The 70,850-nt window shown below is 51.3% G+C and overlaps 3 protein-coding genes and 1 pseudogene across 3 annotated transcripts; all 4 read left to right on the forward strand.

The window, feature by feature from the left end:
• The first annotated feature begins 5,674 nt into the window (after window positions 1-5,674).
• Window positions 5,675-6,673, forward strand: LOC142001780 (olfactory receptor 52E4-like; annotated as a pseudogene).
• Window positions 6,674-17,788: 11,115 nt separating this feature from the next.
• LOC142001787 (olfactory receptor 52E2-like) lies at window positions 17,789-18,736 on the forward strand. Its single transcript, XM_074977344.1, has one exon. The coding sequence runs from the start codon at window positions 17,789-17,791 to the stop codon at window positions 18,734-18,736; it is 948 nt and encodes a 315-aa protein (XP_074833445.1).
• An 11,137-nt stretch (window positions 18,737-29,873) lies between these two features.
• On the forward strand, window positions 29,874-30,821 carry LOC142001790 (olfactory receptor 52E2-like). The gene has a single exon (XM_074977358.1). It carries the CDS (start codon window positions 29,874-29,876, stop codon window positions 30,819-30,821), a length of 948 nt encoding a protein of 315 aa, XP_074833459.1.
• An 11,074-nt stretch (window positions 30,822-41,895) lies between these two features.
• LOC142001796 (olfactory receptor 52E2-like) lies at window positions 41,896-42,843 on the forward strand. Its single transcript, XM_074977369.1, has one exon. The coding sequence runs from the start codon at window positions 41,896-41,898 to the stop codon at window positions 42,841-42,843; it is 948 nt and encodes a 315-aa protein (XP_074833470.1).
• The last annotated feature ends 28,007 nt before the right edge of the window (window positions 42,844-70,850 follow it).

Consider the following 70,850-nt stretch of genomic DNA (forward strand, 5'->3'; position numbering starts at 1 on the left):
ACCTCCAACAGGTGGCACAGGCCCGAGTTCCGGAAAACCCAGCCGTCATGGGTGCTGCCAGTCCAGCCCACATAAATGTCCTGGAAATGGCCCCAACTGTCCACCAAGGCCTGGAGAACCACAGAATGGTAGGCCTTGCGGTTGATGTAGCGTCCTCCACTGTGTTGCGGGGCGCGCATGGGGATGTGAGTCCCATCCAGAGCCCTGAAGCATTGGGGAAGTCCAGGGTGGGAAAGCCCGCGATGGTGGCATCTGGGTCCACCATCCTCACGAGCCTGTGGAGGAGCAGGGCTTTGATGGCACACACAACCTGCAGGGAAAGCACATGGCAGAGCACCAATGAGGGGTGAGCAGGTTGTTCGTGGCCCTGCCCTGCCCTGCCAGGGCCACCCTGCCCTTCCCTCCCCCCGTGGGTCCTCTTACCTCCGTAATGAGAGCCCCAAGGGTGGACTTGCCGACACTAAACTGCTGCCCCACGGATCGGTCTCTGTCTGGAGTGGCCAGCTTCCAGACAGCGATGCCAACCCGTTTCTCCACTGCGAGGGCACGCCGCATGGCGGTGTCCTGGTGCCTGAGTGCAGGGGTGAGCCACTGGCACAGCTCCATAAATGTCTGCCGGCTCATCCTAAAGTTCCTGAGCCAGCTGTCGTCATCCCACTCCTCAAACACCAGACGCTCCCACCAGTCGGTGCTGGTGGGGTAGCTCTACAGGCGGCGGTGTTTGAGGCGGGGGTCGGGGGTAGGGGTGCTGCACGTTTGGGGGTTGAATCCTGCTCCCCTGCAGGCCGCTCCTCCTCTGGTGTGCCAAGGAGGTGCTCAGCTGCCTCCCGCATCGCATGGATCAGGGCTGGGTGGACCTCTGGCTGCTGCTGCTGCTGCTGCTGCTGCTGATGGGTTCCATGACTGCGTCGCCCGAGGTCTGTGTGCCTATGGCTCCTCAGACCGCGTGCTGTGCACGCTGTATGTGTCTGGGAGGGGCCCTTTAAGGGAGCGGCTAGCAGTTGCCCCAGAAGCGCTAGTCCGCCCTGTGACCCTGTCTGCAGCTGTGCCTGGCATCCCTATTTCGATCTGTGCTACTTTGGCGTATAGATGTTCTCTCGCAGCGCCTATTTCGATGTGGTGCTGCGAACGTCGATGTTGAACGTGGACGTTGCCAGCCCTGGTGGACGTGTAGACGTTATTCATCGAAATAGCCTATTTCGATGTTGCTACATCGAAATAAGATACTTCGATGTAAGCTTCACGTGTAGACGTAGCTTTGGAGAAATAGAAGTGGGTGGCAACCTGGGCTGGAGCGACAGTGAGAAGGTAGATTTCAGAATCCTGACAAAAGGAAGTAGGGTGAGCAGTAACATATAAACCCTTGATTTTAAAAGAGTAGACTTCAACTTCTTGAGAGAACTAATGGGCAGGATCCCTTGTGAACCGAAGATGAAGAGGAAAAGAGTTCATGAGAACTAACAGTGTTTTAAAGAAGTCTTACTGAAGGCATAGGAACAAACCATCCCACTGCATAGTAAGAAATGCAAACATGGTAGCCAACCAGCTAGGCTGAAGTGGGAAATCCTTCGTCAGCGTCCCAACTGCAACTTGAGACCTTTTTTCCATGTTCTGCCATCTGTGAACACTGTGAACAGCCTTTCTCCAGCCTCTTTGCAACCTCACTTCAGTAAGTTGAAGGCTGTTATCAAGTCCCCCCTAACTCTTCTATTCTGCAGACTAAACAGACCCAATTCCCTCAACCTTTCTTCACAGGTCATATGCTCCAGCCCCCTAATTATTTTGTATCAGAGAGGTAGCCGGGTTAGTCTGTAGCTTCAAGAACAACAAAAAGTCTTGTGGTACCTAATAGACTAAGAGATATTTTGGAACATAAGCTTTCATGGGCAAAGTGGGTCTTTGCTCACAAAAGCTTATGCTCCAAAACATCTGTTAGTCCATAAGGTGCCGCAAGACTTTTTGTTGTTCTCTAATAATTTTGGTCGCCCTCCACCGGACCCTCTCCAGTGTGTCCACATCCTTCCTATAATTGAGAGCCCACAACTGGACACAATACTCCAGAAGCGGCCTCACCAAATCCCAGTAAAGAGGAATAATCACTTCTCCGGACCTACTGGCAATGCTGCTCTTGATACAACCTAATATGCCATTAGCTTTCTTGGCTACAACGGCACACTGTTGACTCATGTCCTGCTTCTCGTCCACTACGAATCCCAGGTCCTTTTCTGCAGAACTACTACCAAGCCAGTCAGACCCCAGCCTGGAACAATGCTTGGGATTCTTCTGGCCCAAGTGCAGGACTCTGCACTTGTCCTTATTGAACCTAATCAGAATTCTTGCAGCCCAGTCTTCCAATTTGTCGAAGTCAGTCTTGACCCTGTCCCTGCCCTCCAGCATATCTACCTCTCCCCCTAGCTTAGTGTCATCCTCAAACTTGCTGAGGGTGCCATCCAACCCCTCATCCAGGTCACTGATAAATATGTTGAACGGACCAGCACCCAGAACAGAAACTTGGGGCAGTCCACTAGAAACCGATTTAGATTTTGGTTAAGTTTATTTTATTAATTCTGCTCATGAAGAGGGACTCTCATTCTCGCTGTGATCTTGGCCAACTCACTTCTCCCTCTCCCTCCACTTATCTACCTGTATAGAGGGGATATGTTTGTCGTCACTTTCCTTCTCAGGTATTTTCAAAATCCTTCAGTGAAAGCTGCTGCACCATGTGATGATAGTTCCTGATGAGAACTGCTGATCTCTGACCCCTTAGTGGAAGCCCCACTGGCCTGCAGAAAGTGTCAGTGTTGCCCTCAGTCATCCTTCTCTAGGTCTCTCTCTCTGCAGCCTATGCAGTCATCCTGGGCATTTACGGAGTACCAGTATGTACACGCAACTTGGCGTTATTCCTTCTTTTCTTAGTTATCAACTATAACTTTAAAACATATTCAAATACACAGAACAGCCAACTTACTTGTGGCTCAGCACAGGCCAGAGAGGTCTCATCTCCCTTTGGGAAGGCCCATTAATTGCTGTTTACTCCTCAAGCTGGATCAATAGCACAGACATGCAGACACACTTGTCTCCAGCCTGGTTCCATCCAGCTGCTGTTTCTCCCCTAGAGGCCGAGTGATCCCCACGGGTTCTGCCCAGAGCTGTACTATAAATGGTTCCCATCCCGAGCCGGCTTTCGGGGAGGGATGCTGCTGGAGACGCTGGGCTGAGAGAGGTGTGGAACACGGCTGCCTGAGGGGGAACCCCAGGAAAGACACTTCCAGCTCAGAATTCACAGGTACCCATCTCTTGCTGAGGATCTCACCTGCTTTGTAAACTAGTCCATTTTGGCCCTTTTAGGCTACAGCATAAATCTGTGTTTCCCTTTGCTCTGCAGGGACATTAAACATGCCAGAGCCCTTGCCACAGGGGATAAGTTAGCTCCAGTAACACTGGTGTTAATGCTCCCGTTTTCTATGCACCCCCTACTCATTCCCAAAAGTGTCCTCTATCCCCGCAGTGGCTGCGTTTCAGTGGTGCCACCGGGAATCCTTCAGTGTGAAGGGTGTTGGCGGATGTCCAATGCAAGGCTGAATTCTGAGGCTCTGGCCAGTACTTTCCAAGGCTTCATTGAAGCTAAACTGCCCTGGGCGTAGGCACAGAGAAAAGCCCTCAGGAGCCAGCCGTGTGTCAATGCGCAGAGCCTGCCACCTCCTCCTCTGGCATCTCAGGCTCTGGCTGGTAATGGGGAGCGAGTGAGGTGGGGGTGTGATCTGCCTGAGTCGCTGGGGCTCCTCACTGCAAGAGTTAGCAGAATTTTCAGCACTGGGATGCCCAGTGTTAGCAGTGTCTCAGCTGAGGTGCTCCGGCAGTGCCACTGTAGTGTTTTAAGCATTACCTGGACGAGTGGCAGGCAACCCGGCCTTTTGCAGCCCAGCTGGGTAACCCGACTGGGGTCACAAGACACTGAATGACTGCAGGCAGCAGTGCCCAAAGCTCCCAGTGGCTGTGGTTCCAGGCTCCCAGACAAAGGGAGCTGTGGGAAGCTGCATCCATCACATCCCTGTGGCCCCCTCACATGCAGGTGCTGCTTCTCACAGCTCCTTCTCCAGACATTGAATAATTTTTGTCACTCTTTGGTTGAATCATTCATCTTTAATTTTGTGGTACTAATTTATTTGTATTTTGTTTAAAATAAAAGGAAAATGTGTATACTTCACTAAAATGAGTGTATTCTGCAGCAATACGGTGTGTTATAAAGCTCATTTTTCTTCTGAATTTCTTCAAAAGAGATTGTTAATTTTTTTTATTTTAAAATGGGAATTTCATCTAGAGTAGTTTTTTCTTCATCCATATAAACTCTTATCATTCTCTGCATTTTAACAAAAAAAAAAAGCCTATAGTCAATTCGATTTCCAGTGATATATTATTCTCATTTTCAGAAGTTCAGCATTGACTTTACTGTGTCAAAACAGGATACTAGTCCAAATTTCTGTTTATTTATTTATTATAAGGTTATTGTCAAGCAATTCTATTCCAGGTTAATTCTATTTTTCTGACGTATTTTTGGTTCAGTCTTTTTCAACATTCACTCAGTTATGTCAGTTTTGAGGAGTGTACTAGCTTTGAAAATTGTCTCTTTTCGGTTTGTTTTGTGAGACTTAAAGCCGTTCTAGGAATATCGTGTTTTCCTGGCCCAGACAAACCCTCATGTTTCTTTCAGTTTTGATTAGAGGAATCGTTCTGCTAAATGTGGTGGGCCTGGCTCTTATTATTCACAAGTTTTTCATTAAGCAGACAGAGAAACTCTCTGAATACAAACATATGCAGTCCTGTTTCTGAGCATTAGGCCGGTCAAGAATGGATTTTTCCCTCATGTCTTTAACGTCCCTGATCAGTTTTCAAAACTTCTGATTTCAACTGCTTTCTGTCTATTTTCCTCTTACCTCCTGTGTAACACATTGCTTCCTTCCTCGCCTTCCCCACAGATATTTGCTGCCTAACCTTTGCCATGGAACTCGATTTTTAATAAAAATCTCTTTGTCCACTGGACTTCTGTCAGTTCCAGGTTTTATTTTCAAATGGTCTTTCAAGTGGTCCCCTTTTTGTTTCCTCTCAATACTAAACAATCTCAGACTTTTCAGCCTCCCCACACATGGCAGCCTTCCCCAGTCTCATAGCGTGTCTCAGAACTCTTCCTTCCGTTGTCTATTTTCTTTGTACAGACTGGGTGACCAAAATTGGGCCCATCTGCAGAGGAGATAATTCTCCACCCAATTCCTTGGGTATCCGAACACCAGCTTTCTTTCAGGCACTGCTATGAATGAGTTAGAGTTTCAGAGGTATTAAATCAATTATTCTGATTTCCCTAATGTCTATTTCCTGAGAGTGTCTTTTAAGATTTGCTGCACAATGAGGTGTGGAAATTATCATTATTGAGAAATGTATATGTGTAAATACGCAATCGTCAGTAGTAGGGTCGCATGTTCACAGTCAATCTTTCCAAAAAATGGAAAATGTCAATTCTGATTTTGTGAAGAGTGACCTATCAGCTTCACCATGAGAATAGCTTCTTTAAGTGCATGCAATGTTTCATATTAACATCTTTTGTTCTTTCAGGGATTTGTATGGTGATCATTGCCTGAAATCCTGAGCACTCACAGGAAGATAGGATAACTTATGGTACATGTAGGAGACATAATTTTGCATCAGATTTGGACACCTTCTTCCCTTCTCCATGTCAGATTCCAATACAACCTACTTCTCCAGTCCCTCCCACTTCATCCTGCTGGGCATTCCTGGTCTGGAAACAGTCCATGTCTGGATCTCCATTCCCTTTTGTGCCATGTACGTAATTACTGTCTTGGCAAATTTCACCATCCTATTCATCGTGAAGATCGATGTGGCCCTTCATGATCCCATGTATTATTTCCTCTGCATGCTGGCTGTCACCGACCTGGTCCTGTCTACTGCTACCATTCCCAAAATGCTCAGCATCTTCTGGTTCAATTCCAGGGAGATTGGTTTCAATGCCTGCCTCGTCCAGCTGTACTTCATTCATTCTTCCTCAGTGATTGAGTCTGGGATTTTTGTGGCCATGGGTTTTGATCGCTACGTGGCCATCTGCCATCCCCTGAGACATTCTGCCATCCTGAATAACCACATGGTGGCCAAGATAAGCCTGGCTGTGGTGCTGCGCGGTGGCATCCTCATTTTGCCTTACATCTTTGTGGCGAGGCATTGGCCATACTGTAGAACCAACGTCATCCCCTATACACAATGTGAACACATGGATGTGGTGAGACTGGCCTGTGCTGACGTCCGCGTCAGTAGTTATTACGGCCTCTTTGTACTAATCTGTATGAGTGGTGTGGATGTGTTCTTTATTACTGTATCCTATATTCAGATCCTCAGGGCCATCTTCCGCCTCCCCACAAAAGAAGCTCGGCTCAAGACCTTTGGGACCTGTACTTCTCACATCTGTGTCATCCTAACATTTTACATTCCAACTGTCTTTAGCTCCCTCACAGCTCGCTTTGGTGACAATATACCCCTGTATTTCTACATCCTCATTTCTAACATTTACCTCCTGGTGCCTCCCATGCTAAACCCCATCATCTACGGGGTGAGAACCAAACAGATCCGGGACAGGCTGCTCCGGCTTTTTATTCAGAAAGGGACCTAGAAAATTTCTTCTTCTGCTTTGCTTCACAGACAGAGATGAGCTGGCTGGGAACATAGGGTTAGTCTGTGTGCATAATTTGCGTGCGGCTCCTTAACTCTTAGCGCTGCCAGACTTTTAATTTTATATCTCAGTATAAGAGGTCACTGGAAGGTTTCCCCCCTTCTCCACCTCTTACCCTAATGTCCAGCTCTTGTTCCACATCTTCCCTTGAGGGCCCAGTCTTCTCTCTGAGGTTTCTTCCCTCTTGCTTACTCATCTCCTCCTCCGCCACTCTTGCATCATCTCTATGATGGTCCCCCGAGTGTGTCACTTAGAACTGTGGTATAGCTGAGCCCTCTGTCTCACCAGTCTGAGTCCCCTGTTGCACTGTGATGTGACAAGCTGCAAAGACGTCCAAGCTTGCCTCAGATCCACATCCCCAGGCAGGGACGATCCCCCAGCTGTCTTCATAGCCAGCCACTGCATGGACCCTCAATGGAGGGTCTACAAACAAAATACTCCCTGCTCCCCTGGTGACCCAAAGCTGCACTCACCACCGTGTCCTGATTAAAACCCAACCTGTGTGACTTGGTTACCCAGTGCACTGGGTCCACTCAGGAAACTGAACACATACCAGTTCTTGTTCTCGAGCTGAGATTTATCCCTTTTGCACTTCAAACAACACACAGTGTAACAGATCAAAGTCGATGACCATAAGAAATGAAACAAAATCTCAATCTCAATGTAATATGTGTGTTTGGATTTGAAAGAGGTAGCATCTCATTCAGTTATCTAGTACAAGCAGATTAGTTGGAGGATTGGGCCAAAAGAAAGCTGATGAAGCTCAACAAGGATAAGTGCAGAGTCCTGCACTTGGGACGAAGAGTCCCATGGACTGTTACCGGTTTCAGATGACTGGTTAAGTAGCAGTACAGTGGAAAACGAGCTGGGCTTTATAGCGTATGAGAGGCTGGATATGAGTCAACAGTGTGCCCATGTAGCCAAAAAGGCTAACGGCATATTAAGGTGCATTAGGAGAAGCATTTTCAGCAGATCTAAAGAAGTTATTATTCCCCTCTATTCAACACTGGTTAGGCAGCATCTGGAGTATTGGGTCCACTTCTGAGATCCGCATTACAGAAAGGATGCGGATGCTTTGGAGCAGGTCCAGTGGAGGGTAAAAAAATTATTAGGAGATTGGAGCACATGACCTTTGAGAGAGAGACTGAGGGATCTAGGCTTATGTAGTTTGCAGAAGAGAAGAGTGTGGGGTGACTTGATGCTGGCCCTCAGCTTCCTGAAGGGAGGCTGTAAGGAGAATGGAGAGGGGAAGTTCTCTGTAGTGGAAAATGTCAGAGCAAGGAGCAATGGTCTCAAGATGCCGTGGTAGAGGTCTAATTGGACATTAGGAAAAACGAATTCCCCAGGAGGGTGGTGAAGCACTGTAATGCGTTACCTACTGAGCTTGTGAAATCTCCATCCCCAGAGGTTTCCTTGGCCCTGTGAAAGAAGTCTGAGGTGGTTGGAATAATGGAGACTTGGTGGGACAATTTGCATAACTGGAGCAGGGTCATGGAAGGTTATAAAGAGTTTAGGAAGGACAGAGAGGGAGAAAAGGAGGAGGAGTCACACTCTATGTGAGGCAGCAGGTTGATTGCTCAGAGCTCTAGTATAAGGAGGGAGAAAATCCAGTTGAGTGTTTTGGGTTAAGCTTTGAGGTGGAAGTAACAGAGGTGGTGTTGTTGGTGTCTGCTATAGGCCGCCAGATCAGGGAGATGCGGTAAATGAGGATTTCTTCAGACAGGTTAATGAAGCTTCCAAATCACAAGCCCTGGTTCTCATGGGAGACTTTAATCATCCGGACATTTGTTGGGAGACCAATACAGGAGCAAACAGACAATCCAGGAAGAGTTTTGGAGAATGTTGGGGATAACTTCTTTGTACAAGTGCTGAAGGAACAAACCAGGGGCCGTGCACAACTTGACCTGCTGCTCACAAACAGAGAAAAAACAGTAGAGCCGTGTCTACACGTGTACGCTACTTCGAAGTAGCGGCACTAATTTCGAAATAGCGCCCGTCACGGCTACACGTGTTGCGTGCTATTTCGAAGTTAACATCTACTTTAGGCGGCGAGACGTCGAAGCCGCTATCCTCCTCAGGAGATGGGAATATCACCCTACTTCAACGTCGAAGTAGGGACCGTGTAGTCGTTGCGCGTCCTGCAAGGTTGAAATTGCGGGGTCCTCCATGGCGGCCATCAGCTGAGGGGTTGAGAGTCGCTCTCTACAGCCCCTCAGCTCAATGGTGACCGCGTGAAGCGGCCCCTTAAAGGTCCCCTCCCCCTCCCTTCCTGTGCAGCAAGCTGAGGGAACGTGCAGCTAGCAGCCCAGACACGCGGCCAGCCTGCACGTCCCTCAGCCATCCAAACCAGCCACCCCACCTGCGATGGCTGCCAGGCAGCTCCCCCTGCGCCCGCAGGGGACATCCCCCAACGGGAGCCAGGGCAGCCAGGCCAGCCAGGCAGGCAGGCAGCCAGGCCAGGAAGCAGCAACGAGGCCCCTCCTGGACGGAGGCCGAGCTGCGAGACCTGTTGGGGCTCTGGAGCGAGGAGGAGGTGCTCCAGGTAATGGGGAGCAAGAGGCGGAACGCAGATGCGTTCTCTCGGCTGGCCGAGGGCCTGGCCACCCGGGGTCACCCTGCCCGCACTCCGGATCATGTACGCAGTAAAGTGAAGGAGCTGCGGCAGGGTTACGCCCGGACCCGCGATGCGGCCGGCCGATCTGGGGCCGCCCCCGTCACTTGCCCCTTTTACAGGGAGCTCAGGGACATCCTGGGCCCCCGGCACACCTCCTCCCCTCTGGCCACCCTTGATACATCGGCTGGCAAGCCCCAGGAGGCCCTGCAGCCAGAGTCCGGACAGGAGGTAAGCCCCCACTAAGGGGGTCCCCCCTGGAGCCCACCCCGGGGCCATCGCAGCCGAAGGAGGAGGAGGAGGAGGAGGAGGAGGGGGACTCCTCCTCTGCAGAGACCGGGCTGCAGATCCTCCTCCTGCCCTCCCGGAGCAGCACCCGGGTGTCTGCCCCCCGTGGATCCCCAGTCCATGGGAGTGGACCGACAGGTATGTACCCCCCCCCCTGGTTTGCACCCCTGGGGTTGAGGGGCGGGAGTAATAGATATGTGCCCAGGGCCCCCCACATGCCCACATGGCCATGGCCCCAAGGACAGCAGGGCCATGTCCCTCACAGCAGTGCATCAGCCCCTGCCCCCCTCCCCCCAGAACAACAGTGCCATGCCCCATCCACGGGCAAGGGGGAGCGGAACCTCAAGGGTCCCCCGGGAGGAGGGGGTGGGACACCCAGCAGCAGCAGCAGCACGAGCATGCGATGGAGTGGGGGGAGTGCAAAAGCGAGACTCAGGCTAGATATGAGCAAAAAGTTGAATAGCTCCCAGGGGCAAAGGATGATCATGGGGCTACAGCTGGCAGGTGACACCTCTGCCCTGAACAAAGAGGAGGGAGGAGCCGAGCTGGCTTTGAATCGGGGGGCGGGGGCGTAGGTAGAGGCTAGGGGAAGGGAGAGCTGGAAGGCAGCCAGCCTGAGGAGGGGGAAAGCTACACTCCAGGGGGCACCCCTCCGGGTCTTCTCCCCAGGACGGGTTGGAAGGACTGTCTCTGACTGCTGTACTGTCACTCCTGGGAGAAACAGGGCATCTGTGGTCTACTAAACCTCTCCTGTCAGACCCTGCTGAGTGAAGTGAGAGTCACTCCCACCAGGGGACGGGGTGCAGTGCAGGGGGACCCCTGAACCCCATCCATCACAGCAGCATCTCCCAGGGACGGGGATGGGGAACCTGCAGCACAGGGGTGGGGGGACAAGGGCCACGGCTCGGGGCCTACACTAACGCCTGTCTCCACTCTTCTTCCCCCCGCCCTCCTGTGTTCCGCAGCTGCACCACCGGAAGGACCGGAAGAGAGCGCCGGCGAGGCAACAGTGGTCCCGGATTCCCGTCCGGGGCCATCGCTCCAGGCAAGTCCCTCGGCGAAGGACCGACCGGCACCACGGCGGGCAAGACGGCTGTTCCCACAACACCACACGCCAGCGACGGACCCCCAGCTGCTGGCCATCCATCGTTGGCAGCTGGAGGTCGTGGAGCAGCGCCTGCGCGTGGAGGAACTCCGTCTCGACCTGCAGGAGCGGGTGCTGGCTTGGAGCGAAGAGGCATGGGGGGCCTACATGGACACTTTCAACCGCCTGGTGGACTATTTGGCCCCCCATGCTGAGCTGGCCACCCCAGCGCCTGCCCTGAGTGCTCCACCCGCCGCACCACCTGCTGCTCCGCTCGTCGCCGTGCCGTCCGCCGTCACCCCGTCACCCACCACCGAGGGCCGGACCGCCGAGGGACACCTGGGTCCAGCTGAGACTCGCCGGACATATCTTCCGGTCCGCCTGGCCCCCAGCCAGACCCAGCCAGGGCTGCGGCCGAGGCGGGGCTCCCGGCCGCCCACCCCCAGTGCCGGACTATAGGGGCGTGTGCCCTGGGACGTGGCCCGCCCCCCCGTATGTAGTTTATAAGACTGTTGCGACTTATTTACTTGCGCCCCCCCCTTTACCCCCCCCATGTAAATAGTTCTTCCCTTCCTTATAATCCCTGGTTTTCTTTTTATTGAAGAACATATCCATTATATGCAATCTTTTTTATTATTGTTTTATTTGTACAGAATACTTTTGTTAGAAGAGGTCTTGTACATAGTTTGTTCTTGTTTTATTATAGTTACCAAAAAACAGTTCTAAGAAAACCAGTTTCATTTGAGCCACAAGTGCGTGCTGTCATTTGTCCAGTAAAAGTGGGGGGGGGTGTGGTCGGGTGCTCCGTGGTGTGGGCATAGGGGCAGGGAGCATTGTGGAGTAAGCGGGGTCCAGTGGGGGGCCTGGCAGAGTTCACCCCGTGGCCAGATCATCGAAGTGGGCCCGCAGGGCCTCCCGGACACGGGTCCCTTGGGGTCCACCTGGCGACTAGGGGCAGCGGGTGGCTGCAGGTCGGCCCTGCCGGCCTGCACAGCCCAGCCCTGAAGAAAAGCCTCCCCTTTGTTCTCCAACAGATTGTGTAGGGCGTAGCAGGCACCCACAATCTGGGGGATGTTTTTGGGCCCCGCATCCAGGCGGGTGAGGAGACATCTCCAGCGCCCTTTGAGGCGGCCAAAGGAGCGCTCCACCACCTGGCACGTGTGGTTCAGGCACTGGTTGAAGCGCTCGTGGCTGGCAGAGAGATGGCCCGTGTACGGGTGCATGAGCCAGAGCCGGAGTAGGTATGCCGCATCTGCGATGACGCAGAGTGGCATGGTGGAGTCCCCCGCAGGGATCTCCCGCTGGGGGATGTAGGTCCCCACCTCCAACAGGTGGCACAGGCCCGAGTTCCGGAAAACCCAGCCGTCATGGGTGCTGCCAGTCCAGCCCACATAAATGTCCTGGAAATGGCCCCAACTGTCCACCAAGGCCTGGAGAACCACAGAATGGTAGGCCTTGCGGTTGATGTAGCGTCCTCCACTGTGTTGCGGGGCGCGCATGGGGATGTGAGTCCCATCCAGAGCCCTGAAGCATTGGGGAAGTCCAGGGTGGGAAAGCCCGCGATGGTGGCATCTGGGTCCACCATCCTCACGAGCCTGTGGAGGAGCAGGGCTTTGATGGCACACACAACCTGCAGGGAAAGCACATGGCAGAGCACCAATGAGGGGTGAGCAGGTTGTTCGTGGCCCTGCCCTGCCCTGCCAGGGCCACCCTGCCCTTCCCTCCCCCCGTGGGTCCTCTTACCTCCGTAATGAGAGCCCCAAGGGTGGACTTGCCGACACTAAACTGCTGCCCCACGGATCGGTCTCTGTCTGGAGTGGCCAGCTTCCAGACAGCGATGCCAACCCGTTTCTCCACTGCGAGGGCACGCCGCATGGCGGTGTCCTGGTGCCTGAGTGCAGGGGTGAGCCACTGGCACAGCTCCATAAATGTCTGCTGGCTCATCCTAAAGTTCCTGAGCCAGCTGTCGTCATCCCACTCCTCAAACACCAGACGCTCCCACCAGTCGGTGCTGGTGGGGTAGCTCTACAGGCGGCGGTGTTTGAGGCGGGGGTCGGGGGTAGGGGTGCTGCACGTTTGGGGGTTGAATCCTGCTCCCCTGCAGGCCGCTCCTCCTCTGGTGTGCCAAGGAGGTGCTCAGCTGCCTCCCGCATCGCATGGATCAGGGCGAGCCCTGTTCTTTCAGGGAGGGCTGGGTGGACCTCTGGCTGCTGCTGCTGCTGCTGCTGCTGCTGCTGATGGGTTCCATGACTGCGTCGCCCGAGGTCTGTGTGCCTATGGCTCCTCAGACCGCGTGCTGTGCACGCTGTATGTGTCTGGGAGGGGCCCTTTAAGGGAGCGGCTAGCAGTTGCCCCAGAAGCGCTAGTCCGCCCTGTGACCCTGTCTGCAGCTGTGCCTGGCATCCCTATTTCGATCTGTGCTACTTTGGCGTGTAGATGTTCCCTCGCAGCGCCTATTTCGATGTGGTGCTGCGAACGTCGATGTTGAACGTGGACGTTGCCAGCCCTGGTGGACGTGTAGACGTTATTCATCGAAATAGCCTATTTCGATGTTGCTACATCGAAATAAGATACTTCGATGTAAGCTTCACGTGTAGACGTAGCTTTGGAGAAATAGAAGTGGGTGGCAACCTGGGCTGGAGCGACAGTGAGAAGGTAGATTTCAGAATCCTGACAAAAGGAAGTAGGGTGAGCAGTAACATATAAACCCTTGATTTTAAAAGAGTAGACTACAACTTCTTGAGAGAACTAATGGGCAGGATCCCTTGTGAACCGAAGATGAAGAGGAAAAGAGTTCATGAGAACTAACAGTGTTTTAAAGAAGTCTTACTGAAGGCATAGGAACAAACCATCCCACTGCATAGTAAGAAATGCAAACATGGTAGCCAACCAGCTAGGCTGAAGTGGGAAATCCTTCGTCAGCGTCCCAACTGCAACTTGAGACCTTTTTTCCATGTTCTGCCATCTGTGAACACTGTGAACAGACTTTCTCCAGGCTCTTTGCAACCTCCCTTCAGTAAGTTGAAGGCTGTTATCAAGTCCCCCCTAACTCTTCTATTCTGCAGACTAAACAGACCCAATTCCCTCAACCTTTCTTCACAGGTCATATGCTCCAGCCCCCTAATTATTTTGTATCAGAGAGGTAGCCGGGTTAGTCTGTAGCTTCAAGAACAACAAAAAGTCTTGTGGTACCTAATAGACTAAGAGATATTTTGGAACATAAGTTTTCATGGGCAAAGTGGGTCTTTGCTCACAAAAGCTTATGCTCCAAAACATCTGTTAGTCCATAAGGTGCCGCAAGACTTTTTGTTGTTCTCTAATAATTTTGGTCGCCCTCCACCGGACCCTCTCCAGTGTGTCCACATCCTTCCTATAATTGAGAGCCCACAACTGGACACAATACTCCAGAAGCGGCCTCACCAAATCCCAGTAAAGAGGAATAATCACTTCTCCGGACCTACTGGCAATGCTGCTCTTGATACAACCTAATATGCCATTAGCTTTCTTGGCTACAACGGCACACTGTTGACTCATGTCCTGCTTCTCGTCCACTACGAATCCCAGGTCCTTTTCTGCAGAACTACTACCAAGCCAGTCAGACCCCAGCCTGGAACAATGCTTGGGATTCTTCTGGCCCAAGTGCAGGACTCTGCACTTGTCCTTATTGAACCTAATCAGAATTCTTGCAGCCCAGTCTTCCAATTTGTCGAAGTCAGTCTTGACCCTGTCCCTGCCCTCCAGCATATCTACCTCTCCCCCTAGCTTAGTGTCATCCTCAAACTTGCTGAGGGTGCCATCCAACCCCTCATCCAGGTCACTGATAAATATGTTGAACGGACCAGCACCCAGAACAGAAACTTGGGGCAGTCCACTAGAAACCGATTTAGATTTTGGTTAAGTTTATTTTATTAATTCTGCTCATGAAGAGGGACTCTCATTCTCGCTGTGATCTTGGCCAACTCACTTCTCCCTCTCCCTCCACTTATCTACCTGTATAGAGGGGATATGTTTGTCGTCACTTTCCTTCTCAGGTATTTTCAAAATCCTTCAGTGAAAGCTGCTGCACCATGTGATGATAGTTCCTGATGAGAACTGCTGATCTCTGACCCCTTAGTGGAAGCCCCACTGGCCTGCAGAAAGTGTCAGTGTTGCCCTCAGTCATCCTTCTCTAGGTCTCTCTCTCTGCAGCCTATGCAGTCATCCTGGGCATTTACGGAGTACCAGTATGTACACGCAACTTGGCGTTATTCCTTCTTTTCTTAGTTATCAACTATAACTTTAAAACATATTCAAATACACAGAACAGCCAACTTACTTGTGGCTCAGCACAGGCCAGAGAGGTCTCATCTCCCTTTGGGAAGGCCCATTAATTGCTGTTTACTCCTCAAGCTGGATCAATAGCACAGACATGCAGACACACTTGTCTCCAGCCTGGTTCCATCCAGCTGCTGTTTCTCCCCTAGAGGCCGAGTGATCCCCACGGGTTCTGCCCAGAGCTGTACTATAAATGGTTCCCATCCCGAGCCGGCTTTCGGGGAGGGATGCTGCTGGAGACGCTGGGCTGAGAGAGGTGTGGAACACGGCTGCCTGAGGGGGAACCCCAGGAAAGACACTTCCAGCTCAGAATTCACAGGTACCCATCTCTTGCTGAGGATCTCACCTGCTTTGTAAACTAGTCCATTTTGGCCCTTTTAGGCTACAGCATAAATCTGTGTTTCCCTTTGCTCTGCAGGGACATTAAACATGCCAGAGCCCTTGCCACAGGGGATAAGTTAGCTCCAGTAACACTGGTGTTAATGCTCCCGTTTTCTATGCACCCCCTACTCATTCCCAAAAGTGTCCTCTATCCCCGCAGTGGCTGCGTTTCAGTGGTGCCACCGGGAATCCTTCAGTGTGAAGGGTGTTGGCGGATGTCCAATGCAAGGCTGAATTCTGAGGCTCTGGCCAGTACTTTCCAAGGCTTCATTGAAGCTAAACTGCCCTGGGCGTAGGCACAGAGAAAAGCCCTCAGGAGCCAGCCGTGTGTCAATGCGCAGAGCCTGCCACCTCCTCCTCTGGCATCTCAGGCTCTGGCTGGTAATGGGGAGCGAGTGAGGTGGGGGTGTGATCTGCCTGAGTCGCTGGGGCTCCTCACTGCAAGAGTTAGCAGAATTTTCAGCACTGGGATGCCCAGTGTTAGCAGTGTCTCAGCTGAGGTGCTCCGGCAGTGCCACTGTAGTGTTTTAAGCATTACCTGGACGAGTGGCAGGCAACCCGGCCTTTTGCAGCCCAGCTGGGTAACCCGACTGGGGTCACAAGACACTGAATGACTGCAGGCAGCAGTGCCCAAAGCTCCCAGTGGCTCTGGTTCCAGGCTCCCAGACAAAGGGAGCTGTGGGAAGCTGCATCCATCACATCCCTGTGGCCCCCTCACATGCAGGTGCTGCTTCTCACAGCTCCTTCTCCAGACATTGAATAATTTTTGTCACTCTTTGGTTGAATCATTCATCTTTAATTTTGTGGTACTAATTTATTTGTATTTTGTTTAAAATAAAAGGAAAATGTGTATACTTCACTAAAATGAGTGTATTCTGCAGCAATACGGTGTGTTATAAAGCTCATTTTTCTTCTGAATTTCTTCAAAAGAGATTGTTAATTTTTTTTATTTTAAAATGGGAATTTCATCTAGAGTAGTTTTTTCTTCATCCATATAAACTCTTATCATTCTCTGCATTTTAACAAAAAAAAAAAGCCTATAGTCAATTCGATTTCCAGTGATATATTATTCTCATTTTAAGAAGTTCAGCATTGACTTTACTGTGTCAAAACAGGATACTAGTCCAAATTTCTGTTTATTTATTTATTATAAGGTTATTGTCAAGCAATTCTATTCCAGGTTAATTCTATTTTTCTGACGTATTTTTGGTTCAGTCTTTTTCAACATTCACTCAGTTATGTCAGTTTTGAGGAGTGTACTAGCTTTGAAAATTGTCTCTTTTCGGTTTGTTTTGTGAGACTTAAAGCCGTTCTAGGAATATCGTGTTTTCCTGGCCCAGACAAACCCTCATGTTTCTTTCAGTTTTGATTAGAGGAATCGTTCTGCTAAATGTGGTGGGCCTGGCTCTTATTATTCACAAGTTTTTCATTAAGCAGACAGAGAAACTCTCTGAATACAAACATATGCAGTCCTGTTTCTGAGCATTAGGCCGGTCAAGAATGGATTTTTCACTCATGTCTTTAACGTCCCTGATCAGTTTTCAAAACTTCTGATTTCAACTGCTTTCTGTCTATTTTCCTCTTACCTCCTGTGTAACACATTGCTTCCTTCCTCGCCTTCCCCACAGATATTTGCTGCCTAACCTTTGCCATGGAACTCGATTTTTAATAAAAATCTCTTTGTCCACTGGACTTCTGTCAGTTCCAGGTTTTATTTTCGTATGGTCTTTCAAGTGGTCCCCTTCTTGTTTCCTCTCAATACTAAACAATCCCAGACTTTTCAGCCTCCCCACACATGGCAGCCTTCCCCAGTCTCATAGCGTGTCTCAGAACTCTTCCTGCCGTTGTCTATTTTCTTTGTACAGACTGGGTGACCAAAATTGGGCCCATCTCCAGAGGAGATAATTCTCCACCCCATTCCTTGGGTATCCGAACACCAGCTATCTTTTAGGCACTGCTATGAATGAGTTAGAGTTTCAGAGGTGTTAAATCAATTATTTTGATTTCCCTAATGTCTATTTCCTGAGAGTGTCTTTTAAGATTTGCTGCACAATGAGGTGTGGAAATTATCATTATTGAGAAATGTATGAGTGTAAATACGCAATCGTCAGTAGTAGGGTCGCATGTTCACAGTCAATCTTTCCAAAAAATGGAAAATGTCAATTCTGATTTTGTGAAGAGTGACCTATCAGCTTCACCATGAGAATAGCTTCTTTAAGTGCATGCAATGTTTCATATTAACATCTTTTGTTCTTTCAGGGATTTGTATGGTGATCATTGCCTGAAATCCTGAGCACTCACAGGAAGATAGGATTACTTATGGTACATGTAGGAGACATAATTTTGCATCAGATTTGGACACCTTCTTCCCTTCTCCATGTCAGATTCCAATACAACCTACTTCTCCAATCCCTCCCACTTCATCCTGCTGGGCATTCCTGGTCTGGAAACAGTCCATGTCTGGATCTCCATCCCTTTCAGTGCCATGTACATAATTACTGTCTTGGCAAATTTCACCATCCTATTCATCGTGAAGATCGATGTGGCCCTTCATGAGCCCATGTATTATTTCCTCTGCATGCTGGCTGTCACCGACCTGGTCCTGTCTACAGCTACCATTCCCAAAATGCTCAGCATCTTCTGGTTCAATTCCAGGGAGATTGGTTTCAATGCCTGCCTCGCCCAGCTGTACTTCATTCATTCTTCCTCAGTGATTGAGTCTGGGATTTTTGTGGCCATGGGTTTTGATCGCTACGTGGCCATCTGCCATCCCCTGAGACATTCTGCCATCCTGAATAACCACATGGTGGCCAAGATAAGCCTGGCTGTGGTGCTGCGCGGTGGAATCCTCATTTTGCCTTGCACCTTTGTGGCGAGGCATTGGCCATACTGTAGAACCAACATCATCCCCTATACACAGTGTGAACACATGGATGTGGTGAGACTGGCCTGTGCTGACGTCCGCGTCAGTAGTTATTACGGCCTCTTTCTACAAATCTGTATGAGTGGTCTGGATGTGTTCTTTATTACTGTGTCCTATATTCAGATCCTCAGGGCTATCTTCCGCCTCCCCACAAAGGAAGCTCGGCTCAAGACCTTTGGGACCTGCACTTCCCACATCTGTGTCATCCTAACATTTTACATTCCAACTGTCTTTAGCTCCCTCACAGCTCGCTTTGGTGACAATATACCCCTGTATTTCTACATCCTCATTTCTAACATTTACCTCCTGGTGCCTCCCATGCTAAACCCCATCATCTACGGGGTGAGAACCAAACAGATCCGGGACAGGCTGCTCCGGCTTTTTATTCAGAAAGGGACCTAGAAAATTTCTTCTTCTGCTTTGCTTCACAGACAGAGATGAGCTGGCTGGGAACATAGGGTTAGTCTGTGTGCATAATTTGCGTGCGGCTCCTTAACTCTTAGCGCTGCCAGACTTTTAATTTTATATCTCAGTATAAGAGGTCACTGGAAGGTTTCCCCCCTTCTCCACCTCTTACCCTAATGTCCAGCTCTTGTTCCACATTTTCCCTTGAGGGCCCAGTCTTCTCTCTGAGGTTTCTTCCCTCTTGCTTACTCATCTCCTCCTCCGCCACTCTTGCATCATCTCTATGATGGTCCCCCGAGTGTGTCACCTAGAACTGTGGTATAGCTGAGCCCTCTGTCTCACCAGTCTGAGTCCCCTGTTGCACTGTGATGTGACAAGCTGCAAAGACCTCTAAGCTTGCCTCAGATCCGGATGCCCAGGCAGGGACAACCCCCCAGCTATCTTCATAGCCAGCCACTGCATGGACCCACAATGGAGGGTCTACAAACAAAATACTCCCTGCTCCCCTGATGACCCAAAGCTGCATTCACCACCGTGTCCTGATTAAAGCCCAACCTGTGTGACTTGGTTACCCACTGCACTGCGTCCACAAAGGAAACTGAACACACACCAGTTCTTGTTCTCGAGGTGAGATTTATCCCTTTTGCACTTCAAACAACACACAGTGTAACAGATCAAAGTCGATGAGCATAAGAAATGAAACAAAATCTCAATCGCAATCTAATATATGTGTTTGGATTTGAAAGAGGCAGCATCTTATTCAGTTATCTAGTACAAGCAGATTAGTTGGAGGATTGGGCCAAAAGAAAGCTGATGAAGCTCAACAAGGATAAGTGCAGAGTCCTGCACTTGGGACGGAAGAGTCCCATGGACTGTTACCGGTTGCAGACTGATTGGTTAAGTAGCAGTACAGTAGAAAACGAGCTGGGCTTTATAGCGTATGAGAGGCTGGATATGAGTCAACAGTGTGCCCATGTAGCGAAAAAGGCTAACGGCATATTGAGGTGCATTACGAGAAGCATTTTCAGCATATCTAAAGAAGTTATTATTCCCCTCTATTCAACACTGGTTAGGCAGCATCTGGAGTATTGGGTCCACTTCTGAGATCCACATTACAGAAGGGATGCGGATGCTTTGGAGCAGGTCCAGTGGAGGGTAAAAAAATTATTAGGAGACTGGAGCACATGACCTTTGAGAGAGAGACTGAGGGACTGAGGCTTATGTAGTTTGCAGAAGAGAAGAGTGTGGGGTGACTTGATGCTGGCCCTCAGCTTCCTGAAGGGAGGCTGTAAGGAGAATGGAGAGGGGAAGTTCTCTGTAGTGGAAAATGTCAGAGCAAGGAGCAATGGTCTCAAGATGCCGTGGTAGAGGTCTAATTGGACATCAGGAAAAACGAATTCCCCAGGAGGGTGGTGAAGCACTGTAATGCGTTACCTACTGAGCTTGTGAAATCTCCATCCCCAGAGGTTTCCTTGGCCCTGTGAAAGAAATCTGAGGTGGCTGGAATAATGGAGACTTGGTGGGACAATTTGCATAACTGGAGCAGGGTCATGGAAGGTTATAAAGAGTTTAGGAAGGACAGAGAGGGAGAAAAGGAGGAGGAGTCACACTCTATATGAGGCAGCAGGTTGATTGCTCAGAGCTCTAGTATAAGGAGGGAGAAAATCCAGTTGAGTGTTTTGGGTTAAGCTTTGAGGTGGAAGTAACAAAGGTGGTGTTGTTGGTGTCTGCTATAGACCGCCAGATCAGGGAGATGCGGTAAATGAGGATTTCTTCAGACAGGTTAATGAAGCTTCCAAATCACAAGCCCTGGTTCTCATGGGAGACTTTAATCATCCGGACATTTGTTGGGAGACCAATACAGGAGCAAACAGACAATCCAGGAAGAGTTTTGGAGAATGTTGGGGATAACTTCTTTGTACAAGTGCTGAAGGAACAAACCAGGGGCCGTGCACAACTTGACCTGCAGCTCACAAACAGAGAAAAAACAGTAGAGCCGTGTCTACACATGCACGTTACTTCGAAGTAGCGGCACTAACTTCAAAATAGCGCCCGTCACGGCTACATGTGTTGAGTGCTATTTCAAAGTTAACATCGACTTTAGGCGGCGAGACGTCGAAGCCGCTATCCTCCTCAGGAGATGGGAATAGCGCCCTACTTCAACGTTCAATGTCGAAGTAGGGACCCTGTAGTCGTTGCGCGTCCCGCAAGGTAGAAATTGCAGGGTCCTCCATGGCGGCCATCAGCTGAGGGGTTGAGAGACGCTGTCTACAGCCCCTCAGCTCAATGGTGGCCGCGTGGAGCGGCCCCTTAAAAGTCCCCTCCCCCTCCCTTCCTGTGCAGGAAGCTGAGGGAACGTGCAGGCAGCAGCCCAGACACACGGCCAGCCTGCACGTCCCTCAGCCATCCAAACCAGCCACCCCACCTGAGATGGCTGGCCGGCAGCCCCCCCAGCGCCCCCAGGGGACCCCCGCCAAGGGGAGCCAGGGAAGCCAGGCCAGCCAGGCTAGCCAGGCAAGCAGGCAGCCAGGCCGGGAAGCGGCAGCGGGGCCCCTCCTGGACAGAGGCTGAGGTGCGGGACCTGCTGGGGCTCTGGAGCGAGGAGGAGGTGCTCCAGGTAATGGGGTGCAAGAGGCGGAACGCGGATGCATTCTCTCGGCTGGCCGAGGGCCTGGCGGCCCCGGGTCACCCTGCCCGCACTCTGGATCATGTACGCAGTAAAGTGAAGGAGCTGCGGCAGGGTTACGCCCGGGCCCGGGATGCAGCCGGCCGATCTGGGGCCGCCCCCGTGACTTGCCCCTTTTACAGGGAGCTCAGGGACATCCTGGGCCCCCGGCACACCTCCTCCCCTCCGGCCACCCTTGATACATCAGCTGGCGAGCCCCAGCAGGCCCTGCAGCCAGAGTCCGGACAGGAGGTAAGCCCCGCACCCCGGGGGTCCCCCCTGGAGCCCACCCCCGGTCCATCGCAGCCGGAGGAGGAGGAGGAGGAGGGGGGCTCCTCCTCTGCAGAGACCGGGCTGCATATCCTCCTCCTGCCCTCCCGGAGCAGCAGCCGGGCGTCCGCCCCCCGGGGATCCACAGTCCGTGGGAGTGGACTGACAGGTATGTACCGCCCCCTCGGTGTACATCCCCGGCGTACACCCCCGGCGTTGAGGAGCGGGGGTAATAGATATGTGCCCAGGGCCCCCCACCTGCCCACATGGCCATGGCCCCAAGGACAGCAGAGCCATGTCCCTCACAGCAGTGCTTCAGCCCCTGCCCCCCTCCCCCCCGCACAACAGTGCCATGCCCCATCCCCGGGGCAGGGGGGAGCGGAACCTCTAGGGTCCCCCGGGAGGAGGGGGTGGGTCACCCAGCAGCAGCAGCAGCAGCAGCAGCAGCAGCATGTGATGGAGTGGGGGGAGTGCAAAAGCGAGACTCAGGCTAGATATGAGCAACAAGCTGAATAGCTCCCAGGGTCAAAGGATGAACCTTGGGCTACAGCTGGCAGGTGACACCTCTGCCCTGAACAAAGAGGAGGGAGGAGCCGAGCTGGCTTTGAATTGGGGGGGCGGGGGCGGCAGGTAGAGGCTAGGGGAAGGGAGAGCTGGAAGGCAGCCAGCCTGAGGAGGGGGAAAGCTACACTCCAGGGGGCACCCCTCCGGGTCTTCTCCCCAGGACGGGTTGGAAGGACTGTCTCTGACTGCTGTACTGTCACTCCTGGGAGAAACCGGGCATCTGTGGCCTAAGAAACCTCTCCTGCCAGACCCTTCTGAGTGAAGTGAGAGTCACTCCCACCAGGGGACGGGGTGCAGTGCAGTTGGACCCCTGAACCCCATCCATCACAGCAGCATCTCCCAGGGACGGGGATGGGGAACCTGCAGTTCAGGGGTGGGGGGACGAGGGCCATGGCTCGGGGCCCACACTAACGCCTGTCTCCATTCTTCTCCCCCCGCCGTGTTCTGCAGCTGCACCATTAGAAGGACCGGAAGAGAGCGCCGGCGAGGCACCAGTGGTCCCGGATTCCCATCCGGGGCCATCGCTCCAGGCACGTTCCTCGGCGAAGGACCGAGCGGCCCCATGGTGGGCAAGACAGCGGACCCCGCAACACCACACGCCGGCGACGGACCCCCAGCTGCTGGCTATCTATCGTTCACAGCTGGAGGTCGCGGGGCAGCGCATGCGGGTGGAGCAACTCCGTCTCGACCTCCAGGAGCGGGTGCTGGCCTGGAGCCAAGAGGCATGGGGGGCCTACATGGACACTTTCAACTGCTTGGTGGACTATTTGGCCCCCCATGCTGAGCTGGCCACCGCAGCGCCTGCCCTGAGTGCTCCACCCACCGCACCACCTGCTGCTCCGCTCGTCACCGCGCCGTCCATTGTCACCAGCCACCGAGGGCCGGACCGCCGAGGGACACCTGGGTCCAGCTGAGACTCGCCGGACATATCTTCCGGTCCGCCCGGCCCCCAGCCAGCCCCGGACAGGGCTGCGGCCGAGGCAGGGCTCCCGGCCGCCCACCCCCAGTGCCGGACTATAGGGGCGTGGGGCCTGGGACGTGCCCCCCCCCATATATAGTTTATAAGACTGTTGGGACTTATTTATTTGTACCCCCCCTTTACCCCCCCATGTAAATAGTTCTCCCCTTCCTTATAATCCCTGGTTTTCTTTTTATTGAAGAACATATCCATTATATGCAATCTTTTTTTTATTGTTTTATTTGTACAGAATACTTTTGTTAGAAGAGGTCTTGTACATAGTTTGTTCTTGTTTTATTATAGTTACCAAAAAACAGTTCTAAGAAAACCAGTTTCATTTGAGCCACAAGTGCGTGCTGTCAATCGTCCAGGAAAAGTGTGGGGGTGTGTGGTTGGGTGCTCCGTGGTGTGGGCATAGGGGCAGGGAGCGTTGTGGAGGAAGGGGGGGGGCAGTGGGGGGCCTGGCAGAGTTCACCCCGTGGCCTCATCATCGAAGTGGGCCCACAGGGCCTCCCGGACCCGGGTCCCTTCGGGGTCCACTTGGTGACTGGGGGGCAGCGGGTGGCTGCAGGTCGGCCCTGCCGGCCTGCACAGCCCAGCCCTGAAGAAAGGCCTCCCCCTTGCTCTCCACCAGATTGTTTAGGGCGTAGCAGGCACCCACAATCCGGGGGATGTTTTTGGGCCCCGCATCCAGGCGGGTGAGGAGACATCTCCAGCGCCCTTTGAGGCGGCCAAAGGAGCGCTCCACCACCTGGCACGTGTGGTTCAGGCAATGGTTGAAGTGCTCCTGGCTGGCAAAGAGATGGCCCATATGCGGGTGCATGAGCCAGAGCCGGAGTGGGTATGCCGCATCTGCGATGACGCAGAGGGGCATGGCAGTGTCCCCCGCAGGGATCTCCTGATGGGGGATGTAGGTCCCCACCTCCAACCGGCGGCACAGGCCCGAGTTCCGGAAAACCCGGGCGTCGTGGGTGCTGCCAGGCCAGCCCACATAAATGTCCTGGAAATGGCCCCAGCTGTCCACCAAGGCCTGGAGGACCACAGAATGGTAGCCCTTGCGGTTGATGTCGTGTCCGCCACTGTGTTGCGGGGCGCGGATGGGGATGTGAGTCCCATCCAGAGCCCTGAAGCAATTGGGGAAGCCCAGGGTGGCAAAGCCCGCGATGGTGGCATCTGGCTCCCCCATCCTCACGAGCCTGTGGAGGAGAAGGGCATTGATGGCGCGCACGATCTGCAAAGAAAGCACATGGGAGAGCACCAATGAGGGGTGAGCAGGGTGTGCGTGGCCCTGCCCTGCCCTGCCCTGCTCTGCCCGGGCCACCCTGCCCTTCCCTCCCCCCGTGGGTTCTCTTACCTCAATGAGGACAGCCCCAAGGGTGGACTTGCCGACACCAAACTGCTGCCCCACGGATCGGTAGCTGTCTGGAGTGGCCAGCTTCCAGACAGCGATGCCAACCCGCTTCTCCACTTTGAGGGCACGCCGCATGACGGTGTCCTGGTGCCTGAGTGCGGGGGTGAGCCACTAGCACAGCTCCATAAGTGTCTGCTGGCTCATCTTAAAGTTCCTGAGCCAGCGGTCGTCATCCCACTCCTCAAACACCAGACGCTCCCACCAGTCGGTGCTGGTGGGGTAGCTCTACAGGCGGCGTTTGAGGCGGGGGGCAAGGGTCGGAGTGCTGCACGGTTGGGGGTTGAATCCTGCTCCCCTGAAGGCCGCTCCTCCTCCGGTGTGCCAAGGAGGTGCTCAGCTACCTCCCGCATCGCATGGATCAGGGCGAGCCCTGTTCCTGCAGGGAGGGCTGGGTGGACCTCTGGCTGCTGCTGCTGCTGCTGCTGCTGCTGGGGGTCCATGACTGCGTCGCACGAGGTCTGTGTGCCTATGGCTCCTCAGACCGCGTGCTGTGCAGGCTGCGTGTGTCTGGGAGCGGCCCTTTAAGGGATCGGCTAGCTGGTGCCCCGGAAGCGCTAGTCCGCCCTGTGACCCTGTCTGCAGCTGTGCCTAGCATCCCTATTTCGATGTGTGCTACTTTGGCGTGTAGACGTTCCCTCGCAGCGCCTATTTCGAAGTGGTGCTGCGAACGTCGATATTGAACGTGGACGTTGCCAGCCCTGGAGGACGTGTAGACGTTATTCATCGAAATAGCCTATTTCGATGTTGCTACATCGAAATAAGCTACTTTGATGTAGGCTTCACGTGTCGACGTTGCTTAGGAGAAATAGAAGTGGGTGGCAACCTGGGCTGGAGCGACAGTGAGAAGGTGGATTTCAGAATCCTGACAAAAGGAAGTAGGGTGAGCAGTAACGTATAAACCCTTGATTTCAAAAGAGCAGACTTCAACTTCTTGAGAGAACTAATGGGCAGGATCTCTTGTGAACCGAAGATGAAGAGGAAAAGAGTTCATGAGAACTAACAGTATTTTAAAGAAGTCTTACTGAAGGCACAGGAACAAACCATCCCACTGTATAGTAAGAAATGCAAACATGGTAGCCAACCAGCTAGGCTGAACTGGGAAATCCTTCGTCAGCTTCCCATCTCCAACTTGAGACCATTTTTCCATGTTCTGCCATCTGTGAACACTGTGAGCAGCCTCTCTCCAGCCTCTTTGCAACCTCCCTTCAGTAAGTTGAAGGCTGTTATCAAGTCCCCCCTAACTCTTCTATTCTGCAGACTAAACAGACCCAATTCCCTCAACCTTTCTTCACAGGTCATATGCTCCAGCCCCCTAATTATTTTGTATCAGAGAGGTAGCCGGGTTAGTCTGTAGCTTCAAGAACAACAAAAAGTCTTGTGGTACCTAATAGACTAAGAGATATTTTGGAACATAAGTTTTCATGGGCAAAGTGGGTCTTTGCTCACAAAAGCTTATGCTCCAAAACATCTGTTAGTCCATAAGGTGCCGCAAGACTTTTTGTTGTTCTCTAATAATTTTGGTCGCCCTCCACCGGACCCTCTCCAGTGTGTCCACATCCTTCCTATAATTGAGAGCCCACAACTGGACACAATACTCCAGAAGCGGCCTCACCAAATCCCAGTAAAGAGGAATAATCACTTCTCCGGACCTACTGGCAATGCTGCTCTTGATACAACCTAATATGCCATTAGCTTTCTTGGCTACAACGGCACACTGTTGACTCATGTCCTGCTTCTCGTCCACTACGAATCCCAGGTCCTTTTCTGCAGAACTACTACCAAGCCAGTCAGACCCCAGCCTGGAACAATGCTTGGGATTCTTCTGGCCCAAGTGCAGGACTCTGCACTTGTCCTTATTGAACCTAATCAGAATTCTTGCAGCCCAGTCTTCCAATTTGTCGAAGTCAGTCTTGACCCTGTCCCTGCCCTCCAGCATATCTACCTCTCCCCCTAGCTTAGTGTCATCCTCAAACTTGCTGAGGGTGCCATCCAACCCCTCATCCAGGTCACTGATAAATATGTTGAACGGACCAGCACCCAGAACAGAAACTTGGGGCAGTCCACTAGAAACCGATTTAGATTTTGGTTAAGTTTATTTTATTAATTCTGCTCATGAAGAGGGACTCTCATTCTCGCTGTGATCTTGGCCAACTCACTTCTCCCTCTCCCTCCACTTATCTACCTGTATAGAGGGGATATGTTTGTCGTCACTTTCCTTCTCAGGTATTTTCAAAATCCTTCAGTGAAAGCTGCTGCACCATGTGATGATAGTTCCTGATGAGAACTGCTGATCTCTGACCCCTTAGTGGAAGCCCCACTGGCCTGCAGAAAGTGTCAGTGTTGCCCTCAGTCATCCTTCTCTAGGTCTCTCTCTCTGCAGCCTATGCAGTCATCCTGGGCATTTACGGAGTACCAGTATGTACACGCAACTTGGCGTTATTCCTTCTTTTCTTAGTTATCAACTATAACTTTAAAACATATTCAAATACACAGAACAGCCAACTTACTTGTGGCTCAGCACAGGCCAGAGAGGTCTCATCTCCCTTTGGGAAGGCCCATTAATTGCTGTTTACTCCTCAAGCTGGATCAATAGCACAGACATGCAGACACACTTGTCTCCAGCCTGGTTCCATCCAGCTGCTGTTTCTCCCCTAGAGGCCGAGTGATCCCCACGGGTTCTGCCCAGAGCTGTACTATAAATGGTTCCCATCCCGAGCCGGCTTTCGGGGAGGGATGCTGCTGGAGACGCTGGGCTGAGAGAGGTGTGGAACACGGCTGCCTGAGGGGGAACCCCAGGAAAGACACTTCCAGCTCAGAATTCACAGGTACCCATCTCTTGCTGAGGATCTCACCTGCTTTGTAAACTAGTCCATTTTGGCCCTTTTAGGCTACAGCATAAATCTGTGTTTCCCTTTGCTCTGCAGGGACATTAAACATGCCAGAGCCCTTGCCACAGGGGATAAGTTAGCTCCAGTAACACTGGTGTTAATGCTCCCGTTTTCTATGCACCCCCTACTCATTCCCAAAAGTGTCCTCTATCCCCGCAGTGGCTGCGTTTCAGTGGTGCCACCGGGAATCCTTCAGTGTGAAGGGTGTTGGCGGATGTCCAATGCAAGGCTGAATTCTGAGGCTCTGGCCAGTACTTTCCAAGGCTTCATTGAAGCTAAACTGCCCTGGGCGTAGGCACAGAGAAAAGCCCTCAGGAGCCAGCCGTGTGTCAATGCGCAGAGCCTGCCACCTCCTCCTCTGGCATCTCAGGCTCTGGCTGGTAATGGGGAGCGAGTGAGGTGACGGTGTGATCTGCCTGAGTCGCTGGGGCTCCTCACTGCAAGTGTTAGCAGAATTTTCAGCATCGGGATGCCCAGTGTTAGCAGTGTCTCAGCTGAGGTGCTCCGGCAGTGCCACTGTAGTGTTTTAAGCATTACCTGGACGAGTGCCGGGCAACTCGGCCTTTTGCAGCCCAGCTGGGTAACCCGACTGGGGTCACAAGACACTGAATGACTGCAGGCAGCAGTGCCCAAAGCTCCCAGTGGCTGTGGTTCCAGGCTCCCAGACAAAGGGAGCTGTGGGAAGCTGCATCCGTCACATCTCTGTGGCCCCCTCACATGCAGGTGCTGCTTCTCACAGCTCCTTCTCTAGACATTGAATAAGTTTTGTCACTCTTTGGTTGAATCATTCATCTTTAATTTTGTGGTACTAATTTATTTGTATTTTGTTTAAAATAAAAGGAAAATGTGTATACTTCATTTAAATGAGTGTATTCTGCAGCAATACGGTGTGTTATAAAGCTCATTTTTCTTCTGAATTTCTTCAAAAGAGATTGTTAATTTTTTCCATTTTAAAATGGGAATTTCATCTAGAGTAGTTTTTTCTTTATCCATATAAACTCTTATCATTCTCTGCGTTTTAACAAAAAAAAAAGCCTATAGTCAATTCGATTTCCAGTGATATATTATTCTCATTTTCATAAGTTAAGCATTGACTTTACTGTGTCAAAACAGGATACTAGTCCAAATTTCTATATTTTATTTATTTACTATAAGGTTATTCACAAGCAATTCTATTCCAGGTTCATCCTATTTTTCTGATGTATTTTTGGTTCAGTCTTTTTCAACATTCACTCAGTTATGTCAGTTTTGAGGAGTGTACTAGCTTTGAAAATTGTCTCTTTTCGGTTTGTTTTGTGAGACTTAAAGCCGTTCTAGGAATATCGTGTTTTCCTGGCCCAGACAAACCCTCTTGTTTCTTTCAGTTTTGATTAGAGGAATCGTTCTGCTAAATGTGGTGGCCCTGGCTCTTATTATTCACAAGTTTTTGATTAAGCAGACAGAGAAACTCTCTGAATACATACATATGCACTCCTGTTTGTGAGCTTTAGGCCGGTCAAGAATGGATTTTTCCCTCATGTCTTTAACGTCCCTGATCAGTTTTCAAAACTTCTGATTTCAACTGCTTTCTGCCTATTTTCCCCTTACCTCCTGTGTAACACATTGCTTCCTTCCTCGCCTTCCCCACAGATATTTGCTGCCTAACCTTTGCCATGGAACTCGATTTTTAATAAAAATCTCTTTGTCCACTGGACTTCTGTCAGTTCCAGGTTTTATTTTCGTATGGTCTTTCAAGTGGTCCCCTTCTTGTTTCCTCTCAATACTAAACAATCCCAGACTTTTCAGCCTCCCCACACATGGCAGCCTTCCCCAGTCTCATAGCGTGTCTCAGAACTCTTCCTGCCGTTGTCTATTTTCTTTGTACAGACTGGGTGACCAAAATTGGGCCCATCTCCAGAGGAGATAATTCTCCACCCCATTCCTTGGGTATCCGAACACCAGCTTTCTTTTAGGCACTGCTATGAATGAGTTAGAGTTTCAGAGGTGTTAAATCAATTATTTTGATTTCCCTAATGTCTATTTCCTGAGAGTGTCTTTTAAGATTTGCTGCACAATGAGGTGTGGAAATTATCATTATTGAGAAATGTATGAGTGTAAATACGCAATCGTCAGTAGTAGGGTCGCATGTTCACAGTCAATCTTTCCAAAAAATGGAAAATGTCAATTCTGATTTTGTGAAGAGTGACCTATCAGCTTCACCATGAGAATAGCTTCTTTAAGTGCATGCAATGTTTCATATTAACATCTTTTGTTCTTTCAGGGATTTGTATGGTGATCATTGCCTGAAATCCTGAGCACTCACAGGAAGATAGGATTACTTATGGTACATGTAGGAGACATAATTTTGCATCAGATTTGGACACCTTCTTCCCTTCTCCATGTCAGATTCCAATACAACCTACTTCTCCAATCCCTCCCACTTCATCCTGCTGGGCATTCCTGGTCTGGAAACAGTCCATGTCTGGATCTCCATCCCTTTCAGTGCCATGTACATAATTACTGTCTTGGCAAATTTCACCATCCTATTCATCGTGAAGATCGATGTGGCCCTTCATGAGCCCATGTATTATTTCCTCTGCATGCTGGCTGTCACCGACCTGGTCCTGTCTACAGCTACCATTCCCAAAATGCTCAGCATCTTCTGGTTCAATTCCAGGGAGATTGGTTTCAATGCCTGCCTCGCCCAGCTGTACTTCATTCATTCTTCCTCAGTGATTGAGTCTGGGATTTTTGTGGCCATGGGTTTTGATCGCTACGTGGCCATCTGCCATCCCCTGAGACATTCTGCCATCCTGAATAACCACATGGTGGCCAAGATAAGCCTGGCTGTGGTGCTGCGCGGTGGAATCCTCATTTTGCCTTGCACCTTTGTGGCGAGGCATTGGCCATACTGTAGAACCAACATCATCCCCTATACACAGTGTGAACACATGGATGTGGTGAGACTGGCCTGTGCTGACGTCCGCGTCAGTAGTTATTACGGCCTCTTTCTACAAATCTGTATGAGTGGTCTGGATGTGTTCTTTATTACTGTGTCCTATATTCAGATCCTCAGGGCTATCTTCCGCCTCCCCACAAAGGAAGCTCGGCTCAAGACCTTTGGGACCTGCACTTCCCACATCTGTGTCATCCTAACATTTTACATTCCAACTGTCTTTAGCTCCCTCACAGCTCGCTTTGGTGACAATATACCCCTGTATTTCTACATCCTCATTTCTAACATTTACCTCCTGGTGCCTCCCATGCTAAACCCCATCATCTACGGGGTGAGAACCAAACAGATCCGGGACAGGCTGCTCCGGCTTTTTATTCAGAAAGGGACCTAGAAAATTTCTTCTTCTGCTTTGCTTCACAGACTGAGATGAGCTGGCTGGGAACATAGGGTTAGTCTGTGTGCATAATTTGCGTGCGGCTCCTTAACTCTTAGCGCTGCCAGACTTTTAATTTTATATCTCAGTATAAGAGGTCACTGGAAGGTTTCCCCCCTTCTCCACCTCTTACCCTAATGTCCAGCTCTTGTTCCACATTTTCCCTTGAGGGCCCAGTCTTCTCTCTGAGGTTTCTTCCCTCTTGCTTACTCATCTCCTCCTCCGCCACTCTTGCATCATCTCTATGATGGTCCCCCGAGTGTGTCACCTAGAACTGTGGTATAGCTGAGCCCTCTGTCTCACCAGTCTGAGTCCCCTGTTGCACTGTGATGTGACAAGCTGCAAAGACCTCTAAGCTTGCCTCAGATCCGGATGCCCAGGCAGGGACAACCCCCCAGCTATCTTCATAGCCAGCCACTGCATGGACCCACAATGGAGGGTCTACAAACAAAATACTCCCTGCTCCCCTGATGACCCAAAGCTGCATTCACCACCGTGTCCTGATTAAAGCCCAACCTGTGTGACTTGGTTACCCACTGCACTGCGTCCACAAAGGAAACTGAACACACACCAGTTCTTGTTCTCGAGGTGAGATTTATCCCTTTTGCACTTCAAACAACACACAGTGTAACAGATCAAAGTCGATGACCATAAGAAATGAAACAAAATCTCAATCTCAATGTAATATGTGTGTTTGGATTTGAAAGAGGTAGCATCTCATTCAGTTATCTAGTACAAGCAGATTAGTTGGAGGATTGGGCCAAAAGAAAGCTGATGAAGCTCAACAAGGATAAGTGCAGAGTCCTGCACTTGGGACGGAAGAGTCCCATGGACTGTTACCGGTTTCAGATGACTGGTTAAGTAGCAGTACAGTGGAAAACGAGCTGGGCTTTATAGCGTATGAGAGGCTGGATATGAGTCAACAGTGTGCCCATGTAGCCAAAAAGGCTAACGGCATATTGAGGTGCATTAGGAGAAGCATTTTCAGCAGATCTAAAGAAGTTATTATTCCCCTCTATTCAACACTGGTTAGGCAGCATCTGGAGTATTGGGTCCACTTCTGAGATCCACATTACAGAAAGGATGCGGATGCTTTGGAGCAGGTCCAGTGGAGGGTAAAAAAATTATTAGGAGACTGGAGCACATGACCTTTGAGAGAGAGACTGAGGGATCTAGGCTTATGTAGTTTGCAGAAGAGAAGAGTGTGGGGTGACTTGATGCTGGCCCTCAGCTTCCTGAAGGGAGGCTGTAAGGAGAATGGAGAGGGGAAGTTCTCTGTAGTGGAAAATGTCAGAACAAGGAGCAATGGTCTCAAGATGCCGTGGTAGAGGTCTAATTGGACATTAGGAAAAACGAATTCCCCAGGAGGGTGGTGAAGCACTGTAATGCGTTACCTACTGAGCTTGTGAAATCTCCATCCCCAGAGGTTTCCTTGGCCCTGTGAAAGAAGTCTGAGGTGGCTGGAATAATGGAGACTTGGTGGGACAATTTGCATAACTGGAGCAGGGTCATGGAAGGTTGTAAAGAGTTTAGGAAGGACAGAGAGGGAGAAAAGGAGGAGGAGTCACACTCTATATGAGGCAGCAGGTTGATTGCTCAGAGCTCCAGTATAAGGAGGGAGAAAATCCAGTTGAGTGTTTTGGGTTGAGCTTTGAGGTGGAAGTAACAAAGGTGGTGTTGTTGGTGTCTGCTATAGACCGCCAGATCAGGGAGATGCGGTAAATGAGGATTTCTTCAGACAGGTTAATGAAGCTTCCAAATCACAAGCCCTGGTTCTCATGGGAGACTTTAATCATCCGGACATTTGTTGGGAGACCAATACAGGAGCAAACAGACAATCCAGGAAGAGTTTTGGAGAATGCTGGGGATAAATTCTTTGTACAAGTGCTGAAGGAACAAACCAGGGGCCGTGCACAACTTGACCTGCTGCTCACAAACAGAGAAAAAACAGTAGAGCCGTGTCTACACATGCACGTTACTTCGAAGTAGCGGCACTAACTTCAAAATAGCGCCCGTCACGGCTACACGTGTTGAGTGCTATTTCAAAGTTAACATCGACTTTAGGCGGCGAGACGTCGAAGCCGCTATCCTCCTCAGGAGATGGGAATAGCGCCCTACTTCAACGTTCAATGTCGAAGTAGGGACCCTGTAGTCGTTGCGCGTCCCGCAAGGTAGAAATTGCAGGGTCCTCCATGGCGGCCATCAGCTGAGGGGTTGAGAGACGCTGTCTACAGCCCCTCAGCTCAATGGTGGCCGCGTGGAGCGGCCCCTTAAAAGTCCCCTCCCCCTCCCTTCCTGTGCAGGAAGCTGAGGGAACGTGCAGGCAGCAGCCCAGACACACGGCCAGCCTGCATGTCCCTCAGTCATCCAAACCAGCCACCCCACCTGCGATGGCTGCCCGGCAGCCCCCCAGCTCCCCCAGGGGACCCACCACAAGGAGAGCCAGGGAAGCCAGGCCAGCCAGGCAGGCAGGCAGCCAGGCCGGGAAGCAGCACCGAGGCGCCTCCTGGACGGAGGCAGAGCTGCGGGACCTGCTGGGGCTCTGGAGCGAGGAGGAGGTGCTCCAGGTAATGGGGAGGAAGAGGCGGAACGCGGATGCCTTCTCTCTGCTGGCCGAGGGCCTGGCCGCCCGGGGTCACCCTGCCCGCACTCCAGATCATGTATGCAGTAAAATGAAGGAACTGCGTCAGGGTTACGCCTGGGCCTGGGATGCAGCCAGCCGATCTGGGGCCGCCCCCAACATCTGCCCCTTTTACAAGGAGCTCAGGGACATCCTGGGCCCCCAGCACACCTCCTCCCCTCCGGCCACCCTTGATACATCGGCCGACGAGCCTCAGCAGGCCCTGCAGCCAGAGTCCGGACAGGAGGTAAGCCCCACACCCTGGGGGCCCTCCCTGGAGCCCACCCCCGGGCCATCGTGGCAGGAGCAGGAGGAGGAGGAGGAGGGGGACTCCTCCTCTGCAGAGACCGGGCTGCAGATCCTCCTCCTGCCCTCCCGGAGCAGCAGCCAGGTATCCGCCCCCCGGGGATCCCCAGACCGTGGGACTGGACCGACAGGTATGTACCCCCCCCCGGTGTACACCCCCGGGGTTGAGGGGCGGGGGTAATAGATATGTGCCCAGGGCCCCCCACATGCCCACATGGCCATGGCCCCAAGGACAGCAGGGCCATGTCCCTCACAGCAGTGCATCAGCCCCTGCCCCCCTCCCCCCAGAACAACAGTGCCATGCCCCATCCCTGGGGCAGGGGGGAACAGAACCTCTAGGGTCCCCCGGGAGGAGTGGGTGGGAAACCCAGCAGCAGCAGCATGTGATGGAGTGGGGGGAGTGCAAAAGCGAGACTCAGGCTATATATGAGCAACAAGCTGAATAGCTCCCAGGGGCAAAGGAGGATCCTGGGGCTACAGCTGGCAGGTGACACCTCTGCCCTGAACAAAGAGGAGGGAGGAGCCGAGATGGCTTTGAATCGGGGGCGGGGTGCAGGTAGAGGCTAGGGGAAGGGAGAGCTGGAAGGCAGCCAGCCTGAGGAGGAGGAAAGCTACACCCCAGAGGGGCACCCCTTGGAGTCTTCTCCCCAGGATGGGTTGGAAGGACTGTCTCTGACAGCTGTACTGTCACTCCTGGGAGAAACTGGGCATCTGTGGCCTAAGAAACCTCTCCTGTCAGACCCTGCTGAATGAAGTGAGAGTCGCTCCCACCAGGGGACGGGGTGCAGTGCAGGGGGACCCTTGAACCTCATCCATCACAGCAGTATCTCCCAGGAAAGGGGATGGGGAACCTGCAGCACAGGGGTGGGGGGACGAGGGCCACGGCTCGGGGCCCACACTAACGCCTGTCTCCACTCTTCTTCCTCCCCCCCTGTGTTCCACAGCTGCACCATCGGAAGGACCGGAAGAGAGCGCGAGCGAGGCATCAGTGGTCCCGGAGACCCCTCCGGGTCCATCGCTCCAGGCAAGCCCCTCGGCGGAGGAGCGACCGGCCCCATGGCGGGCAAGACGGCGGTCCCCGCAACACCACACGCCAGCGACGGACCCCCAGCTGCTGGCCATCCATCGTTGGCAGCTGGAGGTCGTGGAGCAGCGTCTGCGGGTGGAGCAATGCCGTCTCGACCTCCAGGAGCCGGCGCTGGCCTTGCGCCAAGAGGCATGGGGGGCCTACATGGACACTTTCAACCGCCTTGTGGACTATTTGGCCCCCCATGCTCTGCTGGCCGCCGCAGCGCCTGCCCTGAGTGCTCCACCCGCCGCACCACCTTCTGCTCCGCTTGTCGCTGCGCCGTCCGCCGTTGCCCCGGCACCCGCCACCGAGGGCTGGACCGCTGAGGGACACCTGGGGCCAGCTCAGACTCGCCGGACATATCTTCCGGTCCGCCTGGCCCCCAGCCAGCCCCGGACAGGGCTGCGGCCGAGGAGGGGGCTCCCAGTCGCCCACCCCCAGTGCCGTACTACAGGGGCGTGGGGCCCGGGAAGTGGCCCCCCCCCGGTATATAGTTTATAAGACTGTTGCGACTTATTTATTTATGCCCCCTCGCGTGTAAATAGTTCTCCCCTTCCTCATAATCCCTGGTTTTCTTTTTATTGAAGAACATATCCATTATATGCAATCTTTTTTATTATTGTTTTATTTGTACAGAATACTTTTGTTAGAAGAGGTCTTGTACATAGTTTGTTCTTGTTTTATTATAGTTACCAATGAACAGTTCTAAGAAAACCAGTTTCATTTTAGCTACAAGTGCGTGCTGTCATTTGTCCAGGAAAAGTGTGGGGAGGGTGCGGTTGGGTGCTCCGTGGTGTGGGCTTTGGGGCAGGAAGGTTGTGGAGGAAGGGGGGGGGCAATGAGGGGTCTTGCAGAGTTCACCCCGCGGCCTCATCATCGAACTGGGCACACAGGGCCTCCCGGACCCGGGTCCCTTCGGGGTCCACCTGGCGACTGGGGGCAGCGGGTGGCTGCACGTTGGCCCTGCTGGCCTCCACAGCCCACCCCTGAAGAAAGGCCTCCCCCTTGCTCTCCACCAGATTGTGTAGGGGCAGGAGGCACCCACAATCTGGGGGATGTTGGTGGGCCCCTCATCCAGGCGGGTCAGGAGACATCTCCAGCTCCCTTTGAGGCGACCAAAGGAGCGCTCCACCACCTGGCGCGCGTGGTTCAGGCAATGGTTGAAGCGATCCTGGCTGGCAGACAGATGGCCCATGTACGGGTGCATAAGCCAGAGCCGGAGTGGGTATGCCGCATCTGCAATGACGCAGAGGGGCATGGTGGTGTCCCCCACAGGGATCTCCCGCTGGGGATGTGGGTCCCCACCTCCAACCGGCGGCACAGGCCCGAGTTCCGTAAAACCCGGGCGTCGTGGGTGCTGCCAGGCCAGCCCACATAAATGTCCTGGAAATGGCCCCATCTGTCCACCAAGGCCTGGAGGACCAGAGAATGGTAGGCCTTGTGGTTTATGTAGCGTCCTGCACTGTGTTGCGGGGCGCGGATGGGGACGTGAATCCCATCCAGAGCCCCGAAGCAACTAGGGAGGCCGAGGGTGGCAAAGCCCACGATGGTGGCATCTGGGTCCCCCAGCCTCACGAGCCTGTGGAGGAGAAGGGCATTGATGGCACACACAACCTGCAGGGAAAGCACGTGGGAGAGCACCAATAAGGGGTGAGCAGGGTGTGCGTGGTCCTGCTCTGCCCGGACCGCCCTGCCCTCCCCTCTGCCCGTGGGTTCTCTTACCTCCATGAGTACAGCCCCGACAGTGGCCTTGCCGACACCAAACAGCTGCCCCACGGATCGGTAGCTGTCTGGAGTGGCCAGCTTCCAGACAGCGATGCTGACCCGTTTCTCCACAGGGAGGGCACGCCGCATGGCGGTTTCCTGGTGCCTGAGTGCAGGGGTGAGCCACTGGCACAGCTCCATAAATGTCTGCCGGGTCATCCTGAAGTTCCTGAGCCAGCGGTCATCGTCCCATTCCTCAAGCACCAGCTGCTCCCACCAGTCGGTGCTCGTGGGGTAGCTCCATAGGCGGCTGTGTGTGAGGGGGGGGGGGTCGGGTTGCTGCAGGGTTGGGGGTTGAGCCCTACTGCCCTGCAGGGTGCTCCTCCTCCAGTGTGGCAAGTAGGTGCTCAGCTGCCTCCCGCATGGCATGGATCAGGGCGAGTCCTGTTCCTACAGGGAGGGCTGGGTGGACCCCTGGCTGCTGCTGCTGCTGCTGGGGGTCCATGACTGTGTCGCACGAGGTCTGTGTGCCTATGGCTCCTCAGACCGCGTGCTGTGCAGGCTGCGTGTGTTTGGGAGGGGCCCTTTAAGGGATCGGCTAGCTGTTGCCCCGGAAGCGCTAGTCCGCCCTGTGACCCTGTCTGCAGCTGTGTCTGGCATCCCTATTTCGATGTGTGCTACTTTGAAGTGTAGACGTTGCCTTGCGGCGCCTATTTTGATGTGGTGCTGCGCAACGTCGATGTTGAACGTCGACGTTGCCAGCCCTGAAGGACGTGTAGACATTATTCATCGAAATAGCCTATTTCAATGTCGCTACATCGAAATAAGATACTTCGATGTAGGCTTCACGTGTGGACGTAGCTTAGGAGAAATAGAAGTGGGTGGCAACCTGGGCTGCAGTGACCGTGAGAAGTTAGATTTCAGAATCCTGACAAAAGGAAGTAGGGTGAGCAGAAACATATAAACCCTTGATTTCAAAAGAGCAGACTTGAACTTCTTGAGAGAACTAATGGGCAGGATCCCTTGTGAACCGAAGATGAAGAGGAAAAGAGTTCATGAGAACTAACAGTATTTTAAAGAAGTCTTACTGAAGGCACAGGAACAGACCATCCCACTGAATAGTAAGAAATGCAAACATGGTAGCCAACCAGCTAGGCTGAACTGGGAAATCCTTCATTAGCTTCCCGACTCCAACTTGAGACCTTTTTTCCATGTTCTGCCGTCCGTGAACACTGTGAGCAGCCTTTCTCCATCCTCTTTGCAACCTCCCTTCAGTAAGTTGAAGGCTGTTATCAAGTCCCCCCTAACTCTTCTGTTCTGCAGACTAAACAGACCCAATTCCCTCAACCTTTCTTCACAGGTCATGTGCTCCAGCCCCCTAATTATTTTGTATCAGAGAGGTAGCCGGGTTAGTCTGTAGCTTCAAGAACAACAAAAAGTCTTGTGGTACCTGATAGACTAACAGATATTTTGGAACATAAGCTTTCATGGGCAAAGTGGGTCTTTGCTCACAAAAGCTTATGCTCCAAAACATCTGTTAGTCCATAAGGTGCCGCAAGACTTTTTGTTGTACTCTAATAATTTTGGTCGCCCTCCACCGGACCCTCTCCAGTGTGTCCACATCCTTCCTATAATTGAGGGCCCACAACTGGACACACTACTCCAGATGCAGTCTTACCAAAGCCCGGTAAAGAGGAATAATCACTTCTCCGGACCTACTGGGAATGCTCCTCTTGATGCAACCTAATATGCCTTTATATTTCTTGGCTACAACGGCACACTGTTGACTCATGTCCTGCTTCTCGTCCACTACGAATCCCAGGTCCTTTTCTGCAGAACCACTAGCAAGCCAGTCAGACCCCAGACTGGAACAATGCTTGGGATTCTTCTGGCCCAAGTGCAGGACTCTCCATTTGTCCTTATTGAACCTCATCAGGTTTCTTGCAGCCCAGTCTTCCAATTTGTCGAAGTCAGTCTGGACCCTGTCCCTGCCCTCCAGCATATCTACCTCTCCCCCTAGCTTAGTGTCATCCTCAAACTTGCTGAGGGTGCCATCCAACCCCTCATCCAGGTCACTGATGAATATGTTGAACAGAACAGCACCCAGAACTGAAACTTGGGGCAGTCCACTAGAAACCGATTTAGATTTTGGTTAAGTTTATTTTATTTAATTCTGCTCATGAAGAGGGACCCTCATTCTCGCTGTGATCTTGGCCAACTCACTTCTCCCTCTCCCTCCAGTTATCTACCTGTATAGAGGGGATATGTTTGTAGTCACTTTCCTTCTCAGGTGTTTTCAAAATCCTTCAGTGAAAGCTGCTGCACCATGTGATGATAGTTCCTGATGAGAACTGCTGATCTCTGACCCCTTAGTGGAAGCCCCACTGGCCTGCAGAAAGTGTCAGTGTTGCCCTCAGTCATCCTTCTCTAGGTCTCTCTCTCTGCAGCCTATCCTGTCATCCTGGGCATTTACGGAGTACCAGTATGTACACGCAACTTGGCGTTATTCCTTCTTTTCTTAGTTATCAACTATAACGTTAAAACATATTCAAATACGCAGAACAGCCAACTTACTTGTGGCTCAGCACAGGCCCAAGAGGTCTCATCTCCCTTTGGGAAGGCCCATTAATTGCTGTTTACTCCTCAAGCTGGATCAATAGCACAGATGTGCAGACACACTTGTCTCCAGCCTGGTTCCATCCAGCTGCTGTTTCTCCCCTAGAGGCCGAGTGATCCCCACGGGTTCTGCCCAGAGCTGTACTATAAATGGTTCCCATCCCGAGCCGGCTTTCGGGGAGGGATGCTGCTGGAGACCCTGGGCTGAGAGAGGTGTGGGACATGGCTGCCTGAGGGGCAACCCCAGGAAAGACACTTCCAGCTCAGAATTCACAGGTACCCATCTCTTGCTGAGGATCTCACCTGCTTTGTAAACTAGTCCATTTTGGCCCTTTTAGGCTACAGCATAAATCTGTGTTTCCCTTTGCTCTGCAGGGACATTAAACATGCCAGAGCCCTTGCCACAGGGGATAAGTTAGCTCCAGTAACACTGGTGTTAATGCTCCCGTTTTCTATGCACCCCCTACTCATTCCCAAAAGTGTCCTCTATCCCCGCAGTGGCTGCGTTTCAGTGGTGCCACCGGGAATCCTTCAGTGTGAAGGGTGTTGGCGGATGTCCAATGCAAGGCTGAATTCTGAGGCTCTGGCCAGTACTTTCCAAGGCTTCATTGAAGCTAAACTGCCCTGGGCGTAGGCACAGAGAAAAGCCCTCAGGAGCCAGCCGTGTGTCAATGCGCAGAGCCTGCCACCTCCTCCTCTGGCATCTCAGGCTCTGGCTGGTAATGGGGAGCGAGTGAGGTGACGGTGTGATCTGCCTGAGTCGCTGGGGCTCCTCACTGCAAGTGTTAGCAGAATTTTCAGCATCGGGATGCCCAGTGTTAGCAGTGTCTCAGCTGAGGTGCTCCAGCAGTGCCACTGTAGTGTTTTAAGCATTACCTGGACGAGTGCCGGGCAACTCGGCCTTTTGCAGCCCAGCTGGGTAACCCGACTGGGGTCACAAGACACTGAATGACTGCAGGCAGCAGTGCCCAAAGCTCCCAGTGGCTGTGGTTCCAGGCTCCCAGACAAAGGGAGCTGTGGGAAGCTGCATCCGTCACATCCCTGTGGCCCCCTCACATGCAGGTGCTGCTTCTCACAGCTCCTTCTCTAGACATTGAATAAGTTTTGTCACTCTTTGGTTGAATCATTCATCTTTAATTTTGTGGTACTAATTTATTTGTATTTTGTTTAAAATAAAAGGAAAATGTGTATACTTCATTTAAATGAGTGTATTCTGCAGCAATACGGTGTGTTATAATGTTCATTTTTCTTCTGAATTTCTTCAAAAGAGATTGTTAATTTTTTCCATTTTAAAATGGGAATTTCATCTAGAGTAGTTTTTTCTTTATCCATATAAACTCTTATCATTCTCTGCGTTTTAACCAAAAAAAAAGCCTATAGTCAATTAGATTTCCAGTGATATATTATTCTCATTTTCAGAAGTTCAGCATTGACTTTACTGTGTCAAAACAGGATACTAGTCCAAATTTCTATATTTTATTTATTTACTATAAGGTTATTCACAAGCAATTCTATTCCAGGTTCATCCTATTTTTCTGATGTATTTTTGGTTCAGTCTTTTTCAACATTCACTCAGTTATGTCAGTTTTGAGGAGTGTACTAGCTTTGAAAATTGTCTCTTTTCGGTTTGTTTTGTGAGACTTAAAGCCGTTCTAGGAATATCGTGTTTTCCTGGCCCAGACAAACCCTCTTGTTTCTTTCAGTTTTGATTAGAGGAATCGTTCTGCTAAATGTGGTGGCCCTGGCTCTTATTATTCACAAGTTTTTGATTAAGCAGACAGAGAAACTCTCTGAATACATACATATGCACTCCTGTTTGTGAGCTTTAGGCCGGTCAAGAATGGATTTTTCCCTCATGTCTTTAACGTCCCTGATCAGTTTTCAAAACTTCTGATTTCAACTGCTTTCTGCCTATTTTCCCCTTACCTCCTGTGTAACACATTGCTTCCTTCCTCGCCTTCCCCACAGATATTTGCTGCCTAACCTTTGCCATGGAACTCGATTTTTAATAAAAATCTCTTTGTCCACTGGACTTCTGTCAGTTCCAGGTTTTATTTTCGTATGGTCTTTCAAGTGGTCCCCTTCTTGTTTCCTCTCAATACTAAACAATCCCAGACTTTTCAGCCTCCCCACACATGGCAGCCTTCCCCAGTCTCATAGCGTGTCTCAGAACTCTTCCTGCCGTTGTCTATTTTCTTTGTACAGACTGGGTGACCAAAATTGGGCCCATCTCCAGAGGAGATAATTCTCCACCCCATTCCTTGGGTATCCGAACACCAGCTTTCTTTTAGGCACTGCTATGAATGAGTTAGAGTTTCAGAGGTGTTAAATCAATTATTTTGATTTCCCTAATGTCTATTTCCTGAGAGTGTCTTTTAAGATTTGCTGCACAATGAGGTGTGGAAATTATCATTATTGAGAAATGTATGAGTGTAAATACGCAATCGTCAGTAGTAGGGTCGCATGTTCACAGTCAATCTTTCCAAAAAATGGAAAATGTCAATTCTGATTTTGTGAAGAGTGACCTATCAGCTTCACCATGAGAATAGCTTCTTTAAGTGCATGCAATGTTTCATATTAACATCTTTTGTTCTTTCAGGGATTTGTATGGTGATCATTGCCTGAAATCCTGAGCACTCACAGGAAGATAGGATTACTTATGGTACATGTAGGAGACATAATTTTGCATCAGATTTGGACACCTTCTTCCCTTCTCCATGTCAGATTCCAATACAACCTACTTCTCCAATCCCTCCCACTTCATCCTGCTGGGCATTCCTGGTCTGGAAACAGTCCATGTCTGGATCTCCATCCCTTTCAGTGCCATGTACATAATTACTGTCTTGGCAAATTTCACCATCCTATTCATCGTGAAGATCGATGTGGCCCTTCATGAGCCCATGTATTATTTCCTCTGCATGCTGGCTGTCACCGACCTGGTCCTGTCTACAGCTACCATTCCCAAAATGCTCAGCATCTTCTGGTTCAATTCCAGGGAGATTGGTTTCAATGCCTGCCTCGCCCAGCTGTACTTCATTCATTCTTCCTCAGTGATTGAGTCTGGGATTTTTGTGGCCATGGGTTTTGATCGCTACGTGGCCATCTGCCATCCCCTGAGACATTCTGCCATCCTGAATAACCACATGGTGGCCAAGATAAGCCTGGCTGTGGTGCTGCGCGGTGGAATCCTCATTTTGCCTTGCACCTTTGTGGCGAGGCATTGGCCATACTGTAGAACCAACATCATCCCCTATACACAGTGTGAACACATGGATGTGGTGAGACTGGCCTGTGCTGACGTCCGCGTCAGTAGTTATTACGGCCTCTTTCTACAAATCTGTATGAGTGGTCTGGATGTGTTCTTTATTACTGTGTCCTATATTCAGATCCTCAGGGCTATCTTCCGCCTCCCCACAAAGGAAGCTCGGCTCAAGACCTTTGGGACCTGCACTTCCCACATCTGTGTCATCCTAACATTTTACATTCCAACTGTCTTTAGCTCCCTCACAGCTCGCTTTGGTGACAATATACCCCTGTATTTCTACATCCTCATTTCTAACATTTACCTCCTGGTGCCTCCCATGCTAAACCCCATCATCTACGGGGTGAGAACCAAACAGATCCGGGACAGGCTGCTCCGGCTTTTTATTCAGAAAGGGACCTAGAAAATTTCTTCTTCTGCTTTGCTTCACAGACAGAGATGAGCTGGCTGGGAACATAGGGTTAGTCTGTGTGCATAATTTGCGTGCGGCTCCTTAACTCTTAGCGCTGCCAGACTTTTAATTTTATATCTCAGTATAAGAGGTCACTGGAAGGTTTCCCCCCTTCTCCACCTCTTACCCTAATGTCCAGCTCTTGTTCCACATCTTCCCTTGAGGGCCCAGTCTTCTCTCTGAGGTTTCTTCCCTCTTGCTTACTCATCTCCTCCTCCGCCACTCTTGCATCATCTCTATGATGGTCCCCCGAGTGTGTCACCTAGAACTGTGGTATAGCTGAGCCCTCTGTCTCACCAGTCTGAGTCCCCTGTTGCACTGTGATGTGACAAGCTGCAAAGACCTCTAAGCTTGCCTCAGATCCGGATGCCCAGGCAGGGACAACCCCCCAGCTATCTTCATAGCCAGCCACTGCATGGACCCACAATGGAGGGTCTACAAACAAAATACTCCCTGCTCCCCTGATGACCCAAAGCTGCACTCACCACCGTGTCCTGATTAAAGCCCAACCTGTGTGACTTGGTTACCCACTGCACTGCGTCCACAAAGGAAACTGAACACACACCAGTTCTTGTTCTCGAGGTGAGATTTATCCCTTTTGCACTTCAAACAACACACAGTGTAACAGATCAAAGTCGATGAGCATAAGAAATGAAACAAAATCTCAATCGCAATCTAATATATGTGTTTGGATTTGAAAGAGGCAGCATCTTATTCAGTTATCTAGTACAAGCAGATTAGTTGGAGGATTGGGCCAAAAGAAAGCTGATGAAGCTCAACAAGGATAAGTGCAGAGTCCTGCACTTGGGACGGAAGAGTCCCATGGACTGTTACCGGTTGCAGACTGATTGGTTAAGTAGCAGTACAGTAGAAAACGAGCTGGGCTTTATAGCGTATGAGAGGCTGGATATGAGTCAACAGTGTGCCCATGTAGCCAAAAAGGCTAACGGCATATTGAGGTGCATTACGAGAAGCATTTTCAGCATATCTAAAGAAGTTATTATTCCCCTCTATTCAACACTGGTTAGGCAGCATCTGGAGTATTGGGTCCACTTCTGAGATCCACATTACAGAAAGGATGCGGATGCTTTGGAGCAGGTCCAGTGGAGGGTAAAAACATGATTACGAGACTGGAGCACATGACCTTTGAGAGAGAGACTGAGGGACTGAGGCTTATGTAGTTTGCAGAAGAGAAGAGTGTGGGGTGACTTGATGCTGGCCCTCAGCTTCCTGAAGGGAGGCTGTAAGGAGAATGGAGAGGGGAAGTTCTCAATAGTGGAAAATGTCAGAACAAGGAGCAATGGTCTCAAGATGCCGTGGTAGAGGTCTAATTGGACATTAGGAAAAACGAATTCCCCAGGAGGGTGGTGAAGCACTGTAATGCGTTACCTACTGAGCTTGTGAAATCTCCATCCCCAGAGGTTTCCTTGGCCCTGTGAAAGAAATCTGAGGTGGCTGGAATAATGGAGACTTGGTGGGACAATTTGCATAACTGGAGCAGGGTCATGGAAGGTTATAAAGAGTTTAGGAAGGACAGAGAGGGAGAAAAGGAGGAGGAGTCACACTCTATGTGAGGCAGCAGGTTGATTGCTCAGAGCTCTAGTATAAGGAGGGAGAAAATCCAGTTGAGTGTTTTGGGTTAAGCTTTGAGGTGGAAGTAACAAAGGTGGTGTTGTTGGTGTCTGCTATAGACCGCCAGATCAGGGAGATGCGGTAAATGAGGATTTCTTCAGACAGGTTAATGAAGCTTCCAAATCACAAGCCCTGGTTCTCATGGGAGACTTTAATCATCCGGACATTTGTTGGGAGACCAATACAGGAGCAAACAGACAATCCAGGAAGAGTTTTGGAGAATGTTGGGGATAACTTCTTTGTACAAGTGCTGAAGGAACAAACCAGGGGCCGTGCACAACTTGACCTGCAGCTCACAAACAGAGAAAAAACAGTAGAGCTGTTTCTACACGTGCACGTTACTTCGAAGTAGCGGCACTAACTTTGAAATAGTGCCCGTCACGGCTACACGCGTCGAGCGCTATTTCAAAGTTAACATCGACTTTAGGCGGCGAGACGTCGAAGCCGCTATCCTCCTCAGGAGATGGGAATAGCACCCTACTTCAACGTTCAACGTCGAAAAAGGGACCCTTTAGTCGTTGCGCGTTCCGCAAGGTTGAAATTGCGGGTCCTCCATGGCGGCCCTCAGCTGAGGGGTTGAGAGACGCTGTCTACAGCCCCTCAGCTCAATGGTGGCCGCGTGGAGCGGCCCCTTAAAGGTCCCTTCCCCTCCCTTCCTGTGCAGGAAGCTGAGGGAACGTGCAGGCAGCAGCCCAGACACGCGGCCAGCCTGCACATCCCTCAGCCATCCAAACCAGCCACCCCACCTGAGATGGCTGCCCGGCAGCCCCCCCAGCGCCCCCAGGGGACCCCCGCCAAGGGGAGCCAGGGAAGCCAGGCCAGCCAGGCTAGCCAGGCAAGCAGGCAGCCAGGCCGGGAAGCGGCAGCGGGGCCCCTCCTGGACAGAGGCTGAGGTGCGGGACCTGCTGGGGCTCTGGAGCGAGGAGGAGGTGCTCCAGGTAATGGGGTGCAAGAGGCGGAACGCGGATGCATTCTCTCGGCTGGCCGAGGGCCTGGCGGCCCGGGGTCACCCTGCCCGCACTCTGGATCATGTACGCAGTAAAGTGAAGGAACTGCGGCAGGGTTACGCCCGGGCCCGGGATGCAGCCGGCCGATCTGGGGCCGCCCCCGTCACTTGCCCCTTTTACAGGGAGCTCAGGGACATCCTGGGCCCCCGGCACACCTCCTCCCCTCCGGCCACCCTTGATACATCAGCTGGCGAGCCCCAGCAGGCCCTGCAGCCAGAGTCCGGACAGGAGGTAAGCCCCGCACCCCGGGGGTCCCCCCTGGAGCCCACCCCCGGTCCATCGCAGCCGGAGGAGGAGGAGGAGGAGGGGGGCTCCTCCTCTGCAGAGACCGGGCTGCATATCCTCCTCCTGCCCTCCCGGAGCAGCAGCCGGGCGTCCGCCCCCCGGGGATCCACAGTCCGTGGGAGTGGACTGACAGGTATGTACCGCCCCCTCGGTGTACATCCCCGGCGTACACCCCCGGCGTTGAGGGGCGGGGGTAATAGATATGTGCCCAGGGCCCCCCACCTGCCCACATGGCCATGGCCCCAAGGACAGCAGAGCCATGTCCCTCACAGCAGTGCTTCAGCCCCTGCCCCCCTTCCCCCCGCACAACAGTGCCATGCCCCATCCCCGGGGCAGGGGGGAGCGGAACCTCTAGGGTCCCCCGGGAGGAGGGGGTGGGTCACCCAGCAGCAGCAGCAGCAGCAGCAGCAGCAGCAGCAGCATGTGATGGAGTGGGGGGAGTGCAAAAGCGAGACTCAGGCTAGATATGAGCAACAAGCTGAATAGCTCCCAGGGGCAAAGGATGAACCTTGGGCTACAGCTGGCAGGTGACACCTCTGCCCTGAACAAAGAGGAGGGAGGAGCCGAGCTGGCTTTGAATTGGGGGGGCGGGGGCGGCAGGTAGAGGCTAGGGGAAGGGAGAGCTGGAAGGCAGCCAGCCTGAGGAGGGGGAAAGCTACACTCCAGGGGGCACCCCTCCGGGTCTTCTCCCCAGGATGGGTTGGAAGGACTGTCTCTGACAGCTGTACTGTCACTCCTGGGAGAAACCGGGCATCTGTGGCCAAAGAAACCTCTCCTGCCAGACCCTTCTGAGTGAAGTGAGAGTCACTCCCACCAGGGGACGGGGTTCAGTGCAGTTGGACCCCTGAACCCCATCCATCACAGCAGCATCTCCCAGGGACGGGGATGGGGAACCTGCAGTTCAGGGGTGGGGGGACGAGGGCCATGGCTCGGGGCCCACACTAACGCCTGTCTCCATTCTTCTCCCCCCGCCGTGTTCTGCAGCTGCACCATTAGAAGGACCGGAAGAGAGCGCCGGCGAGGCACCAGTGGTCCCGGATTCCCATCCGGGGCCATCGCTCCAGGCACGTTCCTCGGCGAAGGACCGAGCGGCCCCATGGTGGGCAAGACAGCGGACCCCGCAACACCACACGCCGGCGACGGACCCCCAGCTGCTGGCTATCTATCGTTCGCAGCTGGAGGTCGCGGGGCAGCGCATGCGGGTGGAGCAACTCCGTCTCGACCTCCAGGAGCGGGTGCTGGCCTGGAGCCAAGAGGCATGGGGGGCCTACATGGACACTTTCAACTGCTTGGTGGACTATTTGGCCCCCCATGCTGAGCTGGCCACCGCAGCGCCTGCCCTGAGTGCTCCACCCGCCGCACCACCTGCTGCTCCGCTCGTCACCGCGCCGTCCGTTGTCACCAGCCACCGAGGGCCGGACCGCCGAGGGACACCTGGGTCCAGCTGAGACTCGCCGGACATATCTTCCGGTCCGCCCGGCCCCCAGCCAGCCCCGGACAGGGCTGCGGCCGAGGCAGGGCTCCCGGCCGCCCACCCCCAGTGCCGGACTATAGGGGCGTGGGGCCTGGGACGTGCCCCCCCCCATATATAGTTTATAAGACTGTTGGGACTTATTTATTTGTACCCCCCCTTTACCCCCCCATGTAAATAGTTCTCCCCTTCCTTATAATCCCTGGTTTTCTTTTTATTGAAGAACATATCCATTATATGCAATCTTTTTTTTATTGTTTTATTTGTACAGAATACTTTTGTTAGAAGATGTCTTGTACATAGTTTGTTCTTGTTTTATTATAGTTTCCAAAAAACAGTTCTAAGAAAACCAGTTTCATTTGAGCCACAAGTGCGTGCTGTCAGTCGTCCAGGAAAAGTGTGGGGGTGTGTGGTTGGGTGCTCCGTGGTGTGGGCATAGGGGCAGGGAGCGTTGTGGAGGAAGGGGGGGGGCAGTGGGGGGCCTGGCAGAGTTCACCCCGTGGCCTCATCATCGAAGTGGGCCCACAGGGCCTCCCGGACCCGGGTCCCTTCGGGGTCCACTTGGTGACTGGGGGGCAGCGGGTGGCTGCAGGTCGGCCCTGCCGGCCTGCACAGCCCAGCCCTGAAGAAAGGCCTCCCCCTTGCTCTCCACCAGATTGTTTAGGGCGTAGCAGGCACCCACAATCCGGGGGATGTTTTTGGGCCCCGCATCCAGGCGGGTGAGGAGACATCTCCAGCGCCCTTTGAGGCGGCCAAAGGAGCGCTCCACCACCTGGCACGTGTGGTTCAGGCAATGGTTGAAGTGCTCCTGGCTGGCAAAGAGATGGCCCATATGCGGGTGCATGAGCCAGAGCCGGAGTGGGTATGCCGCATCTGCGATGACGCAGAGGGGCATGGCAGTGTCCCCCGCAGGGATCTCCTGATGGGGGATGTAGGTCCCCACCTCCAACCGGCGGCACAGGCCCGAGTTCCGGAAAACCCGGGCGTCGTGGGTGCTGCCAGGCCAGCCCACATAAATGTCCTGGAAATGGCCCCAGCTGTCCACCAAGGCCTGGAGGACCACAGAATGGTAGCCCTTGCGGTTGATGTCGTGTCCGCCACTGTGTTGCGGGGCGCGGATGGGGATGTGAGTCCCATCCAGAGCCCTGAAGCAATTGGGGAAGCCCAGGGTGGCAAAGCCCGCGATGGTGGCATCTGGGTCCCCCATCCTCACGAGCCTGTGGAGGAGAAGGGCATTGATGGCGCGCACGATCTGCAAAGAAAGCACATGGGAGAGCACCAATGAGGGGTGAGCAGGGTGTGCGTGGCCCTGCCCTGCCCTGCCCTGCTCTGCCCGGGCCACCCTGCCCTTCCCTCCCCCCGTGGGTTCTCTTACCTCCATGAGGACAGCCCCAAGGGTGGACTTGCCGACACCAAACTGCTGCCCCACGGATCGGTAGCTGTCTGGAGTGGCCAGCTTCCAGACAGCGATGCCAATCCGCTTCTCCACTTTGAGGGCACGCCGCATGGCGGTGTCCTGGTGCCTGAGTGCGGGGGTGAGCCACTGGCACAGCTCCATAAATGTCTGCTGGCTCATCTTAAAGTTCCTGAGCCAGCGGTCGTCATCCCACTCCTCAAACACCAGACGCTCCCACCAGTCGGTGCTGGTGGGGTAGCTCTACAGGCGGCGTTTGAGGCGGGGGGCATGGGTCGGAGTGCTGCACGGTTGGGGGTTGAATCCTGCTCCCCTGAAGGCCGCTCCTCCTCCGGTGTGCCAAGGAGGTGCTCAGCTACCTCCCGCATCGCATGGATCAGGGCGAGCCCTGTTCCTGCAGGGAGGGCTGGGTGGACCTCTGGCTGCTGCTGCTGCTGCTGCTGCTGCTGCTGGGGGTCCATGACTGCGTCGCACGAGGTCTGTGTGCCTATGGCTCCTCAGACCGCGTGCTGTGCAGGCTGCGTGTGTCTGGGAGCGGCCCTTTAAGGGATCGGCTAGCTGGTGCCCCGGAAGCGCTAGTCCGCCCTGTGACCCTGTCTGCAGCTGTGCCTAGCATCCCTATTTCGATGTGTGCTACTTTGGCGTGTAGACGTTCCCTCGCAGCGCCTATTTCGAAGTGGTGCTGCGAACGTCGATGTTGAACGTGGACGTTGCCAGCCCTGGAGGACGTGTAGACGTTATTCATCGAAATAGCCTATTTCGATGTTGCTACATCGAAATAAGCTACTTTGATGTAGGCTTCACGTGTCGACGTTGCTTAGGAGAAATAGAAGTGGGTGGCAACCTGGGCTGGAGCGACAGTGAGAAGGTAGATTTCAGAATCCTGACAAAAGGAAGTAGGGTGAGCAGTAACGTATAAACCCTTGATTTCAAAAGAGCAGACTTCAACTTCTTGAGAGAACTAATGGGCAGGATCTCTTGTGAACCGAAGATGAAGAGGAAAAGAGTTCATGAGAACTAACAGTATTTTAAAGAAGTCTTACTGAAGGCACAGGAACAAACCATCCCACTGCATAGTAAGAAATGCAAACATGGTAGCCAACCAGCTAGGCTGAACTGGGAAATCCTTCGTCAGCTTCCCAACTCCAACTTGAGACCATTTTTCCATGTTCTGCCATCTGTGAACACTGTGAGCAGCCTTTCTCCAGCCTCTTTGCAACCTCCCTTCAGTAAGTTGAAGGCTGTTATCAAGTCCCCCCTAACTCTTCTATTCTGCAGACTAAACAGACCCAATTCCCTCAACCTTTCTTCACAGGTCATATGCTCCAGCCTCCTAATTATTTTGTATCAGAGAGGTAGCCGGGTTAGTCTGTAGCTTCAAGAACAAAAAAAAAGTCTTGTGGTACCTAATAGACTAAGAGATATTTTGGAACATAAGCTTTCATGGGCAAAGTGGGTCTTTGCTCACAAAAGCTGATGCTCCAAAACATCTGTTAGTCCATAAGGTGCCGCAAGACTTTTTGTTGTTCTCTAATAATTTTGGTCGCCCTCCACCGGACCCTCTCCAGTGTGTCCACATCCTTCCTATAATTGAGGGCCCACAACTGGACACACTACTCCAGAAGCGGCCTCACCAAATCTCAGTAAAGAGGAATAATCACTTCTCCGGACCTACTGGCAATGCTCCTCTTGATACAACCTAATATGCCATTAGCTTTCTTGGCTACAACGGCACACTGTTGACTCATGTCCTGCTTCTCGTCCACTACGAATCCCAGGTCCTTTTCTGCAGAACTACTACCAAGCCAGTCAGACCCCAGCCTGGAACAATGCTTGGGATTCTTCTGGCCCAAGTGCAGGACTCTGCACTTGTCCTTATTGAACCTCATCAGGTTTCTTGCAGCCCAGTCTTCCAATTTGTCGAAGTCAGTCTGGACCCTGTCCCTGCCCTCCAGCATATCTACCTCTCCCCCTAGCTTAGTGTCATCCTCAAACTTGCTGAGGGTGCCATCCAACCCCTCATCCAGGTCACTGATGAATATGTTGAACAGAACAGCACCCAGAACTGAAACTTGGGGCAGTCCACTAGAAACCGATTTAGATTTTGATTAAGTTTATTTTATTTAATTCTGCTCATGAAGAGGGACTCTCATTCTCGCTGTGATCTTGGCCAACTCACTTCTCCCTCTCCCTCCAGTTATCTACCTGTATAGAGGGGATATGTTTGTAGTCACTTTCCTTCTCAGGTGTTTTCAAAATCCTTCAGTGAAAGCTGCTGCACCATGTGATGATAGTTCCTGATGAGAACTGCTGATCTCTGACCCCTTAGTGGAAGCCCCACTGGCCTGCAGAAAGTGTCAGTGTTGCCCTCAGTCATCCTTCTCTAGGTCTCTCTCTCTGCAGCCTATCCAGTCATCCTGGGCATTTACGGAGTACCAGTATGTACACGCAACTTGGCGTTATTCCTTCTTTTCTTAGTTACCAACTATAACTTTAAAATATATTGAAATATGCAGAACAGCCAACTCCCCTGTGGCTCAGCACAGGCCCAAGAGGTCTCATCTCCCCTTGGGAAGGTCCATTAATTGCTGTTTACTCCTCAAGCTGGATCAATAGCACAGACATGCAGACACACTTGTCTCCAGCCTGGTTCCATCTAGCTGGTGTTTCTCCCCTAGAGGCCAAGTGATCCCCACAGGTTCTGCACAGAGCTGTACTATAAATGGTTCCCATCCCGAGTCGGCTTTTGGGGAGGGATGCTGCTGGAGATGCTGGGCTGAGAGAGGTGTGGGACACGGCTGCCTGAGGGCGAATCCCAAGGAAGACACTTCCAGCTCAGAATTCACAGGTACCTGTCTCTTGCTGAGGAGCTCATCTGCACTGTAAACGCAGTGCAGTGTGGCCATGTTAGGGCACAGTGTTAGTCTGTGATTCCCTCTGCTCTGCACACACATTAAACATCCCAGAGCCGTTGCCCCAGGGGATAAGTTAGCGCCAGTAACTGCTCTTAGTACCACCCTTTTCTGTGCACTCCCACTCATTCCTAAAGGTGTTCTCTACACCCACAAGAAGTCTTGTGGCACCTTATGGACTAACAGATCTGTTAGTCCATAAGGTGCCACAAGACTTCTTATTGTTCTTGAAGCTACAGACTAACACAGCTCCCTCTCTGATAGTCTATCCCCACTTTGGCTGCATTTCAGTGGCACAGGGAGTCCTTCAGTGTGAAGGCTGTTTGCAGATGTACAATACTAGGCTGTACAATGCTCCAGCAGAAGCCAATCACCGCAGAACAGAGCAGAAGAATGTCTCCTTGTGTCTTGCTTACAAAACTGCTGAAATGGACCAGAATGAAATCTGTTCTTCCCTCAACTTTGTTACACTCTTGACTCACATTTATCCTCTGGAGCACTATGACACTTTGATCTTTTTCCTCCCTAGGCAGTCCTTGCTCACTTTGTACGTGTGCAAAGGATTCTTTCTTCCCAACACTTATTTTTGAATTAATCCTATACCAGGTTTTCCATTGTTTGCTGACCTCGTCCAATCATTTCTTTAAACCATCTCTTTATTTTAATAGGTTAAGTTTCATAGTCTGGAGGGAGGGATAGTAGCCCCAGCAACCACATTCCAATAGGAGGCCATGAAATTGAGAAACAGGTTATAGCACCATCCCATTTGCTATCCCAGGCTGGTACTCAAAACAAATGTGTTATTGCTCTATGCTGTTACTGTCTGTTTTGCTTTAATCTTCCATATAAGCACACCTATATTTGCCCATGTGAAGGCACCAGCATTGGTCTTGTAGACGCATCATCCATCCAATTAGACACATAGATATTATTAAATGTCTGCTTTGTTTAAGTAACTTGTTAAGAAAAAACACTCGTACTCGAGATAAAACATTCGATAAGCAATGGGCCAGGATGACCTGAAACCTTTTTAGATTATTGGCTTATTGTGCTCATTACTTCCTGCTGCTAGGACCTGTCCAGGGTTGGGTAACACCCATGCCACAGTGTCTCACTGCCCACCAATATCCTAAATAATAAATTGTAACCTATTGTCTGGCAGTGCTCCTCTGAGTCCCGATGGGCAAAGTGACACTCCACCAGCGCTGTGTGTAATAAACCTTCCTGCTTCCTTCATACACGGTGTCCAGATTTTGTTCCAACACTTTGTGTTTTCCATTTACAGTGTGTGTAATATATTGGTTCCCTCTCTCCCTCCCCACACACCTTTGCTGCCTGACCTTTGAAACAGAACTGGATTTTTAACAAAAGTCTCCTTATTTGCTGGAAAGCTGTCAGTTCCAGACTTCATTTTCTTGTCCTCTCTCACATGATCCTCTTGTCATTTCTTCTCTGTACTCAGCAATCCCAGACATTTCAGCCAGCCCACACATGGCAGCCTTCCCCATCCACACAGTGAGTGTCGGAACTCTCCTCTCGACCATCTGCATCCTTTGTAGAGATGGGGTTACATAAGGTGAGCCCATCTATAGAGGAGAATATTCTCTTTTATCCACTGCTGTGAGTGAGTTGCTGTTTCTAGGTGCTATGGCAGTTATGGTGTTTTTCATGAGATCTGCTTCCTGATGGTGCCTTTTAAGATTTGCAGCACTATGAGGTGTGTAAATTATTGTCAAAGGCAGGAGTGTAAAATATACAATTGTCAGTAGCAGGGCCATATATGTTCATGCTCCATTTCTCTAAATAATGAAAATGTCACTTCTGAGTTTGTGAAGAGTGACCTATCAGCTGCACCATGAGAAAAGCTTCCTTAAGTGTATGCAGTGTTTCATATTAACATTATCTGTTCTCCCAGGCATTTGTACTGTGAGCATTGCCCTAAATCCTGGGCACACACAAGAAGATAGGGGACTTCATGGTACATGAGGGAAACATCATTCTGCATTAAATTTGGACACCTTGCTCCCTTCTCCATGTCAGTTTCTAACACAACCTACTTCTCCAATCCACCCCACTTCATCCTACTGGGTGTTCCTGGCCTGGAGGCGGCCCATGTGTGGATCTCCCTCCCCTTCTGCTCTATGTACACAATTACTCTCTTGGGGAATTTCACCATCCTGTTCATTGTGAAGATGTATTCGAGCCTCCAAGAGCCCATGTATTATTTCCTCTGCATGCTGGCCTTCACCGAATTCCAGGGAGATTGGTTTCAATGCCGGCCTCGCCCAGATCTATTTTATTCATTCTTTCTCAGTGATTGAATCCGGGATCTTTGTGGCCATGGCTTTTGATCTCTATGTGGCCATCTGCCATCCCCTGAGACATTCCGCCACCCTGAATAACCACACGGTGGCCAAGATCAGCCTGGCTGTTGTGTTGCATGGTGGCATCCTCTCATTGCCCTACCCCTTCCTGGCGAGTCATTGGCCATATTGCAGAACCAACATCATCCCATAAACACAATATGAACACATGTGTGATGGGGTTCATGGGTCCCCAAGTACTGCACCTTGTCTGCCCACCCCATGGCAGACATTCCTTCTCTATGGCCGCATAGTTCTGCTCCCGGGGCCGCAGCTTCTTGCTCAGGTACACGATGGGGTGTTTCTCCCCCTTGTCATTCACTTGCATTAGCACAGCCCCCAGCCCCATGTCCGAGGCATCGGTGAACACCAGGAAGGGCTTGTTGAAGTCTGGATTTGCCAGCACGGGGGCCCTGACCAGAGCCTCCTTCAGCACGCAGAGGGTCTCTTGGTACTGCTCTGTCCAGACCACCTTGTCAGGCTTTCCCTTTTTACACAGCTCTGTGAGGGGGGCTGCGATGGAGCTAAAGTGGGGCACAAACCTCTGATAGTACCCTACCATCCCAATGAATGCCTGGACCTGTTTCTTAGTCTGTTGTATTGGCCAGTCTCTGACAGCCTCCACTTTAGCTGGCTCTGGCTTTAAGCAGCCGCTGCCCACCTTGTGGCCCAGGTAGGTCACCTCAGCCTTCCCCACCTTGCACTTCCCTGCCTTGATAGTCAGACCAGCCTTCTGAAGTTGGTCCAGCACCTACTCGACCTCCGACACATGGTCCTCCCACGTCTGGCTGAAGATGCAAATGTCGTCCATGTAAGCCAGGGCAAAGCTCTCCATCCCTTTCAGTAGCTGGTCCACCAGACGCTGGAAGGTAGCGGGTGCCCCCTTGCGGCCAAAGGGCAGGACCAAGAACTCGTAGAGCCCCACAGGGGTGATGAAAGCCGACTTGAGCCGGGCATCTTGGTCTAATGGCACTTGCCAGTACCCCTTGGGGAGGTCTATGGTGGTGAGGTAACAGGCTCCCCCCAGCTTGTCTAAGAGGTCATCAGGCCTGGGCATGGGGTAGGCGTCCGATGCAGTGATGGTGTTAACCTTGCGATAGTCCACACAAAACCGAACAGACCCATCTTTTTTAGGGACTAACACTACGGGAGAGGCCCGGGGTCTGGAGGAGGGTTGAATCACCCCCAGAGCCAGCACGTCCTCAACCTCCCGCTCTATGTCCTGAGCCATCTTCCCTGTGGCTCTGAATGGCACACACTTGATAGGGGCGTGGGTGCCTGTCTCTATTCGGTGGACAGCCAGGTCAGTGCGTCTGGGTCTGTCAGAAAACAGCTGTTGGTGTGAATGCAGCACCTCCTTGACCTCCGTCTGCTGGGCAGGGGTCAGCTGGTCTGAGAGAGGAATAGACTCCAGCAAGGAGCCGGCTCCAGTCCTTGTGAGCAAATCCACCAAGGGATCATCCCCCTGCCCCTCCCAGTGTCTGCACACGGTCAGCACCAAGTTCTGTCTGTCCCAGTAAGGTTTCATCATGTTCACATGATAGACCCGGTGGCTGTGGGCCCAGTTCGACAGTTCCACCACATATTTCACCTCATTTATTTGTTTGATGACCTTGAAGGGGCCATCCCAGGCCGCTCGCAGCTTGTTCTGCTGCACGGGTATGAGAACCATCACTTGGTCCCTGGTGGCATAGGCTTGGGCCTGGGTGTTATGGTCATACCAGACCTTTTGGTTCCTTTGGGACCTGAAGAGGTTCTCCCTGGCCAGGCCCATGAGCTCGGTGAGTTTTTTCCAGAAGGTCAGTACATACTGTACCACTGACTCCCCTTCAGGAGAGGCCGTCCCCTCCCACTCTTCTCTGAGCAAGTCCAGGGGTCCCCGTACCTTCCTTCCATACTCTGTAAACTGATCTCTGTGCATTTGGGCCCCCTGAGGAGCTGGTCTGTGGGGCAGGCTTGGCTGAAGATGAGGACAGACTGTCGGCACCATCTGCCTTGCCCGCCAGCCCCTCTGGCTTCTGGGACTCCACGCAGTTGATGCCATGACCCCCCCAGCCTGCTCAACCTGTCTGGGAACTTGGGGCACTGGGCTGATCTATGCCTCTTCCACCCACAGCGATAACAGCCTGTGTCTTGCTGTGTCTCTTGGGACGGCTGTTCTGTCCAGGCCCTGATCCACTCTGTTGTATAGTCAGGAACCGGTCTCTTTGAGACTCCCGGGTTCTCTGGGACTCCCTCTCTTTCTGGGGTTCACTTTCAAACCTGGTCTGGTTGTTTGTGAAGTCATCTGCCAGCTTCCCTGCACTGTGTGGATCCCTGGGCGTCCAGTCCTCGAGCCACACCCTCAGGATAGGTGAGCACATCTCGTAGAATTGTTCCAGAACTGTCAGCTCGATCAGGTCCTTTATGGACTGGACTCCCATCCCGAACACCCACTTCTGGTAGTATTGCACCAGGCACGAGACCGCGTCTACATAAGTTTCCTCTGGCCTCTTTCGTGCCTCCTGGAACTTCTTCTTGTTCGTCTCCGGAGTCAGCCCAAACTAATGCAGCAGGGCCTGTTTGACCCATTTATAGTCCCCTGGCTGCAGCCCCTCCAGCTGGCTGAGCACCGCTGTGGCCTTCTGGTCCAGCAAGTGGGTGAGGTGTTGGAGTCATTCGGCTGGGGGGACCTCGTGCAACTCGCAGGCTCGCTCAAAACAGGTAAGGAACCTTTCCATGTCCCCTGGGCCCTGACACTGGGCCAGCACACGCATCTCCAAATGACTGGCCACCCCGAGCTGCCTGGCCCTCTCCCCACTTTCTGCAGCTGGGGCCTCTTCACGTCTCGCCTCCGCCATGGTCCACTCGTGCTCCCGTTCTCTCGCTTCCCGCTCTTCCTCTCTCTCCTCCTGCTGTGTGTCTTTCAGCTAGCGCTCATATTCATGCTCTCTTTCCCATTCCTGGCGCTCACATTTTCTCTCCCTTTCCAGGGGTTCCAGTTCCTTTAATCTCACCTCGAGCTCCAGCCGTCGCAGCTCTGCGGCGGGGGACTCTGCCCGCGATGGACTACCGCTAGCTGAGCGCGACCTGGTGGGCACCACGTCTGTCTGACGGCGTCGAGCCCCCGCTCCTGTCTCAGAATCCGAAACCTCCTCGGGGGTGACTGGCCACTTTCTGCCAGGACAGGCTCTGCCCCCTCCGGATCGGTCATTCTCTTCCAGCTGGGCCTTGGTCGCCTTCCCCGTGGTCAGGCCCCTCTCACTGCACAGCCCTGCTAGCTCTGCCTTCAGGAGTCAGGCATAACCCATCTCCCCACTGTCTCCTGGGGTATCCACTCACAGGCAGGAGCTGCAGCACCACAAGGCTCCCACGAATCGCTCTGTTCCACCTCCAGCACCTCTGGCTGTTGTGAGGCTCCTTCCTTCTCCTTCGCTCAGTGAGCCACTGCTGGGAGCTGATCCGCGGGTGCAGGGCATCCCACTCTGATGTCAGTGTGATGAGGTTCAGGGGTCCCCCTGCACTGCACCATATCCGCAGGCAGGAGTGACTCTCACTCAGCAGGTAGAACAGGAAGTTTATTAGGCGACAGAGCCCAGCTCATCACAGAGGTGTCAGTACAGCCGGCAGACAGTCCTTCCAACCATTCCTGGGGAGAGCAGCCCGAGGGGTGCCCCTCTGGGGTGTAGCCTCCCCCCTCTCCAGGCTGGCTGCCTTCCAGCTCCCTCTCCGGCAGCTTATAACCACCGCCTCCGATTCAAACCCTGCTCGGCTCCTCCCTGCTCTTTGTTCAGGTCAGAGGTGTTACCTGCCAGCTTAGGTTACAGCCCAGGGGTCACCATTAGCTGCTGGGAGCTGCTCTGCCTGTCACACACATCCAGCCTGACTTTCACATGCCCTCCCCCCATTCCATCCCAACGTGGATGTGGTGAGACTGGCCTGTGCCGACACCCGCATCAGCAGTTACTATGGCCTTTTTGAGATAATCGGTATGACTGGTCTGGATGTGTTCTTTATTGCTGTGTCCTATATTCAGATCCTCAGGGCCATCTTCCACCTCCCCACAAAGGAAGCTCAGCTCAAGACCTTTGGGACCTGCACTTCCCACATCTGTGTCATCCTAACGTTTTACATTCCAATTGTCTTTGCCTCCCTCGCAGCTCAGTTTGGTTTCACTGTACCCCAGCATCTGGAAATCCTCCTCACTAACATTTACTTGCTGGTGCCTCCCATTCAAAATCCCGTCTTCTGTGGGGTGAGGACCAAACAGATCTGGGACAGGCTACTCCGGATTTTTATTCAGAAAGGGACCTAACATTGTCCTGGTGCTGTGCTTCACAGACAGATCTGAGCTGGCTGGGAACAAAGGATTTGTCTCTTTGCATAGTCTGTGTGTGGCTCGTGAACTCACTGGGCTGCCAGCCTTTTAATTGTACATCTCATTGTAAGCAGTCACCAGAGGAGTTCCTCCGGCTCCACCTCTTGTCCAAATGCCCAGCCCCTGCTCCACATCTTTCTGTGCAGCCCCAGGCATTTCTCTGGTGTTTCTTCCATGTTTCCTTTCCTTTTGCTTACTCATCTCCTCCTCTGCCTCTACTTGGATCATCTCTATGACAATCCCTCCCATGTGTCACCTACAAATAGGGTGTAGCTGAGCCCTCTGTCTCACCAGTCCAAGTTCCCTCTTCCACTGAGATGTGACAAGTTGCAAAGACCTCCAAGCTTGCCTCAGATCCTCTTCCCCAGGCAAGGTCAACCCCATAGTTGAGTTCATGGCCAGCACACTGCATGGACCCACAATGGAAAGTCTCCCCAGCCTATGACCCCAGAGCTTCACTCACTATAGTCTCCTGGTCAAGACTGAACCTCTATGAATTTGTTACCCAGTGGACAGTGTCTGCAAGGGAAAGTGGACGTGCACCACCTCTTGTTCGTGAGCTGAGATTTGTCCCCTTTGCACTTCAAACAGCACATGCTGGGTTGGGTAACATATGCATATATAATAGATTTGTTAGCCACAGAGAGAGAGCTTTGAGTTGATTGTATGTAATAGCGAGCAGATCAAAGTGGAAGACCATAAGAAATGAAACAAAATCTCAGTTTGAATGGAATATGCCAGTTTGGATTTGAAAGATGCAGCATCTCACCCATATAGCTACCACAAGCAGGTGAGTGTTCACAATCAGGTTTCCTTCATTCTTCCCGGGGACCAAGTGTTCCCCTCCTGCTTCCAGATCATGTTTTCCCGCTCATATCTTTCAGTGTGTTGAAGGGAGAGTAAAGGCCCCTCCCTTTTTAAATTTTCTTCCAAGTTGCTGGAAGCCCCTTTGTTGCAACCTGTGCTAACAAGTTCCCATTGTGCAGGGCTGTCTAGGAGAGGCTTCTGTTGCACACAGTTTCTGGGGTAATTGTTGAGCTTCTGTGCACCATATCTGAGCACTTCGGTTTTTAATATATGTTTTCTCACAGCACCATTGCGAGGGAAGAAAGGATTACAGTGTCTTTTGTTACTACCTTGTGGGTTTTCCTGGGAAGGAGCAAGGCTAAGGGAGTAAACCCTGACAGAAAATCCAGAGGGGAGTCCTAAGGCGGTTCTGTGCCAACTTCTGGCATTGACCCAGCAACTCCTGCAGCTGAGCTGGTACCAGACGTAGGGGTTATCTTCTCCTTTGGACTATATCAGTAAAGCCAAGAGGGGAACACTGGTGTCTGGGCAGCCCAGCATCCCAATAATCGCCCAAGCTCGCACCTGGAGAGGTACTCCAGGATCGCTAACAGCATTGAACCAACACAGGAGGTAACAGATACCAGTTATAAGCTCTTGCTCGATCGGCGTAGAGAACGAGCACCAGGGGTTGCCTTCGATGGTGGGAGAGATCATCGCATCTCACTGGACAGTCACCGCCCGCCTCAAGCTGGGCAGCCCCCAGCCAGAAGGGTACTGTCCCGCCACAGTTCACCTGCCTCACTGGGTGCGTGAGGCTTAAGGTTCCCAAACCTGACAAGTGACTGAAATTTGAGCACCAGGCAAACCAATAAGAAAATGAACAAGAAAACAAAACCATCAACGTTTTAACCTTGCTTGCTGGAATGTGCGGATCATGCTGACTGGTTAGACTGAAGATCTTCAGGATCTCAGCAAAACCCGAAAGACCACTGTCATCAACGAGGAATTGAAGAGGCTCCGAGATGATATCGCTGCACTGCAAGAGACGCGACTCGCAGATTCGGGATCTCTAAAGGAAAAGGACTACACCTTTTTCTGGCAGGGTAAGCCCAAGAAGAACCCAGACAGCATGGTGTTGGCTTCGCTGTCAGAAACACCCTTCTACAAATGGTGGAGTTAGTCATTGGCAGATCAGAAAGACTCCTTCAGGTCATACTTCAAACTCGCGCCGGTCCCGTCCACCTGATCAGTACTTATGCTCCGACACCGTACGCCGCACTGGAAGTAAAAGACAAGTTCTGTGATGTGCTTAGTGCTCCCATAGCCCAAATACCTGCTCTTGAACAACTGTACATCTTGGGTGACTTCAATGTGAGAGTTGGAGCCGATCGTTAGTCGTGGCCTTCCTGCTTAGGCCACTTCGGTGTGGGAAAAATGAATGAAAATGGACAGCATCTTCTCGAACTTTGCACGTACCACAATCTGTGCATCACAAACACATTTTTCCAAACCAAGCCTCAGCACAGAGTGTCATGGAGACACCCATGCTCGAAACACTGGCATCAACTAGATGTGGTCATCGCTAGATGTGATAACCTCAAAAACGTCCTTCTGACACGCAGCTATCATAGTGCCAACTGCGATACAGATCACTCACTAGTTTGCTCCAAACTCAAGGTGAGACCCAAGAAGCTGTACTACTCTAAACCATCTGGAAGGCCCCACATTGTTGCTAGAAAGACAGCAAACTCAGAGAGAGCCTAAAAGTTCAGAGAGACCCTCGAGGAGAATCTGCGCAGCATCCCTGGGGGTGCCGATGTGACATCCAGATGGCAGCATCTGAGGAATACAATTTACAATATGGCCTTGTTGGTGTTTGGAAGAAGAGCCAGAAACACAAATGACTAGTTCGAAGCTAACTCCGATGAGATGATTCCAGCCATCGAAGAGAAGCGCGCTGCACTCCTGGAGTACAAACGCTCACCGAGCCAGAGTACCCTGCAAGCGCTCAGAGCAGCCAGAAAAACAGTACAGCAGATGGCCAGGCACTGTGCCAACAACTACTGGCTCGAGCTATGCAGCAGCATCCAGACCAGTGCTGACTCTGGTAATCTCAGGGGAATGTATGAGGACATCAAGAAGGCATTAGGACCCACCCAGAACAAGATGGCACCTCTGAAATCCAAATCTGGTGAAGTCATCACTGACAAAGCCAAACAGATGGAGCGCTGGGTTGAGCACTACTCCGAGCTGTACTCACGCAAGAACATTGTGGTTGACGCAGCCCTCAATGCTGTCGAGCTCCTACCAGTAATGGACGAACTGGACCAGGAACCAACTGTGGATGAACTGAAGACAGCCATCGACAGCATTGCAGTAGGAAAGGCCCTGGGCCAGGATGGTATACCACCAGAGGTAATCAAGTGTGCCACGGACGCCCTCCTGGAACGCCTACATGAGCAACTGTGCCTGTGCTGGAAGAAGGGAGAGGTTCCACAGGATATGCACCACGCTAACATCGTAACCTTGTATGAGAACAAAGGAGACAGAAGTGACTGCAACAATTACCGTGGAATCTCCCTCCTAAGCATCACTGGTAAACTGTTCGCTCACATCATCCTCCACAGACTCCAGATGATTGCTGAGATGGTGTATCCTGAATCCCAGTGCGGATTCCGCTCAGAGGGATCTACCGTCGACATGGTCTTCTCTCTGAGGCAGCTGCAGGAGAAATGCAGGGAGCAGAGGAAGACACTCTATATTGCCTTCATCGACCTGACCAAGGCCTTTGACTTGGTCAGCAGGGATGGACTGTTCAAACTGCTCCGCAAGATAGGCTGTCCTCCACGTTACTCAAGATGATCCAGTCGTTCCACAAAGACATGAGAGGAACCGTCCAATTTGATGGCGCATTATCGGATGCTTTCAGAATCAGGAGTGGCATCAAACAAGGATGCGTCCTTGCTCCAACATTGTTCGGAATCTTTTTCGCTCTCCTCCTGAAGCATGCCTTTGGATCTTCAACAGAGGGCATCTTTTTGCACACAAGATCTGATGGGAAACTGTTTAATCTTGCAAGGCTGAAGGCTAAATCCCAGGTGCAGGAAGTCCTTATCAGAGGTTTGCTGTTCGCAGATGACGCCGCTGTAGTGTCACACACAGAAGACCAGCTTCAGAAACTGCTGGATCAGTTCTCCAAAGCATGCAAGGACTTCAGGCTTTCCATCAGCCAAAAGAAGACAAAGGTACTTGGTCAGGACTTTGCTGACCCTCCATCAATCAGCATTGACAACTATACGTTAGAGGTCGTCCACGAGTTCATTTACCTCAGGTCCACCATCTCTGACACCCTTTCATTGGAGTCGGAGCAAAACGGGAGGATCGGAAAAACAGCCACAACTCTGTCCAGACTCAGCGAGTGAGTGTGGAATAACATCAAATTGTACAGCCACACCAAAATGCAAGTCTACAGAGCCTGCATACTCAAAACCCTCCCTTACGGCAGCGAGACTTGGACCCTGTACGCCCGCCAAGAAAATAGGCTGAACGTCTTCCACTTGCGCTGCCTCAGGTGCATCCTTGGAATATCATGGAAGGACTGAGTGCCCAACACCTCCGGCCTCGAGCACGCTGGAATCCTAACCGTGCACACCCTCCTCAGGCAGCGTCGGCTCCGCTGGCTTGGCCATGTCCACAGGATGAATGACGGAAGGATTCCAAAAGACATCCTGTATGGTGAGTTAGCCTCTGGCAAAAGACCTCCCGGATGCCCTCAATTGAGCTACAAAGAAGTTTGCAAGAGGGACCTCAGGGAGGTAGACATCGAGCTGGGCAGTTGGGAGGATCTGGCAGATGATCGCAGCAGATGGAGGCAGGAACTACACAAGGGCCTTCAGAAGGGTGAGATGAGGATCATACAGCTAGCAGAGGAGAAGTGAGCCCACAGAAAGCACAGTAAGGACCTGCCAGACACCCATTACATATGCAACAGATGCAGCAAGGACCGTCACTGTCGTGTGGGGCTTCACAGTCACAGTTGACGCTGCAAATGATGATCCCAAATGGAACTATGAAGGGCGCAATCCGTAGTCTATGTAGACTGAAGGATGCTACTTCTACTGTTGGGCTTCTGTGAATTTCGTCAAGGAGCCGTCAACATTCTTTCCATGTAACTTATAGTATATTGGTGTTCTCTACAGATTAAGACATTTAGAATGGCCACTTGCAGGGCCAGAACGGTGCCACCGTAAGTATGAGTTACCATATGTGAATTTTCAAAAAAGAAGATACCCCTGAAAGGGAGTGTTATCTGTATCACTATCTACCAGCTCCCATTGTATTATTGTGTTATACCTACTATTACACTTAAATGCAAAGTGAGTTGGTAGATACTGAAACAGATGCACTACTTCTCAGGTGTGTCCTCTTTTCTGAAAGTTCAAATAGGTAACCTTATGTAAGATCTGTAGTTCAGACACAGCAAGGAATAATTCTGCTATTTTGAGAACTTTCTGGCATTTCCATCAACCCAGTTTTGCCTGGCCATTGAAGGGATCTGAATCTGTGCTCCCCCTCCACGTACCTAGAGACCTGCCTGAGCTCTGCTACAATGTTCTGTATTTTTAATACCTGAACAGAGTGAATGGTGTTATATGCATGAGACAGGTGCTTATGTGTAGCATGACATTTCCATATTTTTGGACATAACAAATGTAATTTTGTACCTAGATGATCTGTGCCATAGAGCGAGGCTGAGGGGTTTGGAGTGCGGGAGGAGGCTCAGGGTTTGTGGGTTGTGGACTCTGGCTGGTGGTGTAGATGCTGGGATGGGGCTGGAGATGAGGTGTTTGGGATACAGGATGAGACACCGGGTTGAGACCAAGGGTTTGGAGTTCTGGTTCTGGTTTTGTTATCGTACCCTGTAACAGGATGAGGCTTGCTGGGATTTGAGTCCCTGACAACCTTGTCATCCCGGGTGCTGGGAGGGTGGAACTGAGCATCTTGCTTGTAATTCCTCGGAGTGGAAGCCATCGCGTGCGAGGAAGCTCCAAGGTTAGGCTGGGCCCTTCTGTCCCGTCCTCCTAGCCAAGCTGGTGTGGTTAGAGGTAACCGGTTTAAACTTTCGTGGAACTGAGTGTCTTGCTTGTAATTCCTTGGAGTGGCAGCCATCGCGTGCGAGGAAGCTCCAAGGTTAGGCTGGGCCCTTCTGTCCCGTCTTCCCAGCCAAGCTGGTGTGGGTAGAGGTAACCTATACTTTGAACTTTCTGGATTAGACCATAATTCCCATCTGCCTTCCTGTCTAACTGTTCTCTGTCTGAGTGTCAGCAAGGGATGGGTGGGTCTCAAAGTATGCAGTCCTGGCCCAACGAGGAGGATTTTGTGCTGTAATTAACCAATCTTGCTGCTTTTAGGTAAACACTCAGAACAGATTAAACAGGATGTATCTGCCATGAAAGATGCAGTTAAAATCTTACATGCTGTAACTAAGAATGGAAAGACCTCATGGTTAAAATGGCTAGCTCAACAATTAGAATTAGAATTTTCTCTTACTCCATTCCTGCATTCTATTGTAACCACTATTTTGATTGTTCTTATCATAGTAGTTGTGCTTTGCATAACACTGTGCATCGTTAGGAGACTAATTGACGTGGCTATCTCCTCCACGCAAATCCGATACACGGAGCTGACAAGTGATCCTAGCCAGTTCCGTGATTCCCCACATACTGATTGGATCACTGGGTACTTTTAGACTTCCTCCAAGGATGGCAAGAGGTGCTGGCATCACCAACACCTTGCGTTCTGGGATGTAGTGTGGTGCATCAGGGGGTGGAATGTAGCCAGACAAAGTCTCCCCCTTACAAGCCAGCTTGCTTGCTGCCCCCCCCACCACCACTGAGGAGCACACAGGGCACGGAAACGGCTGCTGACAGCACAGTCTTTGATGCCCTTATCGAGGCCCAGATGTGCTAGCTTATCGTGACCCTGAGAAGCAGAAAGTACAGATAAAAGGCTAACAGGCCAAACTGTCAACAAGAGAGAGGGGGGGGGACCCTCAGGAAATCACCCCAGCTGGCATTGATGGATATGATGCACACACACAACCACCCCAGAAGGAGAAGTCCCCTGCCCACACAAAAAGAATGTCCTGTACTCCTAAATTGCTTATCTCCTGTATTACAAGTGCAAATTAAGCAAGAAATGCCCTTGTAACAAACTGGCGTCACAAAGACAGACCAGTACGATCTGGCACCATAGATAAGAAAGAGAATACGTAACCCAAAAGGGGTATAAAAGATGGGTCCAGCAGAACTCTAACTCTGAGTGCATTCCACCAACTACCTGCTGGTCGGGTCAGGTGATTGCCTCCCGAGGTCCACAACTGGGGACGCCCAACCTCGTATTCGTCTTTCCGTGGAATTGAGTGACCGATCTGGCTTGGCTACGCTGGTATCAAGAGACGCAGAGAGGATAAGATACACCCATGCTAGGTCTCCGTTTTTTTTGTGCACAGCTAAAGAATTAGAGCTCTGTAACTAGATGTCGTTGTGTCAAGATATCATTGTGTTAGATGGTAACAGATATCTTTGTATTGGATTGTAACGTAACTTGTTAACACCTGTACTTTGCTAGCATATAAGAAGTAAACAATAGCTTTTGTAACCACACGCTTATAACTGTAGCTTAATAAACTTGTAACTAGTTAAGCTCTGAGCCTGACCCTGTTAACCCTTTTGTCACTACAACACAGCCAGCACAACAAAAAGAACTTTAACCGTTTGGTTACTACAGCCTGGCCGTAGGAGTGCTAGCAGCTCCCTGTTCTAACAGTAAAAAGCTGGGTTGTTTAGGACCCAGGGGAGTACCTCACTGCACATTACCCGGCCACCAGCTAACAGGTATACAGATTCTTACTCTAAAGATCACTTCTCATGTAAGATAAAATAATGAAACCAGAGCTGTTCTTCTTCTCTTAATTGGGTCAACAGACCATTTTTCTTTCTTCTTAGGGCGTGTCAGGCAGATTCCAAACCTGGATGAAGATGAAGGAATCTCATATCTTAAACAGACTTTCTCCATTGGTGAGGAATCTTTCCTTAGCATTTCCACTCATGGAAAAATACATGAGAAAACCCACAGACTCTCCAGGAGTTCATCTACCCAAAGCCAATACCCTCTAACTCAGGTGAGAAGGTAGGATAACCTATTTAACCAAAGGCACACAGATTCCTCCATCCCCCATGGAAACCAAGTCAAGGCTTATCGAAAACAGCACACTGTTCCAGTCTTCTAGAATCTAAAATTTAAAGGTTTATTAATAAAAAAAGAAACAATAGGATGAGAGAGAAAAATTGTTAAAATGTTCATATTACGTACATCAGTCAAATCTCACGTTCCAGGCTACAGCTTATAGTAAAAGTTATCTTGAAATCCTCTGAAAATACATCCTCTGAGGAACAGGTCACAAGTCCATACAGGGTTAGCTAGATGTTCTTGCCAACTGCTCCTATGAAAGCAGTGGTCTGAGGACTGAAAGACAAAATGGAGGCAACCAGGGTCATCTTTACAGAGTTTCATGTACTCAGTGGCCACCTGATCAATTGCCTATGGAGAATTTTACCTTTGGCAGATTCCCAAATGACACGTCTCAGTAAAATTTGTGAGATATGGGTTGAAATTTGAGTTTTTGTTTATCCCATCTTCCTGGCTGGGAGGAGACCAAACCTTTCCTTGTGATCTTTATCCCTAAAACATTTCCAATCCAATATCTATAACTCCTCATACAAGAATGGCACAGAGATAGAAGTAGCATAAACAGATTCATTAGACTTTCAAATGGCTTTCATTACACTCCTCGCTTGGCCAAGTTGATACAAGATGTGGTGCTAACTGAATGCAGTGGTTGCAGAAATGGTTTTAGGTTTCTTGTAAAAATCCAGTAACATCACACCCCACACATAAACTCAATACTGGAAGGGATGCCAGTGACTTCACTGCATGCATCTCAGGGTCTTCCCATGCTTGGCTCCGGGTTGCTGCAGATTCTAATCCATTGTTAGAAGTATCAGTGCTTACTTGGAATGGCTTATGAAAACCATGCTTGTCTATCACAAGCTTCATCATTGTAGAAATAATGTAAGTTTACCCTGCTGGGGTGACAGAGGTGACAGGCAGGTGTGGAATTCACTGCTGCCATAGCCCATCCCCTTCAACATTTGAAGTGCTTCCCCAGCCAGCAGGAAGGCCCAGGGAATTAAGAAAGGCCACAGTCCCACTAAGTAGGTTAAGCCCTCCATATTAGGGTTTAACTGCTCCACCATGGCCCTGAGCCAGGAAATCCCTCCATTCTCTCCCAGTTTTTTCCCTCCACCTGATATGAGCATGTCCCTTACCTGACAATGCAGGAGGCTCCTGCTATATCATCTCATGGCCATTGCGTCTGATTCTGTCTCTCTGACTGAGGACCCTTCCCCACCTTGACAAGTCAGCATGGTGTCTCTTGCCTGTCAGTGACTGCCTTGTCCCACTGGAACACCTACGTGCAGCCACTTGAGAAGATGGTAGAGCCAATGGCCATGGTGCTGGCTTCCAAGATATATGGGAATCTGGTCATCTTTCTAGCATCTGAGGTTACTGCACAGTAGGCAGCACAGAAGAATCTGGCTGGGTTGTATGTGGGTGTTCCCCTCAAGCCACTGGGGAACCTAGCTGAATTAATGGTTCTGGTCTCTGTCTCATCCTGCTGCCATAATGCTGTCGTATTACCTTCCCTCCTGACCCAGGGGAAACTGCTGTCAGTCATCAGCTCTCTCCCACAGGGCTGCACAGACCCTGCCCTCTCCCATGTCCTTTTCTTCTGACAGCAGGTTCAGCTTCCAGTACTTCCAGCGGCTGGTGATGCAGAAGTGCTTTTGGCACCCTTTATGGTCCCCTACTAGGGCAACCTCTCACTGGGTGCTTTCTTGGGCAAAACCCAGTGATATCCCTGATGGGCAATGGGGCACTCGATATCCATAAACCTGGGAATCCCGGATGCCCCATCATCTCAGGCATCAGCACTCTCACTACAGGACTGTCTGGGTTATGCTTACTCTCTACTCGGAACCTATGCTGCCAGCGCTCCCAGGTTTCTTGCAGATACCACTGACTTCCTTAGTTAACTATAATTCATTGATGACCTTCCTGAAAACACCATCCTGTACACCATGGATGCAGAGTCCCTTTACACCAACATCCCACATGAAGATGGACTTCAGACTGTTAGGAACATTATCCCTGATGAAACCGAGGCACAAATGGTGGAGGAGTTTTGTGACTTTGTCCTAACCCACAACTATTGCAGAGTTGAGGACAATTTATACGTTCAAATCAGTGGCACTGCTATGGGCACCCGAATGGCCCCGCAGTATGTCAACATTTTTCTGACTGACCTGGAACAACGCTTCCTCAGTTCTCTTCCCCTAGTACCCCTCCTCTATTTGCGTTACATTGTGTTACCCCTCTGAAACCACCCCCCCACAACTCATGCATCTGATGAAGCGGGTCTTTGCCCACAAAAGCTTATGCTCTAGAATATCTGTTATTTTATAAGGTGCCACAAGACTTTTTGTTGTTCTCGAGGCTGCAGACTAACACAGCTACCTCTCTGATACTTCACTACTACATAAATAACAATGCAGAGCTTTGCCATTTGAGTGGTGGTTGGCAGTAAAAGCTGGTCTTTTGTTAACCCACAGGCCACACAGCTTTGAGCAAGCTCCTGGCTGCATGGGGGAGGAGGGGCAGGGCTGAACTTCTGAGTCACATTCCAAAGTCCCAGAAAGGAGACATGATAAAAGCTTTCAAGTACCTAAAAGATTATCGGAAGGAGGTAGAAGAAAATATTTTCTCCTTAACCTCCCTTGATAGGACAAGAAAAAATAGACTTAAGCTGCAACAAGGCAAGTCTAGGTTGGACATTAGAAAAAATCTTTTTAACTATCATGGTGGTTAATCTTACAAACAAATTACTTTAGGTTGTGGAATTTCCCTCACTGGAGGATTTTAAGAACTGTTTAGACAAACACCTCTGGAGATCCCTTCCAGTTCTATGATCCTAGGGTATAAACTTTAGATTTTTATTAAATTTAATTCATAATTAATTCTACTCATGAACAGGGACTGTCATTCTCACTGTGATCTTGGCCAACTCACTTCTCCTTTTCCCTCTGTTTATCAACCTGTACAAAGGAGACAAGTTTGTAATGACTTTGGTTTGCAGGTGTTTTCAAAATCCTTCAGTGAAAGGTGCTGCACCATGTGATGATAGTTACTGATGAGAACTGCTGATCTCTGATCTCTTAGTAAAAACCCCTCTGGACTGCAGAAAATGACAGTCTCTACCCTTAGTCATCCTTCTCTACATCTCCTCCCTACCCATGCATCTTGGACATTTACAGAGTACCAGAAGCTACATAGACCTGGGCATTACGCCTTGTTTTCTTAGCAATCAACTATAATTTTAAAACAATCAAATATGCAGAACAGCCAGTTCCCCTGTGGCTCAGCACAAGCCCAAGAGTTCTCATTTCCCTTTGGGAAGTCCCATTAATTGCTGTTTACTCCTAAGGCTGGATCAACATCACAGAAGTGCAGACAAACTTGTCACCAGCCTGGTTCCATCAAGATGCTGCTTCTCCCTTAGAGGCTGACTGATCTCCACTGGTTCTGCACAGAGCTGTACTATAAACGGTTCACATCCTGAGTCGGCTTTCGGGGAGGGATGCTGCTGGAGACCCTGGGCTGAGAGAGGTGTGGGACACGGCTGCCTGAGGGGGAATCCCAGGAAAGACACTTCCAGCTCACAATTAAAAGGTACCCATCTCTTGCTGAGGAGCTCATCCGATCTATAAACCCAGTGCAGTGTGGCCATGTCAAAGAGCAACATAAGTGTGTGGTTCCCTCTGCTCTGCACAAACATTAAACATCCCAGAACTTGTGCCATAGTGGATAAATTAGCTCCAGTAACACTGGTCTTAGTACTGCCCTTTTCTGTGCACCCCCACTCATTCCTAAAGGTGTCCTCTATCCCCGCAGTGGCTGCATTTCAGCGGCACAGGGAATCCTTCAGTGTGAAGGCTGTTGGCAGATGTACAGTATGAGGCTGTACAACGCTCTAGTAGAAGCCAATCACTGCAGAACAGAGCAGAAGAATGTCTCCTTGTGTCTTGCTTACAAAACTGCTGAAATGGACCAGAATGAAAATTGTTTTCCCCCAACTTTGTTGCACTCTCAACTCCCATTTATCTTGTGCAGCACTATGACACTTCGATCTTTTTCCTCCCTAGGCAGTCCTTGTCCACTTTGTACGTGTGCCAATGATTCTTCCCTCCTAATACTTATTTTTAATAAATTCCATGCCAGGTTTTCCATTTTTTCCTGATCATGTTCAAACATTTCTTTGAAACACCCTCCATATTTTAATAGTTTATATTTAAAACTACCCTCCTTTTGCTTCTCTTTGTTTGTTTTTGTCTCTGCTGAAGAGAGATTGAGAACTGTCTCTAATACATGGTCATGCACTGCTGTTTGTGAGCCTTAGGTCTGTCAAGAATGGAATTTTCCCTGAAGTCATTAACATCCCTTGTCAGTTTTTATAACTTCGGATACTTACTGTTTGCTGTTTATTTTCCCTTTACCTCGTGTGTAATATATTGGTTTCCTCTCCCTCTCCTGCTACACATTTGCTACCT

Source organism: Carettochelys insculpta, chromosome 1, assembly GCF_033958435.1.
Source record: "Carettochelys insculpta isolate YL-2023 chromosome 1, ASM3395843v1, whole genome shotgun sequence".
In the NCBI taxonomy this organism is placed as follows: domain Eukaryota; kingdom Metazoa; phylum Chordata; order Testudines; family Carettochelyidae; genus Carettochelys; species Carettochelys insculpta.

Bases quoted from the DNA above. Each gene is read 5' to 3' on its own strand.
- LOC142001787 (XM_074977344.1), top strand. From the start codon at position 17,789: ATGTCAGATTCCAATACAACCTACTTCTCCAATCCCTCCCACTTCATC.
- LOC142001790 (XM_074977358.1), top strand. From the start codon at position 29,874: ATGTCAGATTCCAATACAACCTACTTCTCCAATCCCTCCCACTTCATC.
- LOC142001796 (XM_074977369.1), top strand. From the start codon at position 41,896: ATGTCAGATTCCAATACAACCTACTTCTCCAATCCCTCCCACTTCATC.